General features: G+C 34.1%; 6 protein-coding genes across 7 annotated transcripts; all 6 read left to right on the top strand.

The window, feature by feature from the left end:
• Nucleotides 1–13,362: 13,362 nt before the first annotated feature.
• On the top strand, nucleotides 13,363–13,983 carry LOC145557871 (uncharacterized). The gene has a single exon (XM_081619049.1). The coding sequence runs from the start codon at nucleotides 13,363–13,365 to the stop codon at nucleotides 13,981–13,983; it is 621 nt and encodes a 206-aa protein (XP_081475175.1).
• A 7,070-nt stretch (nucleotides 13,984–21,053) lies between these two features.
• Nucleotides 21,054–21,521, top strand: LOC145557870 (uncharacterized). Its single transcript, XM_081619048.1, has one exon. The coding sequence runs from the start codon at nucleotides 21,054–21,056 to the stop codon at nucleotides 21,519–21,521; it is 468 nt and encodes a 155-aa protein (XP_081475174.1).
• An 11,147-nt stretch (nucleotides 21,522–32,668) lies between these two features.
• Nucleotides 32,669–33,073, top strand: LOC145557869 (uncharacterized). The gene has a single exon (XM_081619047.1). The coding sequence runs from the start codon at nucleotides 32,669–32,671 to the stop codon at nucleotides 33,071–33,073; it is 405 nt and encodes a 134-aa protein (XP_081475173.1).
• A 3,411-nt stretch (nucleotides 33,074–36,484) lies between these two features.
• On the top strand, nucleotides 36,485–37,084 carry LOC145557868 (uncharacterized). The gene has a single exon (XM_081619046.1). It carries the CDS (start codon nucleotides 36,485–36,487, stop codon nucleotides 37,082–37,084), a length of 600 nt encoding a protein of 199 aa, XP_081475172.1.
• An 8,797-nt stretch (nucleotides 37,085–45,881) lies between these two features.
• On the top strand, nucleotides 45,882–46,286 carry LOC145557866 (uncharacterized). Its single transcript, XM_081619045.1, has one exon. The coding sequence runs from the start codon at nucleotides 45,882–45,884 to the stop codon at nucleotides 46,284–46,286; it is 405 nt and encodes a 134-aa protein (XP_081475171.1).
• Nucleotides 46,287–49,310: 3,024 nt separating this feature from the next.
• On the top strand, nucleotides 49,311–53,348 carry LOC145560037 (protein FAR-RED IMPAIRED RESPONSE 1-like). Of its 2 annotated transcripts, none has more exons than XM_081621292.1 (3): nucleotides 49,311–49,533; nucleotides 49,953–51,284; nucleotides 51,705–51,988. In XM_081621292.1, exons 1-2 carry the CDS (start codon nucleotides 49,475–49,477, stop codon nucleotides 50,959–50,961), a joined length of 1,068 nt encoding a protein of 355 aa, XP_081477418.1. In that variant the 5' UTR covers nucleotides 49,311–49,474; the 3' UTR covers nucleotides 50,962–51,284; nucleotides 51,705–51,988. The 2 variants fall into 2 exon arrangements, with proteins under 2 accessions (XP_081477418.1, XP_081477419.1); XM_081621293.1 differs by lacking the exon at nucleotides 49,311–49,533 and adding an exon at nucleotides 52,980–53,348 and having other exon boundaries at nucleotides 50,963–51,284; nucleotides 51,705–52,899.
• The last annotated feature ends 18,741 nt before the right edge of the window (nucleotides 53,349–72,089 follow it).

Raw genomic sequence — 72,089 nt, 5'->3', positions numbered from 1 at the left:
CATCAAAAATAAAAATAGATGATTGTGTCAGATAATATAAACTCCTCGATAAGAGTGATTTCCATTGATCAATATTTATAGGGTTACAATGAGAAACCTAATCATATTAGGTAACATAAGATATGTATAGATATCAAAGATAATCTTATACAAAATATATCCTAAACCTAAGATGAGAATATTCTATGGATATTCTCTATCACACCCCCGCAGTCAGAGCGAGAGAAAATCGGATGCTCAGACTGGATCTGAATCACGCATCGAACGGTAAGGATAGTATAGTAACCCATGATCAAAAGAGAAGTAGTAGACGTGTGCTAGTGATGACGATGAGAAGCAACAACCACGACCTACGTATAGTAGAGATATGCACTTTTAGGCCGAAGGAGAAGAGTCACGCTTATACTTGGGCCAAGTTGCAGATCCAGAGAAGAATAAGTTAAGGGATCAAACCATCATCGGAGAGAAGACACTACACTACTACGTGAAATCACAATTGAAGAAAAACAAATAAAATTGCGCAAGAAAAGATTAAATCCCACCGCTTGAAATTAATCAATTCTCAAAAGAGAAACCAGGTAGCAAGAATTAATACTCCACAAAGATTCCAAGTGCTGCAACAATAAAAGGAGCTAACTTGATAGCAAAAGAGATGTGCAAAAGTTGACCTTATTGTGATATACCACCACCAAAACAAAATCTATGTGATTATGTGTAAAAAAAAAACCAATAAGGCAATGTAAGAATCATTGTTGGTCATGGGGAGGTGGAAATAGAGTGCGGCACATGGAGTAGGTTGGCAGATGTGGTTACTACCAGTAGTGGGAGGCGGTAGTGTATGCGATTGCCAACAACAACGATGGAGGAGGCTTTCGCGATTGCTACGTAGGAGGCGCAAGGTTACATAAAGATTCTTAAAAAAAAACTTTGAGAAAAGAAAAAAAATCTATATGTGTGTTTGCGGAAGCATAAAAAACTTTGTATATCCCGCCGGTGGGTTTAATTTTCTAACCCACCGGCAGGGTGAGAATTTTTTGTATATGATCCCAAGATCTCACCTAAGTTGTGATACCATGTCAGCTAATATAAACTCCTCCATTAATACAAATTAGTTTCGATATCTAGCAAATAAATTTAACTAGAAGATCTTTGAATTGATTAAGCAACCTTAAAAGCTTAGATTCTATCTCTTACTCGACACCACACATATCATTATAATCTAACACACTCCATTCATTTTATTTTATTTTATTTTCTCCAAAGTTGGTAGGGAATCTTATTGATCAAAACTTCAAAAGCAACGACTACACACCACATTTTTTGGCCTCAATAATATCTAAATGTTGGACTATGTATTATGATTGATATGCTAAAAATAATAACTTTATTATCCTTATATCTATCAATCACAAAAAGCAAGGACACATAGGTGTATCTAGTTACTTATTTATAATATCATTTTAGGATTCAAGATTCACTAAAATTCTTGTACTGTATAGTAGTATTCTTTAACACAAGCCACTTGTCAAACATTAAGTACGCACACTATGTACCATGCGTCCATGCTTGAATGTTAGTGTCATGCACGGGCTAGCTATAGCTATACCTATTGGAAATAGGTAATGCAAACGGATGCTCGCGCCCGATTGGGCGGTGTTCGCCCGATCGGGCGGAGGTGGCCAAGGAAAATAGGAGAACTCTCGTCTATACCTAGATCTGTCTAAGGTTGAGTCTCTTGATGGAATTAATTATAAGATATGGTCACAAAGGATGTTGATTGCTTTTGAACAAGTAGAAATTGATTATGTTTTGTTTAGGGATGCTCCAAAACCTATTGAGCAAACCAATACCATGATTGAAATTCCTAGTACTCCTGTTCCTGGGAATAAAGAATCTAGCTCTAGTCAAAGGACCACTACTGTTATTGCTAATGAATCTGAAATCAAGAAATTTGATCGTGATAATAAATTTGTTAGAGGTCATCTTTTGAACAGCATGAAAAACAACATATTTGATTTGTATGTTAATATGAAATCTGCTAAGGAGATGTGGGAGTCTTTAGAGAAGAAATATGGTGCTGATGATGCTGGGAAAAAGAAGTATGTGACTGGAAATTGGTTGAATTTTAAATTAGTTGATACAAAGCCTATTATGGACCAAGTCCATGTGTATGAAAATTATGTTGCTGAAATTCTTGCTCAGGGTATGAAGATGTGTGAAATCCTTCAGGCTAATGTTTTGATTGAAAAATTACCTGATTCCTGGTCTGATTATAGAAATCACCTCAAGCATAAAAAGAGGGATTTAACCCTAGAAGAACTTGTGAGCCACATGAAGATTGAGGAAGCCAATAGGCTTAAGGATGTTTCCTCTAAGCCAAAGAATGTGTTAGCAATCAAGGCTAACCTTGTTGAATCTGGTGCTGACTCTGACAAGAAAGCAGGTGATAATCGTGCCAAGAAGGGGAGCTCTGAGAAGAAGGGAAATCTCAAAGCTAAGGGCAAGATTGGGAAGAAAGTCACTGTCAAGTGTTGGTCATGTGGTGAAGTGGGGCACTTTGCTTCACAATGAAAAAACAAGAAGAAGAAAAATCTGAAATCGAGTGGAGGAATAAAGGGTCATGCTCATCTGGTTGAGAATGAGGATGAAGATGTCATTGCTGCAGTTGTTTCTGAAGTCAACCTGGTTGAGAACAACAGTGAATGGATCGTGGACACTGGTGCATCTAAACACTTCTGTGCTAACAAGGACCTGTTTGTCAGTATGGAAGATGCAAAGGAAGGTGAACAAGTCTACATGGGAAATTCAAGTAGCTCTGAGGTACTTGGAAAGGGCAAAGTGGTTCTGAAGCTGACTTCAGGGAAGACCTTGGCTCTTCACAATGTGCTACTTTAAGAACTTGGAAAGTAGAGGCGGGAAATGCTACTATATCACCTTCGTTGATGATTGTTCGAGATATAGCAAGGTGTATCTTTTAAGGATGAAGGATGAAGCTGAGTCCAAGTTTCTTGTGTATAAGGCAGAGGTAGAAAATCAATTGGAGCGGAAAATAAAGAGAGTTCGCTCAGATAGGGGTGGAGAATATGGCTCCGATTTCCTCAAGGACTTATGTGAAAGTGAGGGAATCATTCACGAAGTATCGGCCCCGTATACTCCGCAGCAAAATGGTGTGGCAGAGAGGAAAAATAGGACCTTGAAGGAAATGATAAATGCAATGCTCCTAAATTCTGGGTTGCCAGACAATTTGTGGGGTGAAGCGGTTCTATCAGCTAATTATGTACAGAACAGAGTAACTCACAAGAAGTTAGACAAGACTCCATATGAAATATGGAAGGGTTATGCCCCAAACTTGAATCATATGAAAGTGTGGGGGTGTCTAGCTAAGGTGGGTTACCCATCGTTCAAGCGCTCAACTGTAGGATCTAGGACCTATGATACAGTATTCATTGGCTATGCTGAGAATAGTGCCGCATACAGGTTTATGATTCTGGAAGATCGCTCTATATCTGAATCTCGTGATGCAGAGTTCTTTGAACAGGTATTTTCTTTGAAGAAAAACTTAGTTACTAACGATGTTTCTTCAGTTCCTTCATCTGCAGAGCCAGAAGATGCTTCCCCTAGGATTGAAAGTGAGATTCAACCTAGGAGAAGTAAAAGGCAAAGAGTGGAGACAAGCCTTGGACCTGATTTCCTAACAGCCTTTATAGCAGAGTGCGGAAATCTAGGTGAGTTCGAAGATGATCTAGATGAGATCATGTTGTGTCTACAGGTTGTGGATGAAGATCCGAAATCATTTGAAGAAGCTATGAGTTCAGTAGATGCAACCTTCTGGAAGGAAGCTGTAAATAGTGAGCTTGACTCAATCATGTCAAATGGAACCTGGGAGCTTGTGGACCTGCCAAAAGGGAGCAGAGCTATTGGGTGCAAGTGGATTTTCAAGAGAAAAATGAGAACCGACGGCACCGTGGAAAGGTTCAAAGCTAGATTGGTGATAAGAGGGTTCACTCAAAAATTTGGCCTTGATTATTTTTATACTTATTCTCCTGTGACTAAAACTGCCACTATTCGTGTTTTGTTTGCCTTAGCTTCATCTTACAACTTGATTGTACATCAGATGGATGTTAAGACAACTTTTCTGAATGGCGATTTGGAGGAGGAGATCTACATGGAGCAACCTCCGGGTTTTGTAGTTCCTGGGATGGAGAATAAGGTGTGCAGACTAAAGAAATCCTTGTATGGCTTAAAACAAGCTCCGAAGCAATGGTATGAAAAATTTCATAAAACTGTTCTTAGTTTTGGTTTTGTTGTCAATGGTAGTGATGCATGTGTGTACTCTAAGATGTTTGGTGCGCAATGTGTGATATTATGCCTGTACGTTGACGACATGCTCCTGTTTGGCACAAACATGTATGTCATAAATGAAACTAAGAAGTATTTAAATTCAAAGTTCGAGATGAAGGATTTGGGAGAGGTAGATGTGATCCTTGGTGTTAAACTTACTAAAACCAAGAAAGGGTATTTTCTGTCTCAGTCTCATTATGTGGAGAAAATTCTGAAGAACTTTAATTGTTTTGATTTGCCTCCATTGAGAACTCCCTTTGATCCTTCTGGAACTTTGGTGAAAAATGTGGGGGACGGTGTGTCTCAAACTGAATATGCTAAGGTGCTTGATAGTCTGATGTTTTTGATGAACTGCACTCACCCTGATATTTCTTTTGCTGTTAGTAGACTTAGTCGCTATACTCATTGTCCTAGTGAGCAACATTGGGTTGCTTTGAAGCGTGTGCTCAGATATCTATGTGGAACCGTGTCTTGGGGATTGAATTTTGTTGGTCATCCTTTGGTTCTTGAAGGGTATTGTGATGCAAATTGGGTAACGGATAGTGATGAAACAAGCTCTACGAGTGGCTATGTGTTTACCCTTAGTGGGGGTGCAGTTTCATGGAAGTCTGGTAAGCAGACGTGTATAGCTAGATCAACAATGGAAGCTGAGTTCATCGCATTGGATATTGCTACACAAGAGGCAGATTGGTTGAGAAATTTGCTTATTGATATTCCCTTGTGGGGGAAGCCGTCATCACCTGTGTCGATGCATTGTGATTCACAAGCTGCTATATGTGTTGCTAAAAACAACGTTTACAATGGTAAGAAAAGGCACATAAGAGTCAAACACGAGTCTGTGAAGCAGTTTATTGTGAATGGGGTTATTTAGTTGGACTATGTTCGAACAGAGAAAAACCTGGCAGATCCTTTTACTAAGGGATTAAGTCGTAGACTAGTGGTGGAGTCATCAACTGGTATGGGTTTAGGACCTATGTTGTAATGTCTTGAAATGGTAGCTATTCTAGCTATGTGACATGATACATTGGTTTTAATAAATCTGGAACTTGTTTTGGTTTATTTGTTTCATTGGCATGAATCATGTGGATTTGTTATATATGTATCATGTGTTTGAATCTATTACTCTATAAGAGTGGTAAGTTTTACCAGTTAGATTCTGCTAGGATGAGTTTGTCTCTTAATGTCATTAGTCCAGTTGTTTTCTGAGCAGGGATAGATTGAGGTTCTTAAGAGAGTTAAGACCTTTGTCCTAGTAGTTCTTAAAACAGGATAGATAATGACACCGAAAGTTGAAGGGTTGAACTTATGTTCTTAATGTTCTAGTTCCATTGCATGTAATTCTCTGGTTTGCAAGGTGCTTAAACATGTTTAAGCCTGCAGGGAAAGACCTTTGAATTTGCTGGGAACGTGTGTGAATAACACATAGGATGAACACCTACGTGAGCACGAGAGGTGGCCTCTCTCAAGGGAAGACTGGAGTATTGTTTTCCTGAAGTACTCATGAGAGCCCAAGTGTTGGCCAAGATTGGCGGAGTTGCTTAAGCTTTATAGTCAAGGTATGTGTATTCAAGGTCCCTTCCTCGCTCCTAGGAGTTCAAATCTTAGGATACTCACTAGGGAAGTGTTGAAAACCTTGTGCACTATTGTGTTAGTTCAAACCTTTGGATACTAGCATTTAAGTACTAAGACTTTCATTTACTGTTCAGATTTCATGTTGAAGATCCGCTCGCATTAGTGGGGGATTGTTGGAAATAGGTAATGCAAACGGATGCTCGCGCCCGATCGGGCGGAGGTGGCCAAGGAAAATAGGAGAACTCTCGCGCCCGATCGGGCGGCCCTCGCCCGACCGGGTGGCGGACTCGAGTTTTTGACGAGCCCGATCGGGCGGCTTCGCCCGATGGCTCGCCCGGGATGGGGTTTCTAGATCGCCCGACCGGGCGGTGTTCGCCCGATTGGGAACCCGACCGGGCGGTGTTCGCCCGATCGGGCGCGACACCAGGTCTGGAGAAACTTAATCTCGTGCCCGATCGGGCGGCAGCTCGCCCGATCGGGCCCGCTTTTTTTCCTAGGTCGGTTTGCTTTGCGTGTTTCCTTTTCCGGGACTCATATAAATACGAGTCTTGCCTTTTCATGAGATTCCTTCACTTTCTAGCCGAAAACACAAACCTACCTTTTGAGATCTGAACAGTTCTTGAGCAATTCCACTCTTCGAGTTCGGGTGCACGGATTACGGAGAGAGTTGCGTTAAACTTGGGGGGCGTGCGTCATTAGGAAACTTGTACCGGTGGTGGCGTATTTCGCTTCTAAGGCAGTGGATTTTGATCCACGGCGCGACTGTGAGTTTGGGATCTTCAATCCAGGAAAGTTCTAATCTTTTTGTTTGTTATTGATTTCAATAGTTATTTTACCAACAATACCTATCGTGGTATAGTGGCAAGAAAGTACATATACAAAGAATTAGAAGTGGAAATATTAAGTTAAATTAAATCAAATATTAATTCAATAATTGCAATGTGTGATTGCCATGCATTTATAATTTAAATCAAACTACTAAGAACTGCGTATATCATTGAACAATTTTGTATAAATGCTTAAAGAAGTCGAATATATCAACAATTTTATAAAGTAGTTCAAGGCATGCAAAATTGCATTGCTAATGGAATTGGTGGTTTTGATGAAGGATAAAAGAACCACTTCATCAATTAGTGGATAACACGCCAATTTAATTAGTAGTTTTATCAGGTAAATCTCTAATTGATTTGACGAATTTTCTTTCATGAAACCTGACCTCCTACTGAATTAGTGATTTTTCCTTTTGAATTTCGCTATAAGTGAATTGAGGGGGTTGACTTGATTGCTAGCTCAGGTTTAAAATAAGAATTGACAATCTTTTAAGATAAAACAATGATTTTAGCAGATTTCTAATTGAACTAGTGGTTTAAAATAAGTTTCCATTTGTCTCGACTAAATAATGCACCAATTTAATTAGTGGTTTAATTTGGTAAATCGCTGATTGATTTGACAATTTTCTCTTGACTAAAACTCCCTATTGAATCAGTAGTTTTTCCTTTTGAATTTTTTGAAAAGTGAAATGAAGAAATTTGCCTTGGGCTTTAAATAAGAATAAACAATTTCTTAATTAAAATATAAAATTTTAATTGAGCTAGTGGTTTATAATCTCACGCATGGAACCATAATTGAATTAGGTTTTCAATTGTCTCATTTAAACAAAAACCTTAACAACTATTTTTTTGTACATTGTTTTGAGATTTAATTTTACAAGGATTCTAGTTTATTGTTAATAGATTTATCATAAATAATTATTGACTAGGATTGGTGCTACAAGGTGCCAGCTAAAAGTCGAAAGCTAGGAAAGTGCAACAACAAGTCCATGGCTTTGGGAGGCATGGGCATGTCTAGACAAAGAAGTACAGGCACTCACTCTGACACGTTTGTGCCTTGACAGAGAATCGTTGTGGCGCGTCCTTGCTCGCATGAAGCATGTTTCTGTTTGTTGCCGTGCAAGTGCCAAAAACTTGGCACCCCTCAACTGTAATGCCCCGTATTTTGATACATATTTCCTTAATTAATTAATTAATTAATTATTATTTTTCAAAAAGGGTATTTAGTAAATTATTTTATTATTCCAATTTTGGAGCCAAAATGATGTTTGAATTTTGACACCAAAAGTATTTTAAAACTTAATTATTATTTTTAGATTTTGGATAAGATTTATTATCTATTTATTTTAAAATCCGAATTATTTATATATACATTTCGGATATTTTAATTAAAGCAAAAATTATATTTTAACTATTTAATTAATAGGTCGAAAATTCTCTGATCTAATGGTTAGCTAAGGATTTAGGATTTTCCTAGTGTGGAAAATCTGATTTTCTTGGTTAAGTTGTTTAGTAAATAGTTTGTGTTCTTTTAATTAATTCTTTATACAATACGTATATTTTATTTACACAACTATTTTCAATTCCAATCTAGAAAAATATTTCCCTAAATACTACATAGGGTCATAGGGTGTCTGAAATTTGAGTTATGGAATGAAGCTCAAAAATTTCGGCCACCGTGATGGATTTTTGGGTGATTTATTTTGGTAAATTGTATTTTTTTTAATTATCTTCCTTAAATCTATTATTTTCCACCTCTTAGATATTTGATCATCTTATTTCCTATCTTATTTCATCCTTGATTATTCCCCAAGTAAACCTTTTTTTGCCATACTATTATTCATGACAACATACTTTCCTTAATTTTATTATTCTTAGTCACCTTAATCTCAAACTTTCCATAATTATAAAGCTCTCGCTCTTCTCCAAGTAATTTCCTTAACTCTTTTTACTATAATTCTTCCTACATTTTCCTACCATAATTCATACATAATCTAGCCTATAATACCTATTGATTCATGGCTAAACACTCACACCAATTCTCTAATTCTCTCTTAATTCTCTTCTCATCTTCTTCTTTTTTTTTCTTGCGCCAACCATCACTAAACACCACCTCCCATCGCCAGCTGCCACTAGCCGCCACCACCCTCCAACGCCAGCCACCGACCATCGACAGCAGCAACCTTGAAAAGAATTGATTTTAATAATCATTTTATTGAGTTATTTGAATTATATTTGAGAATTGGATTCAAATCATGAATTTTTGAATTATTGGATTAGTTATTGGAATTGGTTTTAAAAGCATGTTTGCAAATAAATTGAGTTTACTTATCTTGAACTTATCGTACTTAACATATTTTTCTAATTCGTATTTTCTATTTGTTTTGGTTCAACCTGTTTACCTTAATGTTAAGCAATGTTGACTAATTTCATGTGGAGTCCATATTTGAGCATTTGGGAGTCCCGGGATGTTCTTCACCTAGATTAGGAATGTTGGTCTTTATTTTTATGATGAGTACGCACTCATGACAATTGTTGAAGGTAAAAATACCCCATATACGTGGCCCAGTCCCATAGTGACACGTGTCACCACGAGAAGATGCCACGCATTCAGCTCAAGAGCACCCAAAGTTTCAGGCCAATCTCGTAGCGACACGTGGCCCAATTAGAGGGTGACACGTGTCGTCACGAGAAGATGCCACGTGTTTAGGGCATGTGTTCCCCTTAAATCAGCACGCAAAAGAGGCCTAACAACGTCAGGGCCCAAATCCCGAGAGATATCATTGAAAGCCGCAAAGCGGCGCCCTCAAAGTAATACGTGGCATTCACTGATTGCGCAGCCAATCACGTCACGCAATTCTAGGGTGCAAACCCTAGAATGGGGCACGAGTCCCACCCCTATAAATACCCCAATCATTTATGATGGGAGGGGTGGATTAAGACATTACAACAAAAAGAGCATTAAATAGCTCCAACTTCTCTCTACTTTCTCTCTCTAGCCTTTTCCGTTCCGATCACTAACTTGATGGTCAGAGGCGAATATTCCGACAATCGGAATATTCGTTGTTTTGCAGGTTGGACCGTCTCGTTGCCAGAAGAGCGTGACCAGTATCCAAGGAAATCTAAAAAACACCCGAAACAACAATGGTTTCTATTTATAGCTTTTATTAATGAAAGAAGAGTTTAAATTTTCGCTGCAAAGTATTGTTTTGGTTAGTAGTTTGAGTAGCCTTGCATAATCACACGACAATAATAAGGCTAAATCTATCTATATGGTATAATTATACGTATTATACTAGTATTTTCGTAGAGGAAGATTTGGAGGTGTTACATCAACAATTAACTTTCGTTTCAATTTTATTTCTAATATTGGGGCATAGACGTGCATTAAGAAGTACGTTCGTGCTTGGAGATTTTTGGGCAAATTAAGTCGATTTTGCACTAGGCTTTATCTCTGTAATTAAAGTCTATCTTTGCTAATATATGGGTTATTATAAATACCCAGACCCCAGTTTATGGGTTACTATAAATAATACTCCTTAGGTTATTTATTAGCTTTGTGATATTCATAATCAATTTGTAATATGGAATTCAAGATTAATAAAGCTTTTATTTTCCTCTAGCCCTGCTGTAGGAGTCATTTGAAGTACGCCTACGTTAAAAGCACGTGTGAATATGCTTGGCACTCATAGGAAGTAGGAATTGACATAATACGATTAGGGACAAGGAAAGTAGGAATCCTCCAACAAGTTTTTAAGGAAATTGTAAACCATTCACGGATCATTAAAGACAACCACGATAAAGGAACAACAATAGGCAACAACGATTGACCCGTCAAGGTTACACCCCATTCATAATCCATGAGATTACTAACTCCATATGGTTCGGAACCACGAAAGGAGGATTAGGGTTGATGATACGAAGTGAGTCATGGAGTCACATTCGCCCGTATTGACCTCTACTCGATTCTTATTGTGAAAAGCATTCCTGTGATCTCAAAACCATACAAACAAAATATTCAATTTGCTCCAAACTATTATTATGATAAATTGGTTGAACACTAATGCAACATATAATTCTAAAATATTAGTGATCACTTCGATTAAACAATAAGATTAAAGGAACCTAAACTGGTTGTCTAAATTATCTTATTAGGCGTGATTTTCGATTACATATTCCCTTGAAACATGCAATATATTGATCAATAATAACAACAAAATTAACATTAATATTGGAAGCAATTCAACTATAATCCAACAATTAATATAAACATAATAACAATAGTTAGAATAATAATAGAAATAAAAGGAACATGCATGATTCTTTACTTTGATTTTGTTTGCTTGCAACTAAACAATAAACGCGTTAGTAACTTCAAGGAAATTAATAAAACAATAATTAAAATTAAATCAATTAAAGTTGATTTGGGGCCAAACCCTCGAACATTTCTACCTTTCACGCCTTGGTTTAAGGATGAAACTTCGGGTAAAGTATGGAGTCTTTGGAATGCTTGGGGAAGTATTGTGAGAGAATAAGGTAGGGTAGTGTTTAGGTTAGATCATATAAGAGAGAAGAGAGAATTATTTTATGTCTCGAACTGTAGAAATGAGGCTTGTATTTATAGAGGAAATGAGCAGGGGATTACACGCAACCCTAGAAAAAATAAAAACCCTAATTTTGGGCACTGTGACATGGCATGTCTGCTGCGACACGACAATGGGTGTCGTGACACGGTATATTACATCGTGGCGCGATACAAAATTTGGCCTAAAATGATAAAGCGCGTGCAGTTGTGTACGCGGAGAAAACAAGGAAAATCCCGTGTGCGACGCGGCAAAGAATGCCGTGACGCGGCAATGTCCACCGTGGCGTGGCACATGGTGCCGTGTCACAGTGTACAGTTTTTCCAGATTTGCGTCCAAATTCATTTTTAATCTAATATAATTTCGCTGAGTATTTTTAAGTGCCGTTTCATAATTTCGGGCTATTTAGGTTTATTGTTCATTAATCGGGCTTAATTAATAAATAATACGAAACGAATTAAAAAGGTTTCGGGCCAAAATACAAATTGACTATGCATTGTCTAAACATTAGGACTGATCCGTTGACTATTTTGTGAGCTGAGTTTGATTGAACATGGACTTTAAGCACTCTCGGGATTAAATATTCAACCCGACCAATAATGGCGGAGAAAGGTGTTCATCACCGGGTTTGGTTTTAGGGGAGACATTTTTAGGTGTCTACACCTGCTAGTGGATGTAGCAAACACATTGTTAGTATACCATGCAAATCGGTGTGTTATTTAATTTGTTTGTTTTACATTCTTTATTAGTTATTTCTCACATCCATTATAATAGTTTCACTTTAAGCTCATACTCGAGCTTGATCCTATTTCGAAGCAAACTTGCTAATTGTTAAATCTATTAAAAGTTTAAGCATTTTCTACCAACGAAAGAACCTTGGTTCACATTTGCTACTGGTTTAATTTTTTATTCTATCTTACTACCACCCAAATCCCAAAATTTTAGATATCACTATTTGTTGCCTTATACCGTTACTATTTACGTTAGTGGGGCCCAACTACTGTCTAGCCGCCTCACTGCCACCACTCTATCTTCAACCACCCTCATTGCCACAGTTCAACCTCCATTTCCCCATCAACGCCAGCGACCCCACCCCTCCCTTTTCCCATCACCGTTGCCCCGAAACCACCTTAAACGGTAAAAATGAAACATTAAAACCCCCACCTCGACACCACCCATTCCCCTTTCCCCCAATCGTAAATGACCCCTTTCCCCTTCCCCCAACCTGAATCGACCCCCTCCCCTTCCCCCACCCAAAAACTAACACCAATACCCTAAACCCATTCCCCAAAACCACCCTAAATGGGTTTTAACATAATAACGTGTATAACATGGTAGTATGGTACTATGGTACCAAAGGAGTACTTAAAACTATCGCGCGGAATATGATGGTGTTCAAGCTATAAGTGGTGTTCAAGCTATAAGTAATAATAGTTTCATTCATTACTATTTTTTGAACTTGTATATGTTCAAATTTTTATTTTATAATTGAGTTTCAGTATCTCACTTAATATTTTTGATATTAAAAAAAATCTCTTTCGTCCTAATGCACAAGACGATATGATATACAATTATACAAATGATTCATGCAAATGGACTAGATAAATGAAGTTCCATGCGAAAAAAGATGCAAGAAATTATTGTACGTATTATTTGTACTAACCTAAAAAGGCGTTATGGCCTAACTAGCTAGCTTAGGATATTCAACACGTTTAAAGTTCAAACATGTCTCAAATAAACCACTTTTGCATTATTACAACTCAAGTAATTCCATTAAACGTGTCCCTAATAACTAGTATTATTCAATAAATAAAGGTAGAAAAAGTAGAAGTGTTACAAGTTAAGAAATTGAAACTTCTACTCACCCTCCCACAATCAAAAGTACTCAATAATTTAACATTTCATAATCAACTTTTTTTCTCCTATATATAACTCCTTTCAATTTGCATCCCTTTCTCATCATAACAAGTCTTGTCTTCTCAATTCACTTTTCTCTCCTACAATTATTAACACTAAAAAAAACAAAAGCATTAGAAATGGAGCCTAAATTAGAAGGCATTTCAAGGAAGGTATGGAAAATAGTAAGGGTGGCAATTTTCATGATAAAGAAAGGTCTATGCAAGAAAAAAATAGTCATGGACCTCAACTTCATGATGAAACGTGGCAAAATCGCCGGTAAAAAAGCCCTAGGAAACCTTATGTTCCACAACAACCACCACCTCTTCTCCACTCAGGGCGGCGTTGGTGGGTCATCTAACCTCTCCAACGACGCCCGGGAGTACGAGTTTAGTTGTAGCAACACACCTTTATACCACCGCTACTTCACCAACAAAAGAAAGAACCATCACCACCAAAATAATGATCACTATTACATGCCCTCCCCTTTTCCCTTGGAAGATGGTCAAAATTATAATATAGAGGATGTTAACAATGTACTTGAAATGATATTACGTAATGACAAAGATGTTGGTGGTGTTTTGGCTGCTTCACCGGCTTTGCCGGGCCTAGGGTTCGGACAGAGCCCTACGGTCCGGCCTCTAAGGATAACGGACTCACCGTTTACGGCACAAAACATGGATCAAGACGACGAGCATGTGGATCAGGCTGCTGAAGATTTCATCACGGATTTCTACTCTCAACTTAAACATCAAAATTAGCCATTATATCTTTTTGTAGGAGGAACTTACAATTGTAGAGCATGATACATTTTAATTTTAAAAAATTTATTATTGTTTTTTTTTGGAGGGAATCATATAAATGTGTCAAGAAAAAGAAAAGAATATGTTCTCTTTCAATGGAAAATTTGCAACTTCGTCTTGCATTATTCTTCTATACATTTTTTGTAATAAAAAAAATATTTGTACACAAACAAGCCAAATAAGGATTAAGGATTTATGTGTATATATTGGTACAATTTGTTACTTATTTTAATCATTCCCTCTTTTTTTAGGGAAAATTTCTTTAAGTGCCATATTTTTGGTACCTTTGAATAAAGTGAAAATCAAATCAAACGTAGCTGACCAATCAACTAGCTTTCTTTAGTTAGGAAGATCCTTTGTTCATTCTTCTAACATATACTATATATTATTCACATGCATTTTGTTACTTAAATATGCATACCCCTTTATGAGTTCTTGAGTAAATTTATGGATGCTTTTGTATAGACGTGTTCTTATATGTGATTCGCCGTACAATAAATCAATGGTATAATATATTCAAATGAAATAATTGACAATATGGAGATGAAATTATTATTGACCATGCATGCAACAATGGGATTACAAGTACAAAAGTTAAATTATTTGTTTATATTTATATATATAGAGAGGTTACTAATGATGCATATAAGGAGTATGATAGTATGAAGTTATTGATCAATCATAAAAGATGTTACCGATAAATAATTAGGTTATTACTTCTAACGAGTCCATGTTGGTACTAATAAAGTTCTAGATGAGGATATAAAAAATACCATGCCGTTACAAGTGTATATGTAACGTTTCATTTATAAGATTAATCGATTAATACAAAGTAAGACTATTTTTGATGGAAAACATTTTATTGTTTGATATATAAAGGGTCTGTTCATATTTACTTATTTTCAGTTCAGTTCAGCTCCAATCAGTTCAGTTCATTTCAATTCAGTTCAGTTCAGCTCCAATCAGTTCAGTTCAGTTCAGCTTTTAATTTCCCTCTCTCATAAAATATTCATTTCAGCTTAGTTCAGTTCAGTTCAGTTCAGTAAATATGAACAGGCCCTAACTGCATGTGATAAAGAGTTTTCCCAAGATAATGTACACAATACAAACAAATTTATGAATAGTATCTTACCTTTTCCATTCCCATTGTTATTTAAATTAGGAAATTTTGTGAAAAACTACCTAGTATAATCCAGAATTTGCGAAAAAGTACCTATTAAAAAAAATTGTTGTAATTGACTACCTAATTTTTTAAAAATGTTGTAATTTACTACCTTTACGCCGGATTATGAATAAGTTTGACCAAAATTCTCCGGCGTTGACTTGGTCACGTGACACTTGGTGAAAGAAAAGGGTCATTAAGTGTCACGTGATGGTCACGTGGCCAAGTCAACACCGGAAAACTTTGGTCAAACTCCTTCATAATCCGGCGTAAGGTAGTAAATTACAACATTTTTCGAAAATTAGGTAGTCAATTACAACATTTTTTTTAATAGGTAGTTTCTCGCAAATTCTGGACTATAATAGGTAGTTTTTCACAAAATTTTCCTTTAAATTATTTGGTAAAGTTCTCCGTTTACCAACTCTAATTACCTTCTAAATGTATATGTCCAGTCGAAGATTGTATTGCAAATTAAATAAAAGAAAACGGAGAAAGCAGAATAATAATTAAGGTTATATGTATGTTATTTTTTTCTACTCAGTGACTCATTTATTTATATTAATAAAAAAAAAAAAGGATTCTTTGTGGAACCTTGTTCTGAAAGTGAGAGAGCACAACCTAAAAATAAAGAGAACACTAACTTAGTCACTTTAGTATACTCACTCACTAAGTGGCGCTGCATAAAAGAAGAAAACAGCCAAAAACATTTGCTAAAATACAAAGCCACGACTAATTGCAAGACAAGGCACTCAAATAATTGTGTCCCTTCTTAGCTTTTTAATTTTAAACTATTCACTTTTTGCCACCATACCCTCATCCAACCTTAATGTTCCAAGATCAAGCCTAACAAAGGCTTGGATCCGTGGAAGATCCATCTACGTTATTTATCGATTATGCACGTCAATAATAAAATGCTTGATTACTTTACTAAGACTTGTTCTCGCCACATGTAATAAGAAAACTGGACACGTATCATGTCACAAATTATGTTGCAGCTTTAGGTCATCATTGGAATATTGATCTCTTTACATATAGTAGATTTTCTAGTACTCGTTATATAGATAGAATAGGTTATAGCTTTAACTAAAGGCTGTCTTAACCCTCTCATGTGCTTTTCCTTCTCAATAATAATAATAATATTGGATCTTTTACTAAAACAGTTAGTTAGACAAAAGTATTTACGAAAACGGCTGATTATAAATTTTAATTCCCAAACTAGCTAATTTATTAACTTGGAAGGAATCTATCTATTTCTTATTTCCTTTGAACCGATTTGGTTCTTTTTTTTCTTAACTTTGGTTTTTTTGTTTTATTTTTATTTACTTAAAGATTTTTTTAAGTTGGAAAATTTAAACAATATACAAAACTACGAACAACGTAAACAGTCGCAGACTCGCAGAACCCTAATGTCGATAAAAAAAAAATTAAAAGCACTAATTTTTCCATCTATATCAATCACAAAAATTTGGAATTTCAAGTAGTATTGTTCTATCAAGACTACCGCAAATTTATACGACGATAAGAGATTTTAAGGTATTGCTCATCTTTTTCATGTCTATTAATTGTATATTCTTTGTTAATGTTGGCTAGTATGAATTTTTTTTTTTTTTTTTTTTTTTAATGTGTATGATAAATCAAACTTACATATATTTATTTCCATCTTTATGTGTTAAAAAAAATAGTTGTATTTTTTTTTTCCTTTTGTTGATTGGAAGTTTGGATCATTTTTTTGAGTGCTTGTTTATGTTGTGTAACTTTTTTAAAAATTGAGAATTGATGCATATATATTATGTTGATTGTTATTGTTCAAAGTAATAGGATATTTTAAACTATGGCCTTAGAATTTAAATAAAACCAAAGGTAAAAATAAAAAAAATAAAAAAAAATAAAAAAAAACTAATTCTTTTTAAATAATAATAAAAAAAAAGAATAAAGTGAACTGAACGGGTTCAAAGTAATATAAAAAATAAATAATATCTTTTCAAATCAATAAATTTAGCTAGTTTGGGAATTAAATTTTATAATTAGCCGTTTTGGTAAATACTTTTGTCAAATTAGCCATTTTGGTAAAAGATCCAATAATATTAATAAATATTTTTCGAAATAAATTTGATTTTTTATAAGACAATCATCATATTAAATTAAGATTAATATTATTTATCATTTTAATTCAGCTGGATGCTACTAATTGATGAGATGAGCGTAAACTATTGACTAAAATAATTAAACCTTATTGAACTCCAAAGTTCTCTTCCCTTTAATTATGTGCTGCATAAAATAGATTTAGAGTTGTTGGACAAGATGTAACCAATGATCAACTACTAATCTATACACTAACTAATAATCATCAAAATAATCTATATGGATAAGTGGATATATTTATCCATATATATGGCTACTGTATACATGAATGAATAATTGAGGGATCTTTTAACTAGTTGATTGTTTATCCATATAGCCCAAATCAATTATTCGTTGCTTGTGGGGAAAACTTCCTAAACCACCACATAATCTTCTTTCCACTTGTCTACTTTTTCTTAAATTCTATGGAAAAAATACTTAACAATGAAATACATATATACATACTATACATAACAGAATATACATCAAAATTCGTAGCTCACACTTTTGCCATATAGATACTTCCTTCATTTCTTTAGTTGACACCGTTTGACTTTTACACTATTCACACACTACACTTTGACTCGCTTTTGTGGTTTATAGATACGATAAAATATAATAATGTGGGATCTTGTTTGAATCGTCTATATGTATATTTTATTAATATTCACTTTTTATAATTTTACAATTTTAATAATTGAAGTTATTGAGCGTTAAAAACATGCGTTGGCAAGTGTGATAGTAGAAAAATATCAACTAAAAAAAACAGAGGAACAATCGTTGGGAATAGAAAACATGCACTTTTGTTTGTGGAAAACAGAAACCTTTTGTCACGTTTGATTAGATACCATGTTAAAGAATCAATTTAATCAATTTAAAACCTAATTAAGCTGATAGTTGAGGCTCATAAAAGCGAACTAAGTCATGATTGATTTATAAACCCTATCACAATATACACAAAGTACTACTAGCTTAGAAAAAAAAGTGTAGAAATTTATCATACAAATAATATATGTTATTAAATTAAAATAAAGCAACAACCATAAAATTAAAGACAATAGGAACGTATCCTATATTAATATAGTAATTAATCACAAATCAAACACGAATGTTTCATAAAAGATGAAGAAAAAAAAAAAACCAAACAGATTTACATTCGACCCTGGCAGAAGTTGAGAGCAACGGAATAAGCATTCGTAAAGAATTCACGATTCCGTTTACTCTCTATAGTAGAGTTTTCTTGGTCTTGTTTAATAGCATCTTCCATGTTTTGACGAGCTTCTTTGCTATACTCGTCGCACTTCCTTATTTTCTCTAATACCTTCTCCTTGGTTGTTTCGGCGTTGGTGTGTACAACCAAAGAAAAGATAATTACAAGCGTAATCACGTACATTGTCACGACATTGAAGCTCTTATTCTGCTTCAGAGACATTGTCGTTCAATAATGTAGTCGTACTATTTAATGAATAGAGGAAAGGTACACAATTGCTAATAGTCGAGTAAATACTATATAATGTAGTATTTGTAGTATGATATAATCATGCATGCACGTCTTAATTTTAATTTTATAATTTATTGATAAAATTGCACTATCAGTTAAGCTGTACACAAATAATTTTGTGCTGGTTAATGAATTAATTATGATCGATTATGCCCCTCCATTATGAATGTTTAGTGGGTTATCGGGCAATATATGACTATTAATTAACAACTAAGCTATTCACCAATTAATAATTAACACTGACTAATAATTAACAAAATCATTTTATGGATAATTGGATAATGTGGCTACTGTATAAATGAATGAATTATTGAGGGAACTTTACTGATTGTATATCCATAAATATGTGTTTAAGCCTAAATCATTTTGTGGGGAAGACTTCCTAAAACACCACATAATCTTCTTTCCACTTGTCCACTTTTCTTGGAATTTGATGGAATAAAAATACTTAACAATGAAGTACTATACGTATAACTGTATAAGAGACTACACATTTAAATTCGTAGCTCACACTAAATTTATAAAGTTTTTTATTTTTTTTTTTCTCCTTTTTGTGGGGTTGAAGGATTATTAGATAAATAATGCTAGGAGTTGTTGTCAATCAAGCTAAGGCTTCACTCAAGTCTCTTTCTCTCTAATTAATCAAAGTCTGGCCTTGATTGGGAGCAGCATGAATGCATGATTGTTTGTTTGTTCCATATATAGAGAATGATTAGCATTTCTAACTGATAAACATTGTTATTACGGACGTGAGAAAGAACAAATTAACGAATGTAAAATAAATAAATAACACACATATTTACGTGGTTCACCAACAATGAGTTGGCTACGTCCACGGACAGGCGAAAGGAAAAACTTTATTGATCTTGAGGAATTCTAGATTATAGATTGATAATGAATATCACCATAGTGGGGCTAGGAAATAACCTAAGGGTAGTTATATTAACCCATACGCTAGAAAAGATAATTTTATTTGAATAAAGCCCACGAACAAAGTATCCAAAATTGGTCAAAACTGCTGAGGCACGGACGTGCCTCACGTTTAAAAGGCACCAGAACTAACGTGCCTCGTCGAAACTTCGTATAGGCATAGACGTGCTTCCTGATGGCACAGACGACGTGCCTGGCCGAATACATGTGAAGCTCGCTAAGGCACGAACGTGCCTAGTCAGTCTTCAATACTTCTTCGTCGAGGCATGTTCATTCATGTCTCCCCAAGGCATGGACGTAATTATAACTTGCCCTACTTCTTAGTTCCCGACTCAAGGCTATCGATTCAAGGCATATTCCTTACAAGTATATAAGCCGATCATGGCTTTAGCCATAAGATTATAACTATGCTTAGCTTAGCTTATGGTTGAGTTGGTCTAGCTTATGGTTGAGCAGGTGATCTAACATGGTACGTATCAGAGTCAGCGTGACACAAAGGACACAAGTTCGAATCTCATCCACCATCATTTTAGAATAGAATAATTTGCGCTCGGTATGAGTGCGTGGAGTTCATGCCGCATCCACAGTCAAGCCCAAAGGGCTCTCATGTGAGGGGACAAGATAGAGCATATAAACCGATCTTGAATTTTAACCATTAACTTAAGTTTTGGTTGAATTAGTCCTCTAACACTAATTACTAATATAAAAATGCTTAATTATTATAATCCGCAATACTAAACACCTTCGATCAAAAGGTAATAATAATAACTTAATAAGCTAGAAATCATCTTACTATTGTTATCATCATTTAAGACAAGTTATAGATCACAACAAACTTCTCCAATAATTTCTCCCTATTTGAAACACACCAATCATGTAGTTACACATATTATTTGAAAAAGCTAAAGTTGAAAATTGAAATGGACAGAAACAAACCTCTTTACCTTAAAGCTAAGATGGTGGCAGGCCAGGTTTATATTAAATTTGAAAACCTTTAATTAATTCATATAGTATATTAATTGCTACTAATTAATATTGGGAGCTCCATTAATATAAAGTTCCTACTTTTCAACTCATAAAACCTTTGTCTTAAGCTTCATCTCTAGTTCATTCCCTACCTATAAATACACCCTCTACCATTCCTTTTTCCACCACACCAATAACAACTTCTTCCATAAACACAACATTCTCACAAACATCTTCTATATTTTTAATATTAAATCTAAGTTAGCTTATTAGTTTACTACAATTCCAACCATCTAGGAAAAAAACATGGAGCAAAACCTACCAATAATCACAAAAAAGTTATACAACATGGCTAAACTAGCCATCTTCATGCTACGAAAAGGTATGTCCAAGAAGAAATTACTCTTGGACCTCAACTTGATGATGAAGCGAGGTAAAAAGACCTTCACCGTTGGCAAAGTCTCCACCACTCGAGGCGGTGTTATTGGTTTCGAAGCTCAACAAGAGCACGAGTTCAGTTGTAAAAACACTCCCTTATACCATCATTACTTTACCAACAAGAAAAAACAATGCCAAAACTATTACTACACTCCCTCACCAAATTTTGAAGACACCAATGAATTAGAAGCTATTAACAAGGTGCTCGAGGCCATAGTTTCGTGTAAAGATAGCGGTGTCCGGCCTCTAAGGGTAACAGACTCTCCATTTCCTTCGCAAAATGAAGATGATAATTATGGTGATGAACGTGTGGATGATGCTGCCGAGGAGTTTATTCAGAGGTTTTACTCGCAACTTAAGGAGCAAAGTTGCTGCTAGTTAACAATATTTTGCGATGAAATTAGTTAAAGATAATATGAATTATGAATTATAATACAATTCAGAAAACTGTGATGCTTAATATGTGCGTCCGTTTATGAATTATGGTAGATGTTGTCCATTGTATATGCAGTTTATAAGGATGTACTTTGGACTGGCTAATATATGTATCCTATCTTTTTGTACCTATATATAGTATAAATTGTATGATTAGTTATATTAGGAAACTTTATGAATTTGTTTAAAATTATTGTGTAATTTGGTATATGAGACAAAGGAGAGAAAATCAATTTACCAAACAATACAAACAGTACAATGAAGTTAGTAACGCTTCAAGCTATTTTTTTTAAGACATTTTGTGAAGACCTAACTTATACAAGTCAATTTTTGCGAAAAAAAATTACCTTATTAAAAAAATGTTGTAAGAAACTATCTTTTAAACAATTAATGTTGTAATAAACTATCTTATAAAATAATTATTAATATTGTAAATAGCTACTTTTTGCTGAATTATTGCACTGAATAAGAGACTTTTTTTAAAAAAAAAAACGGGAATATGAAACGTTTAATGACCCATTTTCAATTATTTTTTCTCCTTTTTCCATCCAATTTCTCAATAGCCCCCTTGTAACCCCTAATTCCCCTTCTTTTTCATTGTTAAATTAAGCACACGGTAGCAAATTACAACATTTAGTTTTTATAAGGTGGTTTCTTGCAACAATTATTTCATAAGGTAGTTTTTCACAAAATTTGAGGTATAAAAGTTAGTTTTTCACAAAATGTATTTTGTTTTTTTTAACTAACAATATACTTATTTGTATAAGGTAGTTACGCTCTTAAACTCCAAAATCAATCAATAATTTGAAAATTGAAAAGAGAAAAATTTATTCTTACATTAATGACTTTCACAAGTAACAATAAGTTGTGTATATCAATTATCAACTAACATTTTAATAAAAAAAATTGGTTAACATTTATTCCTTTAAACCACAACATGGACATCTTTATATATCGTTGCTTTGCTAATGAATCACAATCTCAAATTTTAATAGTTAGCAAAGTATACTAATTATTATTTCACTTTATTATTTAGCGAAAGTAAACTAATTAACAATATACCACATTTATTGACCCATCTTTATAGAGTAAATATGGAGTATTTCATATACGTGATCAATTTTCATTACGACTTTATTTTCTTTAATTTATGTAATACTCGAACCAATATATATTGTTACGGTTGATTTCTAGGAAATAAATTGAAATTATAGAGATTGATAAAATGATACCGAGAAAGATAAGACAAAATAAATACTAAAGAATAACGATATTTAACGTGGGAAAAATCCTCAATTGCATGATTTTTTTAAATAAAAAAAAAAAAACTCACGACGACGAGCACGTAAAATGTCCACTAGGGTGAATATTAAAAGAGAACTCTCACTATAGTTACTCACAAAAAAGTATTACAAAAAGGAAATAGTGAATTCATAGAGAAGGTAATAATTTACAAGGAGAATAAATAAGAAGGAAGGCTTGTGTATAGGTATGACTATTTGTCTGTGTATGTATGTATATGTCTTGAATAAATGTCCATGACTTATATTTATAGTTGTAGCCTTGTAGATGAAGCTTAATTGGAAGAAATGGCTGGAAATTTCCAAAACCACCTTCATTATTCTTGTATCTATAATATTCCAGAATGTTCACGAACCATGTATGCTAGTTGTTTCTAATTATGTCAAGAATTCTCTAGAACGATAAAGTAGATAATTCTAGAGAATATATGGGCAAGGACTAACCTTGCTTGATTTTTTCAAAAACATCTCGAATATGCATAAATACTCCACCTAAATAACAAGTTTATAAAATTTGGGCCACACCCAACATATATAATACTTCCTCTGTTCTTTTTTACTTGACTTGTTTCTTTTATCACGCTTGCCAATGCAAAAATTTAACGATCAATAACTTAAATTCTCCGTAAGTAAAATTATAAAAGTTATATATTATGATAGTACTTATTGAGACGAATCCAAAAATATCATATATGAATATATTTTTTTCTTACATATTATTCATAAAAGACGGTTAAAGGAGGGATGGTGAATAGTGTAAAAGTCAAAGCGGGTCAAGTAATAAAGAACGGAGAAAGTATATTTATCGATTTTAACGAAAGCAAGAGCAGATTTATATTGTTAACTCGCCCACACCTACACCCACTTGATCGGTGTATTCAATCACTTGGAGGATTAGTTGTACATGATGTTAAATTACGTTATTCACTACAATGCAAATTATTTTACCCAACATAGCTTAATTACAATCAATTGTGAACTTTTTTATATAAACAAACTAAAGTTGAACATGATGGTGTTCAAATTTAACTCATCACTTATTTTAAATTTGTCAATGTTCTAGAATCTATTACTGTAGGAGTAATTTAGTTTCAATATCTCAACTTTTTTAAAAGAGAAAATATCAATATCTCCCTTAAGTTATTGCTATTCAAAAAATCTCTTTCACCCTAAGATACACAAAGTGACTACATACTAATAATCATGCATTCCATTGAAGTTCCCCGCAAAAAAAGTTACAAGTAATTGTACTATTTGTACAAATTAGCTAACCAAAAAAGGGTGTTATGGTCTAACTAGCTAGCTTAGGAAATTCAACACGTTTAAAGTTCAAACATGTCTTAAATGAACCACTTTTGCATGCATTATTACAACTCAATTCATTCCATTAAACGTGCCGTTAATGAAAAATACTTATATTAATGTTAAGAAAAGTGTTTCCCTCAAAAAGTTAAGAAAAGTAGAACAATTTTGATTATATATTTTTATTATACTCCCTTTTATCTCTTTCATAAAATTAGAGGTGTTAAAAGTTGGCCCGAATTGAACAATTGACCCGAACTCGATATTATGACCCTCATATTTGGATCCGAGAAAATGGTGACCCAAACCCGATATTATCCGACCTGAAACTAATCTGAAACACGAGTTAACCTAGTATTTGAGATCCGGACCCAAACCCGAACCCGAACATGACCCAACCTGGAGATGACCGACCTTAATATAATCTGTAAATTATTAATCTAAATAGAGATTGACCCAAACTTGTTTTAACTTGTTAAAACCCGAATTTAACCCAACCTGTTACTAAACTGACCCGAATTCGATCTGACCCTAACTAACCCAATCTGAATTCCACTCGACTTGTTATTGACTTGACCCAAATTCAACCTGACTTGTTCTTGACCTATCTCAAATTCCACCTGACCTGTCTTTGACCGTACCTAACCTAATTTCGAATCACCTCAAATTCATTATCACCACCTTATTTTTATATAGTTATATAGTTATGTACTCCCTTCTAAATTATTCCTACTAATTAAGATTATGATGTTCGTGGTGCAAATAAGATTATAAGATGATATTACATGAATTTATTAGTGACAATTTGTGTCATATGCATGTGCCAATGAGTTACTATGAGAAGCTCAATAGTCAATACATATTACTCCTTAGGCAAATAATTATAGCTATTTGCTCATTTCTAAGTGTTAGAATATATCTATCTGAACCCGATCATGATCCGACGTGTTTGAACCCTTGAAAATGGTGATCCAATCAGAATATGACCCAATCACCTGAAACCAAATTGTGACCCGAGTTAACCTAGGTTTATGAGAGCCTACCCAACATGACCCAACCTGGAGATGACCTGACCTAAATAAAACCCGCAAATTACTGACCTAAATCAAACCCGATCTGAGAATGCCCTTAACTTATTATAACCTGATGAAACCTAAATTTAACCTCACCTGTCATCAATCAGACACAAATTCAACCTCACCTGTTATTATTGAACTAACCTAAATCGACCCAAACTCAATAGGATGTATGACCCACAATGAACCGACCCACATAGACTTGATCTGAAATGAAACCCAACCCACATAGGTAATGATATACGTAGTATATTAACTCGGACTAATTCGGCTCAAATTTTCCTGACCCACATTGAACTGACTTAAACCCGACCCGAATATCCGAATTGACAGCTCTACTTAAATTATGTGTCAAAATGTTTTGATAGTATGTTGCAACTTGCAAGTAATAACGTACGTAGTAAGAATTAATGATGAAATTATGCATTGATTGACGGTTTTAAATTTAAAATAATTAATACTCATGCTTAATTATTCCACTTTGAACATTTTGTATGCACTGCTTAAGGGCTAAACAGTTACATGCATTATTTTTTTTTCTTATACTCAATAATGACTTGTTTTTATCAATAAAAAAAGATTCTCCGTGCAACCTTGTTTTGAAAGTGAAAGAGCACAACCTAAAAAATAAAGAATTGAAAGAAATAAAGAGAACACTCACTTACTTAGTCACTTTAATAAACACGTACACTCACTAAGTGGTATTACTTAAAAGAAGAAAATAGCCAAAAACAATGGCTAAAATACAAATGCATCTTTATCCCTTCTTACTATTCACTTCTTGCCACCTTACCCTCAATCAACCTCAAGATTCTAGGATCAAACATAGCTAAGGCTTGGATCTGTGAAAGATCCATCTACTAATGGATGATGCACGTCAAGAGATTGCTAGATTACTTCACTAAGACTTTTTCCCGCCACATATATATATATATATATAGTCCTGTCAAATTTCAAACCGAAACCGTTTAACTGCCCGAAACCAACCGACCCAAATGAGAACCGGACCGATTAAAAACCAATTTTTTTGAAACCGAAAACCGACCCGAACCGTATTAGTAAACCCGAAACCGAATCGACCCGAATAATGTTAAACCGTATAAGAACCGAACCCGTTAACAAACCGAACCAAATACAAACCGAACTGAAAGAAAACCGAATCGAAAAAGAACCGAACCGTATCTAACCCGAAACCGTTTAAACTGGCAAAAAAACCGCTTACACCGAACCGTTAGCAAACTGTTACCCGTTTGCACCGAACCATTTAAAAACCGAACTGGTTATAAACCGAACCGTTTATGAACCAAACCGCTTCTAAATCGAACCATTTACAAACTTTTTTATATAATTAAATGGATTTTTTTTTTTTTTTTTGACGGGAATATAATTAAATGGATTAAATATTAGAAATCTTAGAATATTTTTTTTAAAATAGCAAGGCAAATCATTCATTAAGGATAATCAGTGTTCACAAAGAAGAGCAAAACAAGCAGGCTCAGGCCATGCCTCAAACTATTAGCAACACTACTGCCTCTAGTCAATGTATACATTTGAGGTAATGAAACCAAATGAACAAAAAGCTTGTAATATTAAGTACCAAGGCTTGGCTGAAGGCGTAATAAATAAAATTAATTCACAGAGACTATTAAGCATATGATTACATTGATTCTGTGAGTAATAATGAAATAAAGATGGGAGTGTGCTAGTGACATGAATATACTATTAGGCTATGTTTTAATTCAGATTCAACTATAATTTGACTATTGAAAATATTCCACGATAAATACAATTGAGCATAGCCCTGATAATTTGTAAATTGTAGTATAATGGAACCAACAGAACTCGCTTATTATCAACATTAATTTAGAAAGTTCAGTCTCCATGTCTTGCGAAAGATTTCTGATTATGAATGCCACCATTATTTCCAAAGAAAAGCAGAAACATCCAAATTCAAACAATATATCATGGGATTGCTGAATATTGTAAATGTTTAGAGCTTATCACACAAATTCATTCAAAATTATATCAAGCTCAAGTTACCTGAATTTGGAGATTTAGGGCAGCAAACACCGATGAGAGAGAGGCAGAATCAGGACAGCTTCAAGGTCCGCCGTGAATGAATGTATGAGGGAGACGGAGAGGCGCTGAGCCCGTGAGAATGAGAGGCGCCGTGAGCCCGTGAGTGGTAAAGTGAGAGTGAGAGTGAAAGGGTTTCAAAAGGGTTTCATGAAAATCTAACCATTGATTTTATAATCTATGGTTCAGAATGGTGATCTGTGTGTGTTGTGGGAGAAATAATCTAACCGTTGATTTTTTTAATCATGGTTGAGAGTGGTGATCCGTGTGTGTTGTGGGAGAAAGAATCTAACCATTGATATTTTAATCTATGGTTGAGAGTGGTGATCCGTGTGTGTTTGTGTGTTGTACATTCATCTACAAAAATATTATTCCCTCAATTCTTTAGTATTTTTTTGCCCCATTTGATCGGGATCAGTGCCCAAAACACGTATTAAAACATCTACTAGTATATCTTTATTTTCATACACGTAAAAATTATAAAAACGTTATATTAATAAAATGTATAAATAGATAAATTTAAAAAGATCACTAATGAGTCTATAACTTTGTACTAATACATACGAATAACGACGATACGAATATTTAACTATGAGATGGTTAGATGCCATGTGTTAATAATGTGTACATATGATCGATTGAACTAATCAATATTACCTTGTTAATTAGTCATTAGTGTTTTATTTCATTATACAAATCAAAGCACTTTGTAATATCTTCATAATTTCATGAAAATATATAATGATAAACGAGTCATAATTATCAGTCTTGTTGACTAATCAAGTATCGAATTACCAAATTGCAAATTTCCATTTCACAAGAACTCATCAAATCATGATTATGATACTATGCGTAGTATATAAATGATTAAATAAGAAGCATATAATAACCTAATTGTAAAACAATAATACATTAATACACTAACTCTTATAATCTACTTCGTAATAAACTAGTAAGATCAGTATGACTAAACCTGAAATAGAACATAATATGTATTTATAAAATCAATGAGAATTTGTTTATAATATGATGCCTAAATAAGTAAATATGAAATGATTCGCGACTTTATATAAAACTTGTGAACGCAAAAGGTTAGCAAGTACTATCAAATTTCAAACCAAAACCATTTAACTGCCCGAATCCAAACAACTCGATAAACAATTTATTTTTTGAAACCGAAAACCGACCCGAACCGTAATTTAGTAAACTTGAAATGGAACCGATATGAATAACGTTAAAGTGGTTAAACCATTGAAGAACCGAACCAGTTATAAACTGAAACGAAAAAGAACCGAACCAGTTAAAAACTGAACCGAAAAAGTTATAAACTGAACCAAAAAAGAACCGAACTGTTTCTAACCCGAAACTGTTTGAAACGGGATAAAAACCGTTTACACCGCACCGTTAACAAACCGCAATCCGTCTGCACCGAACCGTTTACTACCCGGACTGTTTACAACCCGAACCAAATTAAAACCGCTTAAGAATAAACCGAAACCGAATCGAACCGATAACTATTTAAACCGAACCAAAACTGACCCGTGAGACAATTAAACCGATTTTAAACCGACCCGATTAAATACCGAACCGATTTCAAACCGAACCGAAACCGAACTGTCAAACCGTTTTAATATTGCTGTATATATATATATATATATATATATATATATATATATATATATATATATATATATATATATATATATATATATATATATATATATATATATATAGGGAAACCAATCATACAATAAATTACGTTACAGTCTTAAGTCACCGTTAGGATACTCATTATGATATAAAAACTACTATTTATTATAGACAATATATTTTTTTTTATTCTTTCTTTAATTAGATAAGGGTGGTTACAATCTCAACAAAAGGCTGTTGTATCCCGGCCTCTCATGTACAGAGTACTTTTCTTCTGTAATAATAATAATAATAATAATAATAATAATAATAATAATAATAATAATAATAATAATAATAATAATAATAATAATAATAATAATAATAATAATAATAATAATAATAATAATAATAATAATAATAATAATAATAATAATAATAATAATAATAATAATAATAATAATAATAATAATAATAATAATAATAATAATAATAATAATAATAATAATAATAATAATAATAATAATAATAATAATAATAATAAAATGATTTTTTTTTATGTAAATAATAAAATGAATTTTAAAAAATGTATAAATGATTTATTAATATTAATATTAATACTAATATTATTATTATTATTATTATTAATCCTTTATTTAATTTTTAAAATTAATTTAATAATTTTGAAATAATTTTTGAATTTTATTTAAATTTTCCTAATTAATTTATTAAATTTAGTTTTTATTATTACTGAAATTGAAAAATAATTCATAAATTAATTATGAAAATATAAAAAAAATTTAAAATTATGAAAAAAAAATGTTTACAATTGATTTTGACATAAAAATAAATCAATAATCATCCAATAAAAAATTAGTATAAATGTATAATGATAGTCATTTTAAAGAAGATTACCATAGAATTTTCATGGCGTGCAACTTATTCTTAATCAAGATTATATTTTAACAGAACAGATATCTCTTCCTATTCGACTTTTTATGTTAATTACTGTCTTTGTTTTTTAATTATTGAGTAAAATAATTAAATCTTAATGATCGAGCTAGCTCCAAAGTTTTCTTCTCTTTTAGTACAATGCTGCATAAATAAATTAGATTATGAGTTGTCGGACACTGTATGACCATTAATTAATCACTAATCAATAATTAACAAAATTATTTGTATGGATAAGTGGATAATATGGCTACTGTATATATGTTAATTCTTAAATGGACCTGGTTCACATTAATTCATTGTGGACCACTAACATCAGGAAAACTATGGTTGTTTTATTAGTTAAAAAAAGAGTCACTATAATAGAAAAAAGGTCTCTATGTTGAAATAAAAGTCATTTTGGTTATATATAGGCTATAAGAGGTTAATTTTTTTACTAAAATATTTTATATACCGGTTAATTTGAATAATAAAAGTCACTATGTTAAAATTAGGGTCATAACGTTATACTTTAAGTTCACAATAATATTAAACGTTATACTAGTTTTAATAAAGGTTACTATGTTCAATATAATGTCAGTTGCGTGTGTATAAACCTCAGGTCCACAATAACATTATTGTGGACCAGGTCCACGCAAGTCTTTTTGATCTGTTTGAGTGAATAATTGAGGGACCTTTTCTGGTTGTTTATCCTTATATCTGTTTAAGCCTTAATTATTTTGTGGGGAAGCTAAGACTTCCTAAAACACCACATAATCTTCTTTCCACTTGTCTACCTTTCTTGGAATTCATTGGAAAAAATAATTAACAATGCAATGAAGTACAATACATAAGAGGTTTCAAAAAAAAAAAAAAAATGTACAATACATAAGAGAATATACATTTTAATTCATATATAGGTGGAACTTTTTTTTATTATAAAGTATATTTATTTATTTATATGGCTCTCATTCATTGGTACCACATAAGATATGATTCATCATATTTTTTTTTACTATCGTTTTAAAATTTACTATAATGTTAATCGTGTGTGGCCAGCCACATATAAGAATTTGTGATAACGAATTTGTAATAAACGAGTGATGAAATCTAAGAAAATACTTATATTATTTTATAACTATGACAAATATATTTTTTCTTTGACCTTGATTCTTGAATGTCGTACCTTACCTAGCCAACATCTATTCTCATAATCTTTACACAACACATCATCGGCTACAAAAATTTGTAAGAATAACAGCACAATTTCTTTGTTGTCACAAATTGTGACCTTTCTCATTTTCGGAAGGATAATTAATTAGATAACTAAAGTACATGAATTGTGCTTAAACTATACATGATGTTTGGTTAGTTACTCTATACAAACTTCGCATCCCTAAACTGTCATAGTAGTATAGTATTACCCTTGTTATGACACTTCATACTTCCTCTATTCTTTTTTACTTAACTTGTTTCTTTCATTACGATTGTCAATGCAAAACTTTAACGATCAACAACTTTAATCCTCCATAAGTAAAAATTATAAGAGTTGTATATTATGATAGTACTTATTGAGACGAATTTAATTCGGAAATATCTCACATGAATACATTTTTCTTTACATATCATCAGTGGCGGATCCAGGATTTTTCGGGTGCTAGGTCACCACCGACTAGTCGACTACTAATCAATAATTAATAAAAGAATATTTTTAAAAGCTAATAATTTAAAAAAAAAAATACATTCCAAAAGTAATAAATATCCATATTACAACCAAATAAAGGAAATTACAAATGCTCTCTACGAGTTTTCATTTTTTGAAGAGTCTTAGTGAGCTTTCCACGAAACTTGTTGAGACGGGAAAGTATGAAACCCATGAACGAGTGTACTTGCTTTTGAAGTTGGTTCTAACTCTACCCGTTGCAACGACAAATGTAGAAAGGGTATTTTCAGAAATGACGCAAGTGAAAGATAAATTGCGTAATAGTATGGGAGATAAAATGTTGAATGATTATTGCTTGGTTACTTATATAGAGCGAGATATGTTTTTGAATGTTGACATAAATGATATTATAGATCGATATCAAAACATGAAAACTCGTAGAGAGCATTTGTAATTTCCTTTATTTGGTTGTAATATGGATATTTATTACTTTTGGAATGTAATTTTTTAAAAAATTATTAGCTTTTTTTTAAATATTCTTGCATTAATTATTGATTAGTTGTCGGTGGTGACCTAACACCTGAAAAATCCTGGATCCGCCACTGTATACACAGGATATACTAAGCCATATATATGTTGTTCAGGAAAACCCCATCAGATCAATAATTTCTCCCTAATCTACACACCAAACATAGTATAATAAAAAATATATAGAATTCATTTCTTGCAAAAGCTAAAGTTAAAAATTGAAAAGGACGGAAACAAAACTTTTTTGCCTAAAAGCCATGTATAGATGGTGGCCTTGATTAATTTAATCATACACTGCTACTAATATTATTGGGAGCTCCATTAATATAAAGTTTCCAATTAATTTTCCACTCATAAAAACCTTTTTCTTAAGCTTCATCTCTACCTACCTCAATTCCTTAGCTATAAACACATCCCTCCATTATTTCATTATTCACCACACCAAAAACATCTCTTATATTCTCTCTAAAACATACACAACCTCTCACAAACTTAGCTACTAACTTACTAAGCTACTATAATTTCAAACAATCTAGGAAAAAGATGGAGCAAAACCTACCATTAATCACAAAAAAGCTATATAACATGGTTAAACTAACCATCTTCATGCTAAAAAAAGGTATCTCCAAGAAGAAATTACTCTTGGACCTCAACTTGATGATGAAGAGAGGTAAAAAGACCTTTACCATTGGCAAAGTCTCCACCACACAAGAGTACGAGTTCAATTGCAAAAACACAACCTTATACCATCACTACTACTACTACTCGCCCTCACCATGTTTGGAAGATACCGATGAATCAGAATCTATTAACAAGGTACTAGACGCTATTATCTCTAGTAAAGGTGGTAATACTCGGAATATGAGGGTAACAGACTCTCCATTTCCTTCACAAAATGAACAAAGTATTGGTGATCAACGTGTGGATGACGCGGCTGAGGAGTTTATTCAGAGGTTTTACTCGCAGCTCAAGGAGCAAAGTTGTTGCTAGAGTACAATACTAGTTGTTAACATGCATTATTATGTTGCGGTTAAATTAGTTAAAGATAGTATGAAATACACAAACATATAGGTACGAATGTAGTAATACAATTTGGAAAACTGTGATGTTTATTATGTGCGTCCGTTTTCTTTTCATATGATGCTATCCGTTGTATTGAGTTTACAAGAACTTATGTACTTTGGACTGGCTAATTCCTTTTTGAATGTATAAACTATGCGCGTACCTACTTATATTGGAAAATTCATGTGTAATTTGGTAGGATAGTGACAAACTGACCATAGTGTTATACTTCATATATGAACATAAGTTAAACTCTTTGACCAAGCAAGAGGTGAGAAAATCCACTTCACAAGCTTCACAAAGCAAATAAGAGAGTGTAACCTTTTAATTTTAGAAAATGAATACGTGTGACATTCCATGGACAGAGTTCTTTGACAAATAGTGTGCCATTTTTTTATTTTTACTTTTGTAATATTGCATAAGTTAAACTGTTGGACTAAAAAAACAACATATTTTACCTAGACGAGGTGTACAAACTAAATCTATCTTTTCTGATAGAGAATATCCATAGAATATTCTCATCCTAGGCTTAGGATATATTTTGTATAAGATTATCTTTGATATCTATACATATCTTATAGTTACCTAAATATGATTAGGTTACTCATGGTAACCCTATAAATATTGATCAATGAAAATCACTCTAATCAAGGAGTTTAGATTATCTGACATGGTATCACAGCTTAGGTTAGATCTTAGGATTGTTTATATCTAAAATTTTCTCTTCCCCTGCCGGTGGGTTAGAAAATTAAACCCACCGGCGGGATTCACAAACAATTACATAAAACACACTTTTTTTTGCTTCCGCGTTTTAATTATGGAGTACGATGGGTGACCATCACCGGCAACCCCTCTTGTGCTCCAACTAATTCCCACCACACATAGGAGCTTTGTGCACCACCTCTACCTCTTGGTTCTCCACCTAATACGCCACCTAGCTCACTCATAGTCTTCCTTCTTTAGCCTAATCTGTGAGTGAAATGCAATCTTGCATAGCGTATCCGATGACTGATAATAGTCTTGGATGAGCCAGACCCACGAGACGAACCACCCTTTTGTTTGTCTTTTTTTTTTTCTCAATGTCGTTTTTGGCCTCCACCACCTTAGTTACATTGTAGTCTTGCTCCTGACCCCTTCTACTTGGCAGGAGCCTTGTTCAACTACACTACAATAACTTAAAGGGAGTGTTGGATTTTTGGCACTAACAACACTTATATTTTTTACCTTTTCAATTTATTGTTAATTTTAATTATCACAAGTACATGCGGTGGAATTTGTTATTCTCTAAGTCCAACCGCTACTTAGCTTGTTTTAATTTGGTGGAATTTATCTTGTTGTGTAGGTCAATTTTTGTTTTAGAGGTAAACACTTACTAGTGGTTAAGTGGTGTGGGATTTATGTTATCTTATTTGTTTTTTCTTCAACTGTGATTTCCCATAGTAGTGTAGTGTCTTCTTCCCGATGATGGTTTGATCCCTTAGCTTCTTCTTCTCTGGATCTGCAACTTAGCCCAAGTCTGTGTCCGGCTCTTCTCCTTCTCCTCCGGCCTAGCAGTGCTTATCTCTACTCTACGTAGGTCGTGGCTGTTGCTTCTAATCGTCATCACCGGCATATGTCTACTACTTCTCTTTTGATCATGGGTTACCATACTATCCTTACCGCTCGATGCGTGATTCAGATCTAGTCTGAGCATCCGATTTTCTCCCGCTCCGACTACGGGGGTGTGATAGAGAATATCCATAGAAAATTCTCATCCTAGGCTTAGGATATATTTTGTATAAGATTATCTTTGATATCTATACATATCTTATAGTTACCTAAATATGATTAGGTTACTCATTGTAACCCTATAAATATTGATCAATGAAAATCACTCTAATCAAGGAGTTTAGATTATCTGACATTTTCATTTTTGACAAATAATAATTGAAAATAGTTAAGAGACGATGAAAAGCTAGTCAAAAGTCATTTATCAAACACTTTCTAATTGGTCCTTCAAACTAAAAAATAAAATAAAAATAAACACTATCTAATTGACGTTTTATTTCTTAAACTCTCTTAGAATGACCCTAATTGCTACTATGAAACACCATTTGCAAATAAGTTAATAACCAAAGAAATTGCGGCCACAAATATATAACCTAAATAGAATACTATGATTAAGGAGAAAGAAAAGCTCTATTATCTTTACCTTCTTGATGAGGGTCATGACTTTAGTTAATAAAGATGATGAGTTGTCTATTTGAACTAACAATTTAACAAAAATTACACCTTTGGACCACAACCATGGAGATCTTCACACTTTGTTTCCTCGCCCAAGGATCACAACCTCAAAACCCAATACCAAAGCAAAGTCTTAGCTTAGTTCGTATCTCTACTCGATACCACAAATAATTAAAAACATTGTTAAATGATACCCTTACTTTAGTATTTCTCCAAGTAACAATTACATAACATATTTTTTGCCCTTGCCCCATCTAAACGGGTCTAGACCACACCCATCACAATTGTCCACTTTACACGACCAAAGAGGTTCCATCTCAAAACCATATGGCAATGAGGAAATCGAGTAGTCTCTTAGCCTTATAAAGCGGACACAATTATCTTCTTTCTTCAATGTGGGATACACATGCCAATACAAACTCTCATTTATAAACTCAAACAATGTGATACAACGCACCACTCATAAGTGGGTTTTTTCATTAGCTCAACATACACTCCCCTTGATCTCCTATATCTTAATGTGTCCTATAAATACATAACTTCCATTTTATTAATTAGAAACTTACAACATACATTTAAGATGTGTGTTAGAACACAATTAACATACATAACATACAAAAAATTAATACTCAAAATTAAATCAACTTAATTAACAAGTTTTGACCGTAACAAACCATTCACAAATTAATTTGTATACATCCTTATACAAGATACAAGAGTAATTACGTACAATTATTATACGAAGTACGATTATCGGACCAAAAAAGGCCGTTATAACACAATGAGTTATCACACCATCCTTTTGCAAAACAATTCATTACGTGAAACATGTCAATATTAAAATATCAATTTATTAATTAATTAATATTATTCCATAAAGTTAGAAAAAGTAGAAGTGTTACAAGTTAAGAAATATGAAACTTCATTCTCACCCTCCCACAAACAAAAGTACTCAATATTTTAATATGTCCTGATCAACTTTTTCTTCCTATATATATAACCTCTTCCAATTTCGTTCTCTTCATAACAAAATTAAAGCCTTCTCTTCTTAATTCTTTTTTCTCTCCTAAAATTTTCATAAACACTTAAACCAAAAGACAAATTTCTCTATTAAAAATGGAACCCAAAATAGAAAGCATATCAAGGAAAATATGGAAAATAGTGAGTGTGGCTATTTTCATGATAAAGAAAGGCTTAAGCAAGAAGAAGTTACTCATGGATCTCAACTTTATGATGAAACGTGGCAAAATCACCGGTAAAAAAGCTCTAGGAAACCTTATGTTCCACCACAACTCTCAGGGCGGCGTTGGTGGGCAGTCCAAACTCGCCAATGACGCCCGGGAGTACGAGTTTAGTTGTAGTGACACACCCTTATACCGTCACTACTTCACCAACAAAAGAAAAAATCAACGTCACCAAATAAATGACCAATTTTACATGCCCTACCCTTTAACCTTGGAAGATGGTCAAAATGTTAATCTAGAGGATTTTAACAGCGTGCTAGAAATGATGCTACGTAATGAAGAGGCTGCTGGTGGTCTTTCGGCCCCTTCGCCGGCTTTGCCCGGTCTAGAATTTGGACGGAGCCCTACGGTCCGGCAGCTAAAGATAACGGACTCGCCGTTTCCGGTGCAAAATGTGGAGGAGTACAAGCATGTAGATCAAGCTGCTGAAGATTTCATTAACAACTTTTATTTACAACTTAAGTTACAATAATAGTGTCAAATTATTTCCAAATGAATAATTTGAAGAAAATTTTGTTGAACGGACGTACAATTTTAGAGTAGGACCTTATTTTTTCTCTTTTGAGACAATTTGTCTAAAAAAATGTTTTATTACATTGCAAATTTGTATTGCATGGAAGTATGACATTATAAAAACACTTACTTCAAATAAAATAACAAACTATTAAATACATCCGATCCTTAGCATATACTCCGTAAGATTTGAGAATTATATAAAGTACTCTATACATAATAATTTGAACTAACAAAGTAATCTGTATTAATTTATGTGTATTATTTTATGTGTGGCTATATAATTGTACTATTTAGTACATTTCTATACTATGAAATAGTTTGGGTTCTTTACCTTTTTTCTATTGGGGAAGTTTTCTAAATAATTAAGTTTGTCAGAATTTGTACCATTGAGAGTGTTTGTACTGGCTAGTCAATTACAGATAAAGTGATGAAAAATCAAACATAGTTGGCCATTTAACTTGCTCCTTTCACTTAGGAAAGACCCTTATTGGGTCTTATGATTTGGGTACCTTTTGTGAAATTTGTTATAGAGTTCTTTTAAAAGGTAATTTTCATACCGAATTACTAATATGATTGCACTTGTTATTTGCCAGAATTTATTATAATTTATTCAGTTTAGGTTTTTCGTGTGAGAACAAGATCTAATATAATTTGTACGTAGTATTATTGAAAATGATATCGGATCGAGCAGGCCCCGGTTAATCTCCTAGATAAACTGGGGATGTTTATCTAGGGGTATCCTGGTCATTCCAAGTTAAAAAGAAGGGATATTATGGTAATTAGCTGGTGACAGAGTGAAAGGCCTTGACCATAGTTAATGGTTTTACCTCACTGTATTCGAAATTAGTGAAGATCTTCAATTGTTCTTCGTTGTTGAATCAATTAACTGAACTTCAATCTCAGGCCATCTTTGTTGTTGGGGTCCGTCTATGTTTTGATTTGTTCGTTGGTGGCTCTGTAATTCGGAGTATATTGAAAGCTCAAAGGTAAGCGTTTGAAAAGCTATTAATGGTTTGATTTTGCTATTAATGACCCAATTACCCAACTCATAACCAATTTTCCAGATTTTGCTACTAAGTAGCAAGGAAACAAAATTACCTAAGAAATTACCCAATTTCGACATGCCTTTGACAGCTAGAGTAAACCACCGCCACAATCAGAAAGCCGCCGGAGTTAGATTACAAAGGTAAACCAACGCCACAATTGGAGATTCGACGTACTTTAATTAAATAGAACACCGGTTCGAAATATCAAAGCCACCGCTTTGGTATGCACCGGAAACGCTACACCGTTTCACAACCGGATCTAGCAACAACGATGAACATTAGAGGATGTTGTAGGAGAGAGGACAGGGCGACAGGCCAATAAAGAGGAGAGTAACTCACTAACACCCGTCTGAGTATTTCGAAATATTTTTAACTCAATCGAATACAGACAAAATATACCATGGGTGGGTTAAAGTTAGACATTGCTCCCTAACATCCTTAGAATGCACCGTCAAGTAGCTTTAGTAATGCCAGCTAGACAAAAGTGAGCAAAAATATTTGTTTAATTGGATTTCGCCGCTCCCAATGCGTTTTTATTACCATTATTTTCTCATATCGGATTATTGTATATTTTAAAAATTACTACTTTTATGTATTGCTAATCAAATCCTCAAAGGTTTCCATTGTAAACACATAAATGGGTAAAAATATTCAAGGAAGAGAGCATTATATATTGTACCGTAGTATGTAAGAACTTTAGTTGCCCTTTCATGTATTTCATGAATAAACTTGAGAAGATCAATTATACAGTTTTCCACCATTCTAAATTATTAATTAGCAAAAAAAAATGAATTAACAAATAATGTCTATTATTATGACTATTAAATATGTTAGGAAATTAGGGTGTAATTGTGTTTGATTAATGCGGAACAAGTCAATGAAATTAAGAACGAGAAAACAATAAAGAAGATAAACAAAGAACACAAGGATTTACGTGGTTCGGTCAAAATAGACCTACATCCACGGGTGGGAGATTCGAGAGCTTCTTCACTATAATGGAGAAAGAAACAAGAGAATAATACAAGGAGTCCTAAATCTAATGGCTAAAAAAAAGGTATGATATAATTGATCGACTAAATGGTCCTTTTATAACACAAGGAAACCCTAATAAAACCCTAAAATTGTTCCCCAAATATATTCAAATAGCCGTCATAGAAAAGATATACTTTTAGGAAATATTCCATAAATTATCCTAGAATAACCTAACAACCGAGCTATAGCTCGACAGCTAGCTCATGCCTGCCGCAAGTCCTCATAGGGCCGAGCTATAGCTCACTCGCATAGAGCTATAGCTCGCAGCCTCGTTGCAAATTTCCAGCTTCGTTAGGTTTTCGTAAAACGGGCATAACTTTCTCGTTTCTTATTGGAATTAAGCATATGACCTATCGTTGGAAAGCTATTGAACCAAGCTATCACCTCCAACTTGAATCACCTCAAAATCAGTTGTAGTTTGAGAGATATAAGCGTTCAAAGTCAGCCCTACTAGATTTCGAGTCACAATTATTTAACAATCTCCACCTTGACTTGAAATCGACCAAAAAAACAAGGTAACTCCACCTTGAACCAAAAACCAAGAAGTAATGCTCATAATAAAACATAAAACCTCCACCTTAAACAAAATTCCATAAGCCTACTCACATTAGGCTATCACCAAACGGACATCTTCCATAACTTGTGAACCGGTGCGTCTCCGAACACAAAATTCCGTACACAAAACCATCACATGGCCTAGATTAAGAGTATAATGTCCCGACGCCAAGCATGCTTATCAAAATTGACCAAACTCTCTTCAAACACTTCTTCATCTCAAAAAATCAAACTAAAAAAAAAACTTAAGCAATTCTAGAAAAATAAATATTACATCAAGAATTTCTAAATTGCAATTGTATTTAGTAAATCACAAAAGTACCAAAATTGAGATAAGAAATAGCATAACTAGAACAAAATCTAATGCATAACCAAGATTGCTACTTTATTGCAAATGAAAATCAAAAAACAATCTATCATAGACTCCATATAAAAAAAACCCACCGTTTCTCGTTTTACCAAGAGATCTCAAAGGGGAACTTATCATGAAGAGATCCTAGAAACCGCAACCCCAAAGCTCGTAACCCTAAAGTGCATAATCATCATCATCGTCGGTATTGGCAATATTTGCGGATTTGTCCTTATTGGACTTCTCCACATTCTTCTTCTTAAATTTCCAACACTCGGCTTTGATATGACCCTTCACATGACAATAGTTACAAACTTTTCCTTTACCAAAATTCTTATTACCACCATGAGCAACTAAAGCATTATTTTGAGCCGGATTATTAGATTTATTAACCAATTTATTGTCAATTAAATCTCTTTGAGTTAAGGCATCCTTAACATCCTCCAAACTCAAATCATCTCTACCATACAATAAAGTATCTCGAAAATGCTTATACGTAGGCTGTAAAGAACACAACAACCTAATAGCCATATCCTCATCATCGATCTCAACATCGATGTTTTGCAAATCCATAATAATAGAGAATAATTCATCTAAATAAGACTTAAGCGGTTTACCTTCTTCTAGACGAAGATCATGAAGTCTAGATTTGAGTAGTAGACGGTTGGTCACGCTCTTTGTCATATAAAGTGACTCCAACTTCAACCACAAACCCGCAGAAGTCGTCTCTTTGGCAACCTCTCTCAAAACATCATCAGAAAGACATAATTGAATTGCCGAAAAAGCCTTCAAATCGATCTCCTCCCACGTATCCACCGTCATGCCCGAATGCTTGTTGGATACACCTTCAAGAGCCTTGTGATAGCCACTTTGAACCAAGATGGCTTTCATCTTCAATTGCCATAGGCCAAAGTTCACTTGCCTATCGAATTAATTGATTGGCATTAGAATTTGTCTTGTATTGATTATGCTAGTGGTGATAATTAATTCTAGATCTTTAGTTATTTGATTCGTATTTGATATTTAATAGTCATATATAGTTATTAAATTACTCCGTAACACCCACGACTAAACTTATAGTGATGTCATGTAAGTGTAATAATGGAATAAGATAAATAATATGTCATTGGAAGCTCTTGAAGTCTACTTTCTAACCCAATTAAAATCATATTAAAATATTTTGTAGAATAATAGATATGGCTGAAATAGTGAGACGGTGTCAGTTAATAGAGTTTGATATTTCATTCATATCTTTTTTGTTATAGCTCGTAATTAATATTATAATATATAATTGGAAAGATAATTTCAAGAGCTATCCAACCATCTAAGATTTGGATAAAAACTATGAGGCACGAAAATCATATCTGACTATCTTTGAACGTCTTTTAATTTGAAGAAAATTAGGATTTTCAAGAAGAGGAGTTTTATTCAATTTCAAATTCTTCAATTTTATCTTTTCAAAAAGGATAATTAAGATCTTTTAAAAACTTATAGAAGCTTCTAATTAATCTTAATTGGTTTAGGAATGAGATTAAAGCCTTTGGACCCTCCACATGATCATAGGGTCGTAGGTAAGGTAGGATTAGGTTCGGTTTGGACTCAGTTTAGTATTTTGGCCGTAACTCGTTATAACTCGAATTTGGGCTTATAATATATTGTTACGTTGGAAAGATTTTTTCAAGCCCCATTCAACTATTCAATAATTGGACCCAGATAATGGACCAAAATAAACTGGTCTTAATGCTTTATAAAAGGACACTGAATGAATGATTTTAAGAGACACAAAATGAATTATTTTGGGTTTAAAGGCACGAAAAGATGAAAATAAGTTATGGTTTGGGGAAATGGGCTAGGAATTGGGTTGGTCTAAGAAATATATTGGGATTGAATATAGATTTAAGCACTCCGAGATTAAATACTCAACCCGAACAATAATGGCGATGAAAGGTTGTTCATCATCGGGTTTGGTTTTGGGGAGACATTTATAGGTGTCTACAGAAGCCCCCACTTTGACTAAGTTTGTAGAGACGTCAGTTTCGAAAACGATAGTCAAAGCAATCGATTGGAACGGAGAATGATTTAAGACGTTCTACGATCCTAAATCACTCTAACTTTATACGCCAATACCTGCAAAAAGATGTTAGTTCAACAGATAAAAGAGTAAAAGGATAAAATGCGTCGATTTGTGAAAATGTTAGTTCCAATTCAATTTGGCCCAGAATACTTAATGTCATTAAAGGTCCCAAACCATGGGCCTGGCAATATACTCAAGCCATAAGAGGTCCCAAACCGTGAACCTGGCTCTGATACTATGTTAAATACGAGTTTGGGCTGCACTAAGAGAGAGAGAGAGAGAGAGAGAGAGAGAGAGAGAGAGAGAGAGAGAATCCTCTTCATAAGACCAAAGGAAGGTCCATCCCAAAACGATATGGCAATAGGAGTAGTAGCTCCTTAACCTTATAAAGTGCTTAACTCCCTCTTCTTCAACCAATGTGGGAGACTTACATGTGACGATACTTGGGAGGTTTATTCTTCAACACTCCCCCTCACATGTAAGGTCCATTTTAACTTTGTTTCATGTGATTTTTTGGGCTAGAGTGCTTCTTCACTCCCCCTCACATGGACCAATTCTTGGCCCAGTGAACTTTAACCATTTAAGGTCCCATATCGTGAATCTGGCTCTGATACCATGTTAAATACAGGTCTGTGCCGCACCCGTAAACCAAGAGAGAGAATACACTTCACAAGTCCAATTCAAGGAGGTTTCATCCCAAAATCATATGGCTATAGGAGGATTAGCCCCTTAGCCTTAAAAAGTTTTTAACTCTATCTTCTTTTATCAATGTGGGAACTCTTACATGTGATATTTGGTGGGATATACTTCAATATATATGCTCTGCTAAGAGTTACATGATTGTTTTTCTTCTACTCAATAATGACTTGTTTTTATTAATAAAAAAAAAAAAAAAAAAAAAAATTCTCCGTGGAACCTTGTTTTGAAAGTGAAAGAACACAACCTATAAAATAAAGAAAGAAATAAAGAGTACACTCACTTACATAGTCACTTTAACTAATACACTAACTCACTAAGTGGTAGTACTTAAAAGAAGAAAACAGCCAAAAACAATAATGGCTAAAATACAAATGCATCTTTGTCCCTTCTTACTATTCACTTCTTGCCACCTTACCCTCAATCAACCTCAAGATTCCAGGATCAAACATAGCTAAGGCTTGGATCTGTGGAAGATCCATCTACTAATGGATGATGCACGTCAAGAGATTGCTAGATTACTTTATTGAGACTTTTTCTCGCCACATGTATAGGGAAGCCAATCGTGCAATAAATTATGTTACAATTTTAGGTTATCATTGAGGTATTTATCAGGATATAACTATTTATAATAGACAATAGATTTTCTTACATTCTTTCTTTAGATAATTAAGGTCGGTTGCAATTTTAATAAAAGACTGTTTATAAAAAAAAAAAAAAAAAAAAAAAAAAAAAAAAAAAAAAAAAGACTACTCTATCCTAGCCTTCTTTATGTAATTTTTTTTCTATAATAATAATAATAATGTTATTACTTCTATGATAGAACTCCATGTATCTTTAGATATTGTTCTTATTTTGACTTTTAAATTGTTTACTACAAGACAATCACTGTCAAATTAAGAGCAACGTACCAATTGGTTGTTGGTGTAGTGGTGATTGGGACTACATTTGGTAGGGAGGACCCGTGTTCGATCCCCCGCAACAACAATCGGGAGGGGACTGAAACCTAACCACCCAGAACTGATCCCCGAATCCGGATTAGCCCAAAGGGTGAACTGGATGGAACACCAAAAAAAAAAATTAAGAGCAACGTCTTTCTTTAAACTTCTTGATACTACTTAAACTAATTGAAGAAAACAACATTAAAATTATTTACAAGTCATGTATATGAGAGCTTATTACAACATGACATTGATGACATGCAACTTATTCTTAATCAAGATGCGGAGTAATATTTTAACAGAACATATTTCTTCCAATTCGATATTTAATGATCCCCGATCCAAAGTTTTCTTCTCTTTATGTGCTGCATAAATAAATTAGATTATGAGTTGTCAAGCAATGTATGACCATTAATTAATCACTAATATATACACAAACTAATAATTAACACTCACTAATAATTAACAAAATTAAATCATTTGAATGGATAAGTGGATAATATGGCTACTGTATATCTGTATGAGTGAATAATTGAGGGAACTTTACTGGTTGTTTATCCATATATCTGTTTAAGCATTAATCATTTTGTGGGGAAGACTTCCTAAAACACCACATAATCTTCTTTACACTTGTCTACCTTTCTTAGAATTCAATGGAAAAAATAATTAACATTGCAATGAAGTACAATACATAAGAGAATATATATACATTAAAATTCATATATAGGTAGAACTTTATTATAAAGTATATTATTTTATTCATATGGCTCTTATTCATTGGTGCCACATAAGATGTGACTCGTCATATTTTTTTTACTATGGTGTTAAAAATTTCGTACGATGTTAATTATATGGATGAGGATAAATTAGGGATGAAATTTAAGAAAGTTTGTATATTATAACTATGGCGAAGATGTTTCCTTTGATCTTGATTCTTGAATATCAATCACTAAGAATAACTAGGATATATCATCTAATAATTATTATTAAATATCTTTATTTCAATTAAATGTAATAATATATTTTGTTGAATTAAAATTACATTCAATTCCGAAGAAATTGAATGTCCAAATAGGCCAAGTACCTTACCAAACATTTGTTCGCGTCGCATAATCCTTGATTCTTTACACAACACATCATCTGCTACATAAAATTGTAACTATAACAACTACTTTGTTGTCACAAATTGTGACCTTTAGCTTTATTTTTGAAAGGATCATTAACTAGATAACTAATGTACATCAACTGTGCTAAACTATACATGATGTTTTGTTTAGTTGCTCTATATAAAGTTTGCATCCCTAACTGACATAGTACTACGATACCCTTGTTTTGAATAAGAAAGATATAGTAGGGATCTTAATTAAATCTCTATTTGTTAGTTGAATTAATGACAATTGAAGCAATAATCCACCTATTCAATCTAGCTGATCTATTTTGCCGCTACACTAAGTACTCATAGAGCATTCCTAGATTTACAAATGGCTCCAATCCTAGCTAATGAAGAAAGGAATGAATATAGAAGCATTTATGTATACATAAATTGAAGTCACATTGGATGACAATTAGCTAATTAGGCTAAAAAAGTTACCCTAAAAAAGTGTACGTACCCATATGTTGTCTAGAAGAACCCCATCAATAATTTCATCCTAAAATCTACACACCAAACATAGTATAACAAAATAAAGAATAAATTTATTGCAAAAGCTAAAGTTAAAAATTGAAAAGGACATAAACAAAACTTTTTTGCCTAAAAGTCATGTAGATGGTGGCCTGCCCTTGATTAAATTATTCATGCACTGTTACTAATTAATATTATTGGGAGCTCCATTAATATAAAGTTTCCACTCATAAAACCTTAGTCTTAAGCTTCAACTCTTGCTAGCTCAATTCCTTAGCTATAAATACACCTTCCACCATTTCTTTTTTCACCACACCAAAAACATCTCTTAATTAGTCTCTCAAAAATACAACATTCTCATCACAAACTTATCTAATCCAATAATAATCTAGGAAAGATGGAGCAAAACCTACCAATAATCACAAAAAAGCTATATAACATGGTTAAACTATCCATCTTAATGCTAAGAAAAGGTATTTCCAAGAAGAAATTACTGTTGGACCTCAACTTGATGATGAAGAGAGGTAAAAAGACCTTTACCATTGGCAAAGTCTCCACCACACAAGAGTACGAGTTCAATTGCAAAAACACAATCTTATACCATCACTACTACTACTACTCGCCCTCACCATGTTTGGAAGATACCGATGAATCAGAATCTATTAACAAGGTACTAGACGCCATTATCTCTAGTAAAGGTAGTAACCCTCGGAATCTAAGGGTAATAGACTCTCCATTTCCTTCACAAAATGAAGAAAGTATTGGTGATGAACGTGTGGATGACGCGGCTGAGGAGTTTATTCAGAGGTTTTACTCGCAGCTCAAGGAGCAAAGTTGTTGCTAAAGTACTAGTTGTTAACATGTATTATCATGTTGCGGAAAAATTAGTTAAAGATAGTATGAAATACACAAACATAAAAGTACGAATTAATGTAATACAATTTAGAAAACTGTGATGCTTAATATGTGCGTCCGTTTTCTAAAATATGATGCTATCCGTTGTATATGAAGTTTTCTTGAACTTATATATGTACTTTGGACAGGCTAATTCCTTTTTGAATGTATAAACTATGCGTACTTATATTAGAAATTTCATGTTTTTTGTTATAATTCATGTGTAATATGTTGGGATTGATAATGAGATTAGTGACCAACTGACGACCATAGTGTTATACTTCATATACTACGTATGAGCATGAGCCACACCAATGCAAGCAAGAGGTGAGAAAAAACACTTTACAAAGCAAATGGATTGTAAAATCGTACTCCCTATATGATAATAAGGGGAGTAACCTTTTAACCTTTGAAAATGATCGAATACCCCTGATGTTCCATGGGCATAGTATGTCAACAAATAGTGTGCCAACCCATTTTTTTCAATATCGCATAAGTTAGACTCTTGAACTGAAGTAACATATTTTACCATGATGAAAACCACAAACTAAATCTATCTTTTCATTTTTGACAAATATTGACTTTGTAGCCAACCAAATATGTAGAACTAATTAACAAAATGTTTCTTGCACGTTTTACCAATTTAAAAAGTCAATAGTCAAAAGACGATGATAATAAAGACCAGTCAAAAGTCATTTATCAAACATTTCTAGTTGGTCCTTCAAAAGAATAAATAAATAAATAAACACCATCTAAATGATGTTTTATTTCTTAAACTCTCTCTTAGAATATAAGAACCCTAATTACGTGAAACACCATTTGCAAACAAGCTTATAATCAATGAAATCGCGACCACAAATATATAACCTAAATTGAATCCTATGATTTAGGAGAAAGAAAAGCTCTATTAACTTTACCTCCATGATAAGGACCATGACTTTCGTTAATAAAGATTGGCAACACCTTTACACCTTTGGACCACAACCATGGAGACCTTGACACTTTGTTTCCTCGCCCAAGGGTCACAATATCAAAACCCAATACCAAAGCAAAGTCAATTAGCTTAGTTCGTATCTCTACTTCATACCACACATAAAAACATTGTTAAATAATACCCTTCACTTTATTATTTTTTCACGTATCAATTAAATATCTCATATTTTGGCCACATATATCTATGTGAGTTAGAGTAGATGGACAGCCCAGTACTTTATAGTTTGTGATTGATTTTTATTTTAATAATTTTGATTTCCATAGCTTATATGATATGTATCAAATTATCGATCAATCACAAAATCAAGAACGAATATATGTAGCTCAATCTTTATCTAGTTACTTACTATACGCGACATATTCATAATGGTCACACCAATTAATATGATTAATAGAGAATATCCATAGAATATTCTCATCTTAGGTTTAGGATATATTTTGCATAAGATTATCTTTGATATCTGTACATATCTTACGTTACCTAATATGATTAGGTTTCTCATTGTAACCCTATAAATATTGATCAATGGAAATCACTCTAATCAAGGAGTTTCTATTATCTGACATAGTATCACAGCTTAGGTTAGATCTTGGGATTATATACAAAAATTCTCACCCTATCGGTGGGTTAGAAAATTAAACCCACCGGCGGGATATACACAAATTTTTTATGCTTCCACAAACACACACATATAGATTTTTTTTTTCTTTTAATTTCTCAAAGTTTTTTTTTTAAAATCTTTATGTAGCCTTGCGCCTCCCATCGATAGTAGCAACCGCGAAAGTCGCCTCCATCATTAGTGGCAATCGCATACACTACCGCCCCCCACTACTGGCAGTAACCATATCTGCCAACCTACTCCATGTGCCGCACTGTATTTCCACCTCCTCATGACCAACAATGATTCTTACATTGCCCCATTGGTTTTTCTACACTTAATCATATAGATTTTGTTTTGGTGGTGGTATACCAGAATAAGGTCAACTTTTGCACATCTCTTTTGCTATCAAGTTGGCTCCTCTTATTGTTGCAGCACCTGGAATCTTTGTGGAGTATTGATTTTTGCTACCTAGGTTTCTCTTTTGAGAATTGACTAATTTCAAGCAGTGGAATTTAATCTTTTTCTTGCGCAATTTTTTTTGTTTTTCTTCTGTGATTTCACGTAGTAGTGTAGTGTCTTCTTCCCAATAATGGTTTGATCCCTTAGCTTCTTCTTCTCTGGATCTGCAACTTAGCCCAAGTCTGTGTGCGGCTCTTCTCCTTCTCCTCCGGCCTAGCAGTGCTGATCTCTACTCTATGTAGGTCGTGGCTGTTGCTTCTCATCGTCATCACCGGCACATGTCTACTACTTCCCTTTTTGATCATAGGTTACCATACTATCCTTACCTCTCAATGCGTGATTCAGATCCAGTCTGAGCATCCGATTTTCTCCCGCTCCGACTGTGGGGGTATAATAGAGAATATCCATAGAATATTCTCATCTTAGGTTTAGGATATATTTTGTATAAGATTATCTTTGATATCTGTACATATCTTATGTTACCTAATATGATTAGGTTTCTCATTGTAACCCTATAAATATTGATCAATGGAAATCACTCTAATCAAGGGTTTCTATTATCTGACAATGATCAATGTATCTACTTTGGTGACTAGTTAGTTGTATGGGATATGAGAATGTCACATTGACATTCAACATGATTAACCTAGCATATCTTTGGGTTACGAACTAGAAAGATACCTTGAAACAATCGCGTTGTCTCAACCACTAGATAAGAGGAGCTTGTCCCGGTTGATGTCGCATATTAACAAATTTTGTTGATATAATGGCAATTCCGCAATTATGTTGTACGCATTTTGCAATATATTCATTGTTTAATTGAAACGCTGAGCTGGACCCTATTATAGCTGGCAAGTTTAACCGTTGTGGTTAAAAGGGTGTAGTGGACGGATTAGTTGACGGCATTAAGTGTTACTTTTTGCTTTTCTTCTGATTGAAAGAAACGAAGAGAGAGAAAACAATATAGGGAGATATGAGAAACCAATGTGATAGGATATTTGATCTGAGAAACCAATTGAATAGCACATTCAGTCCTTTGATCATTGTTCGGTGTTGTTGGTAGTAGCTGGAACCATGTTTTGTTATGAAGAAATCGACTTATCGGTGGAGCTTAATTGAAATTGGGGTTGGTTGTTTATTTAGGTAAGTTGTCCAATCCATGGGTTAATTTTGTATCCTGTTGTAATTTGGTTGAAATTTTGCTTGAAATTTGGATTAATTTGTATTTATTATTACCTACAGAACTATCAATGTTCATCATTCTGATTTGGTGTGAAATTATTGTTAATGGTTATAATTGGTGTTCTAAACCTCAAATTTTAAATTGTATTGGAACAAGATAGATAATTATATTCATTTAATAATGAAAGTTGGTGTTTATACTGGTGAAACAATTGTTATTGTTTTTATAATTTGATAGTTTACATTGTTTGTATGCGGAATGAATGGTTATTGGTAAATTGAGTCCAGACCTACAGTGTTACTCTACTGTCTTATCCTCGTACTGTATGCATTTGAGTTCTTATTCTGCTTCATAATTATGGTAATTGTTATAATTTCAGATACTGTCAGTGTATTGTATTGAATGCTATGGAAGAAGAACGGGTGAATCCCTTGATAGGTTCTGAACATGAGTTAAGTATGTTTGAACATCAGATTGTAGATGATAGTGTAGAAGGGCCTTCTTTAGATAGCCTGACACCTTATGTCCAACCATCACCTTCGAGGCATCATACCTTTAATTTAACATCTCCAGTGAAGACTTTGGAGACAGTGGAGACTATTGTTTCGACAAACAAGATTAGCGTTTATTGTACAGTTGAGTCACCTAGAGAAGGGATCGTGTTTAAGAGCTGGGAGGATGTTGAAATGTATTACAAAGAGTACGCTGAGCAGCATGGATTTGGTGTTTGTAGACAATCAGGGTCCTTCTCTAAGGGAAAGGACAAGAAGGAGAGGAGGGGAACTACATGGCGTTGTGAGTGTTGGGGTGCCCCCGATATGAGGGCGAGGAGGGAAGCGAAGAAAAGGGCTAAATCTATGGATATTTGTGGTACGTTGGCAACAGGGAATGGTGACATTGTTGGAAATGAATTGAGTCGTGGGAAAAGAACTTCGAAGAAGTGTTATTATTTGGCTAGAATATATGCTAGTGTGAATTCTGATGGAGAGTGGATATTGAGGACTGTTGTACTTGATCATACCCATGATTTATCCCCTACTGGTTCGAAATTGGTGAAGGAATATCGGATGAAGAAGTATACTTCTAATGTGAAGAGGAACTTGTTTGAGTTTTATGAAAATTGGGTACCTGTCAGTCAAATCCATGGGTGCATGGCCACTCAGAAGGGGGGTGCAGATAACTTGCCAACTGTGAAAGACCTCCAACATGAGGTTTATAAGGAAAGGCGACTGAAAAGGGAAGGAGGTGATGCTGCTGCCATGATGGGTTATTTTGATCGCATGCAAGCTGATAACCAAAATTTTTTCCATGCACATCGGCTTGACGAAGAAGGTCGGCTGAAGGATGTTCTTTGGGTTGATGTTAGAAGTCGGGTCGCTTACAAGTAATTTGGAGATGTTGTATGCTTTGATGCAACGTACCTGACTAATGCATACGAGCTTCCTTTTGCAAATTTTGTTGGGGTTAATCACCATGGCCAGTCATTACTTTTGGGTTGTGCTCTTGTCTCACACGAAACCTGTGAGACCTACCGGTGGGTATTTCAACAGTGGCTTGCATGTATGGGCAACATACCCCCTGGTGCTATCCTTACGGATCAAGCTACTGCTATGAGAAAACCCGTGGCTGAAGTTATGCCCTCCTCTCGTCACCGATCGTGCATTTGGCATATTGTAAGGAAATTCTCGGACAAGTTAGGCAAATGCAAACAGTAAGTAAATGAACTTATGAGTGTTATGTTTTTTAATATATTATGGATTGATGTTAGGACTGACGGCAGTTTGTGTTATTGCTTTTGGTGGTATTATTTTTCTTACTGTTTTGTTGAAATTATGTGGAAATGTTGTGGAAATTTTGATGTTAGGATTGACACCAGAAGTTTTGTGAAATTTTTTTAATGAACATTTTGCAATGGGAAAACTACTAGGTATGGCTATGTGGAATGTTAGGATTAACACCAGATATTTTAATGGGAATACTTCTAGGTATGGCTATGTGGAATGTCTGATTAACTAAATTAATGTTGGTTGGTTTTGTAATATTGTCCCTATATGACAGATTGGAGGACAAGTTTACTGTTATCTTGAGGAAATGTACAAGTTTACTGAATTGTTTGTTTCAATTGTGGCAGCTATGCTGAATTTAAGAGCCCCTTAAAGACTCTTATTTATGAGAGTTTCACAGTAGAAGAGTTTGAGTTCCGGTGGAACTCGTTGATGAAGAAGTACAATTTAGAGGAGAATGATTGGTTATGTGATCTCTTTGAAGAAAGGCATATGTGGGTTCCGGCCTTTATGAAAGAGCATTTTTGGGCGGGAATGAAGACAACACAGCGTGTTGAAAGTATAAACAGTTTTTTTTTATGGCTTTGTGAATAGGCAAACGAAGCTCCATGAATTTTCGGAGAAATATACTAGGGTAATGGAGAAGCGTGTCAAATCGGAATTGGATGCCGATGCAAGATGTGGCAAATATGTTCGCAGGTTGGTAAGCGGATTCACAGTGGAGAAACTTTTTCAAAAAATATACACGGATGCAAAATTCCAAGAACTCCAAATAGAGTGTGCTAGGATGGGGTATTGTTATCCCAAGGTCAGGCGTGATATCGGTAATCAAAAGACTGAGTATATCCTTGAGGACAGGGTTTGGATAATACCAGAAGGCATGAGTGAGGATGTTATTACAGATAGACGGCGATGGGTCTCTGTGGTTTTTTATCATGAAACCAAAGATGTGTGCTGTGATTGCCAGAAATTTGAGACATTTGGGATTCTGTGCAAGCATGCCATACGTGTGTTTGAGGACAACCATGTTTTGGATATTCCAAAGAAATATATACTTGATCGGTGGAGGAAAGACATACCAAGGAAACATACTCGTGTTAAAGTAGCCTACCACGATCCTGGGGAAACTCCCCAAGTGAGGCATTATCGTAAAATGATGATTGAGTTTGAGGACATTTGTGATGAGGCCTCGGCTGTTGATGACATTGAGACGGTTGATATGGTTATTTCAACCCTGCAGCAACTGCGTGTCAGTGTGAAACAAAGCAGAAAATCTTTCCTTGAAAAGCAAGCTGCACTTCCTTCATTACCTGCTTCTCAGATAGCACCTTCTGAAATTGCATCAAACACCATGCCAACCCAGTTTCATACACCTTGCTCAGTTGATAAGCAAGACTCACAGGTTATACATGTCAAAGATCCTGTGACACGCAAGAAACCTCGAGGCCGGCCAAAAGGTTCAAGGTACAAGAGCCCAGCTGAGACTGGATATAAGATTAAGAAAAAAACCTCAGTATCTCAAACTAACCAGAAGATTAACCGGTGAGGTCACAGTTTCATTTTTGGTTATTGTATCTGCATTCTCTTCCATTTGTGTTACAACAACTTTGATTATTTTGCAGGGAAAAAGAAAGAGAACAACACGGGCACTTAGCGCGTTGTATGAGGATTGCATTGACCCTGACTTGATCGAAGACATGAATGATTCTGGTGAGGTATCAGATCGATCTTTTGAGTTTTGATTCGTGTTACTCGGTTGTTTAGTGTCATCCCACACACAGCACCTATTTTCTGGGTATATTCAGTATTTGGGATTTTGTTGTTGTATAAATGTCAACCTTTTGCAGTCCACCTGGCATTATTTTGTTGAACTATATTAACTTAAATCAGACCTCCATAGATGAAGGTATCCTGTACTGATTCTTTTGTTGAACTATATTAAATTTTAGCGTACGACGTGGCATGGTCACCGTAGTATTAATGTAATTTTGTAGTAGGAACTCAATGGTTAACTGTAATTTTGTATTTATTATTTTGCTATTCCTATCTCAATTGTTGACATTCCGTTGCTATGTTTTTGCAATTTTCAAGTTTTAAAACACATGTCCATAGTCAAGTACTTGTTTTCTGGACTTGTCCAACAATTCCTGGTCCAATCCAACTTAACTAGGTTATGAACTGGTCCAACAATTCCAAAAACAAGTCCACTCTCAATTAAATCTCTTCACACATATTCTCTATTTAGTGGTTTTCTGTACTGGGCCAAAACACTTTGATTTGTAATTGTTATTAGGCCCATCATAGATATTGATATATTGATAGACATTGACAAGTCTCATAAGTGCTTAATTTTTTTTAAAAAAAAAAATAAACATGTTGATGGTGTTGCCACATCAATGATCTATACGTCCAGATACCTTTGATGGTTGCTCTTGAGAATTCTAAGTTTGTAACAACATAAAGACACCACATACAGTAGTTCCACCAGTACATTAGTTTATGATGAAATACAATTCATTTATTTGCTGTATTTGAGAGCATAGTATTGTAACTTTGAAATAAGATTTGTCATTTAAAAATTGACTACACACGTATTGTAGTACTCGGGTATGTTGATTAAAAAAACAGTTTTATACCAACCTTTGATTCTTAGTTAAACTCTATTATATTTTTATATTTGTGATATTTTCGTTAAACTCTATTAGAATAGAATACATATTATGCTTGATGTTGTAGTTCAACTATATTTCATAAAAGTTATTTAAATACGCCTATGTAATGGCCTATTGAGCCCATTAAGCCCTATAAGCTTGTAATATACCAAATACCAACTGGTGAAAAGCACAAAACATGAAATAGACCCAAACACAGTAATCCATTAACTTGACAACATACTAACAATACATAAACAAAGGCTATTACATTAGGAGAGGCCATTACATAAATAGAGCCCATTACTACATCAACAGATCCATAGCAATGTTAAATCACACTGCAAAAGCTAATTCCACTTCAGATCACTGGTTTACTACCTAATTAGGAATAGGTGGACATGACAAAAGTTACTACACCACTACGACTTATATTACAATAGCTTTGACAAAAGACACAACATATTGTTCCACCATTAATACAATTTTTGGAGACAAAATAAAACCAGGCACTGTGAAATGTGGATCATACAACATGGACTCAAAAGTAATTAGGGAGGACTACAACCTTGTCACCGTTCTTAATCCCAACATCCCGAACGGTGTCGACTGTGGTTACGACTTTGTCTTCATGCATCATGAGCAAGTTTGTAGGATCTCCCTTTATCTCCTTAGCCCAGATATGGAATAACCTGCACAAAGGCGTGTCTAACTTGCTCTGCACTTGAAGCTTAACCTTGTGACGGTGGCCGGTGTTTTTGATGAAGAAACACTTGATCCGGGTGTTACAGTTGATCACCCCAGGCTGATATCAATACAAAAACAGTTATAAATCTATTGACTTTGTTTACCAAAAAACCCAATGTAACAATCACTTTAAATTATTTACCATACACATGTAACAAATGTGGAAAAAGTATAGCAGTTTTCATATGATTTATGATTGCATTACCACAATATAAAAAATAACTGAACTCGTATATGTTAAAATGCTTACCAGACCAACGACGAACAACACATCTCCACTGTCGAGCCCAACCTCAGTAGGACGTTGATCAGAGTGAATTTGGTTAGCACCCTTGTACACTCTTATTTTGTGTGAATCCACGTCAATCTTTGCAGCGTAGTCTTCAAAAATTGCCTCAAACGTTTCATCACTTCTTATGTCGTACATGACACCAACGTCACCGGGGGTGTGGCTCCTTAGGATGATAGAGAACACGACAACGTCGTTCTGAACTGGTACAGTCTCCTCGTTCAGATCAACAACCTTGACCGGTTGTTTACCTTCCCTGTAATCCGGTCTAAGGACATCATTACGGGTCAGTGGAGAAGAGTAACTTGGTTCCTCTTTAGGTTGTTTTAGAATGAATGGTATGTGGTGCTTACAGAGTGGAAGAGAGCTACGAGGCGTAAAAATAATTTTTGGAGTGAATTTCATGGCCTTACGAGCATTTTTTGCAAGGACTCTGGCAAGAAATCCTACGACGGTGGTTGAATTTAGCGGCCAACTTTCGGGAGGATGATTTACCAGTCTTAGTAGAGCTGGAACCAACCAGAACAAAGATTGGTGAGTTGCTTGCCATTCTGTAGGTATTCACTATGTTAGAGTATGGAGGATACTAGTTCTAGGGTTTATAAGTTTCTGGGTAAGAGGAACTTGCCTAACAACAGCGAAATATATAAGATAGGTCCTCTGGTGAAATTTGAGCGCCAAAACAAGTAATTTTTTTTGTAATTATTTTTTCCCCTAGTCAATTAAGTTTTTAGTTTCACTGTTATTTCAACAAATCATGTTAACTAATGAACTCTTAGATTAATTTTTTATCGGTTTATATAGTCTGAACTTATTCTTTATATTAGCATTATTTAAGTGTAACTGAAAAACCAATAAAGTATATCAGTTCATTCTAGTAAAATAGTAACTAGATTGTGTTTGTATAACAATTTCAGATTAATACGCACAAATGATTTAGTAACAAAGGATTAACTAACCCAAACGTCAACTAATCATTTATGGACAATGAACGCGTAACCCAATATTAAATTTGGATCGGAGGTTTGGGTTTACCACATTATTTAAGGGTTTAGGGGCCATCAACTATCTACCTAATATCCGTAGAGTTATTAGAGGAAAACGGTTAATTCTAGTACCACAGTAGGTCCATTTTCTTTGTATAATAATATCCTAATACTATGTACAAATTTAGATACAATGAATGCGTAACGCAGTAGTTAATGTCCGATCGGAGGTTTGGGTTTAGGACATTAATTTAGGGTTTTAGGGGTCATCAACTTTCTAACTAATATCTACAGCAATACCTAAGGCTACCGGTAAATTGTAGATGCACAAACAAATTGTACATGCATTTCCTTACTTTGTGCAAATACTATGAACTGAATTCAACTCAATGAAATGAATTGAGATTCAGTTGAACTGAACTAAGTACAATTGAATCCAACTGAGTTGAACTGAATTGAACTTAATCTCAACTTCAGAGAACAGGCCATAACTTACCCAACGTTAACTACTCCTTTTCGGACAATGAATGCGTAACACAATATTTAATTTTTAGTCGATATAGTTCAAAATTTTATTCAATGATAGATTAATTGAAATTATAGTATAAAATTTAAAGCTATATATTTATATTTCATATTCATTGTTACAATCATTTTAGAAGTTTAAAAATAATTTATTACGTGATTAATTAATTGATGACGTGTTCAATTTTTCGGATCACAATGCGTATAAACTGAGTACTATTTGGAACGACATTTCGGATTAATTAATCGTATATCCATAGCTCTTATTGTGTAACAAAAACATAAACTTAGACCTAAAGTAAGAGCTATAATTAACCTTTGTTATTGACAACGGACATGTAGACTTGATTCTATGGAAATTTACTTGATATTTATGTGTGAAACTCTATATTGATGGTCGCATGCTTCAGTATTCAAGCTGACAAAATTTATTCTTCAAGGTTTCAGCTGACAAAAGCTAAGCTTGAAGATTTTGGTACAGTGACCCTTAGATTTTCGTAAAGTCACCCTTAATATATATTATTCATATTTCATGCTGAATATCTGCTCCGATTGTACTTCTAAGTTCATTACTTCATGTAACACAGCAATTGATTAAAAGGATTGGTAATATACTAAAATGCTAGTATAGATAATTAGTTTTTTTTAATAGTTATTTAAAATTAATTTCACATTAACTCAAGATTAATAAACTTAATATTAATATGTTAATATATTAAACTTAATATTAATATATTAACGATAACATATTATTTTTAAAATATATGACAAATTAGTAGAGCTGCTATATTTATTCTTCAAGTGCTTTACAATATACCATTTTATTATCAGTATTTCTTAATATAGTTTATGTCACAATTCCACCATAAGATAATGGAATACTTAATCCCCTAAACAATTTGAAATTGGTGAATATGTTATTGAAAACCAAAGAATTACCCCTACTACTCCCTACAATTGGATGCATGTGCTTTGGAAATTATAGAGTGGCTAAAAAATCATTGAACCTCTCCCCAAACACTCTATCTTTAGTCTTGTCAATCTGTAATAAATGCAGGACATAGGTAGTACATATGTAGCACACTCAACAATGTTACGGTCCACTATGAGTAGAACAAAGTTTCTGAATTAATATATTGCCTTACGAAAATTCATGATAAACTTTAAAACCTTACCCTGTGGTCTAACCCTTTCAAATCTATTAGTACGACTGCACCCTTTAGACGGAATATTTTAAGAATTGGCTAAGAATCAAAGATCATATGTATTTGTTTTGAACAAAGAGGAGAAATGTATTTGAACAGAATAAATTAACGTTAATGCTGGATATTTAGTTAAAGTTTCACATTCTAATAAATAATTTAAGTTTCACCTAGTAACCTTCAGTTCCGGTATCAAATTCAAGACATATTCTAATAATTTAAGATCAATTTGGATCGAACTGATTTAGGAAGGGATGATTTTTAAGTTGGATGTTTAATTTAAGTTTCATATGTAATGAATAATTTAACTAATGATAAACAATACTTTGATTAGGATGAAGATAGTTTGTTCACTTAAATTAAATAATGTCGGAATAGGAAGTTTTTATATACTCAATTCATCAAATTATGTATTAGATACTAAATTACGATTTCACATATGTACTACATTTCATGCGTATTAGTAATTACAAATACAAGTGAGACCATCAAGTACATAGTTGAATAGATCAAGTCCAATATGAACCATACATGGCAGTATGTATCGTCAAATCAAGTAGGTTGAGTGTCTGCACACATTTTTCTTTGTGTTTACCAATGTATGTAAGGATAAAGTATAATGTGCTTTGGGCATATAAAAAGTTGTCCTTTTACTTTTTTTTACAGGCAAATAAATTTTCTAATAAATAGTAAAATAAATAGTGGTATCCAAATCGAAATTCAAGTCGCAGTATATTGAAATTAAACTTTAATTCGGATACAAAAATTTGAACGACGGACTGGTTTAAAACTTTAGTTTGGATACAAGAATTTGAAGAGAAATTCGTATCGGATTGGATTTGGAATTTCAAAAATGAATTTTAATCTTGATCGGTTTGGATTTTAAACGTGAAAAACCACCCGCTAAGTAAGTTAGCCTTTGTTATTTTCTTACATGGAATTGATTATGAATTTATCATTAATCCTACCTAAACCGTTGAATTTTACTTAAGGGCCTATTCTGTAATGTTGAAGTTCAGTTAAGGGCCTATTCTGTTACGTTGAAGTTTAGTGTAGTTGAGTTTAGTTCAGTTCAGTTCAGCTCAGCTACTAATTTTCTTCTCTTACCCGAAAATATTCATTTAACTACAGTTCAATTAAATTCAGTTCAATTCAGTTCAGGTCAATTTCAGATCAGTTCCGCTATACAATAGAGTTACGACTTTTTTTACAACATTAAATCACTACTTTCTACACATGTATGGTTTGGATTAAAAGATGTATAAAATTGCACTTTACGTATGGTTTGGATTAAAAGATATAATGTTAAGGACCTAATCCTTGATAATTTTTACTGTATTGTCCAATGTGTCACTTTAGTAACACTTACTATGTGGGTCCCATTCAACTTAAATATAGGAAAGCCATCTTTTAATTGAAAAACATCCACCCTCTCATTCATTCCCACCACCGCATCTTGCTTAATAATTATGAGAACATGGTTGTTTACCGGCGCACGACTAATGGTAGTCCCCACATTTTATTCTTCAAACCACCACAAGCCACTCCCAATTTATGACCAGAAATGGAACCTAATTCTTATCAGTATTATTGGCAGACTAACACGCGAACATACCCAGCCTGTAGGGAGTCTATATACCGGATTTTTCTTAACCCCGATGCTGGTTTCGAAGAGGGCACTACTCTGAGAATGGTTCGCACTGATGGTCGTGGGCGTAGTCGACCTGGGCATGTTCCTAGTATTTACGATTGCGCATCTCTGTCCACCGAGTTTGACTGTCTTATCAATTACCACCTTGCTGTTGCGACTGCCGATCACAGGGAAACATTATTCCCTAGTTATCTAATGCATCTCATAGATCCGTACCCAAATATTGATCTTACTCCACCGCCATTCATACTTAATGGGGGCGATCTTCGTGTTTCAATGGCAAGCTTTTCTGATGCTGTCCAAGTTGTTCTCCTCCACACTTCCTTTCGATGCGTGCTGCATGTTATGGTGATGACCCAATTTCACAATGAGTCGCCTAAGTACCATACTGCTGTGATCCAAACTTACAGCACTTCTCCCATGGTCACATTGCCTCACATTCCTCCAAATAGCACCTTAGTGTGTTTAAATGCGAGAAACATAGGACTCCCTTCATTCATGCACAACCTCAATGAGGTTTACGACAGGTACCGGCCGGAAGTGGTAATACTGTTTGAGATAAGGAACACAGTATCCAATCTTAGTGAAGTGCTGAGCATGCTCCTAGGAAACTACCTATTCGCTCACTCTGTTCTTCTTTCATAGTCGAGTGGAGCGGCTATTGTATGGAAAGCGGAGTCAATTAGGGGCGTATCAACCTTCCAATCAGCTGGGGCTCAGTGTTTGTTAAATGTTAATCTATTGGTGAGCTATTCGTTATTTCAATCACGCTTAACTTAATAATGCACAATTACCTTAACTTGTTATACTTATTGCAGGACCAACAAACCTAATACGAAGTATGGAAGCTTGACATTTTGGGATCAAATCACTTATGCTATCAAAGGAGCTACAGTACTAGTAATTATGAATTAAAGTCCTACTGTGCAAGTGTTACTTTTGTTAAGCACTCTTAAAATTTAAACAAAACGTGTCGGCTATTTTATGTATTAACATTATGGTGTGTGTATTTTCTGGGTTAAAATTATGGTCTGTGTATTTTACGTGTTAATGGTAGTTAATGCTAATCATGTGTTTTATGGGTGTTTAATTAATTGCTTGTTAATGTTAATCATGTGTTTTATGGGTGGCTATTTTATTGCTTTTTAATGTTAAACATGTGTTTTACGGGTATTAATTTCATAGTAATTGGATAATACAAAATAAGCAAACAATAACTAATACTTATTGCCTCACATTAGCAATAAAGTAGACACAATGAACACATATAGTAACATTGTAATTTCATATTACACTTGGAAAAGGTTTTACGGTTTTAAATTTCAAATGCAAATCAATTTAATAATTGACTTTATCATACGGAGATACGCAAGTGTGTGATAGCTTCTTGTGGAAGGAAATGCTGACAAAAGTCTTATTCGGCACATGAACCTAGGCTCATATCAAGTTATAAAAAAGTAACGAACCAAGTAACAAAAAACCAACTTACATTAGCAACGACTAACCATGAATCAAATACGTACCAAATTCGTTAATCAGTTAAATTACCACCCAATATCCAACCCAGAAACCATTGAACCATCTCCCCTGCCATGCGAAGGGTTATGTGTCACATTTGGTCGTAGCACAAAGGCCATTACTGTATTAAGTCTTCAGCGCTCAACTGATATGGTGAAGTTAAATGTTTACTCGTGGTTATCTGAAGGCGAAGGTCAAACAGGTACTGGGTATTACAAGGTTCGGTTGAACGGAAGGGCTCAGATGGGTGACGAGGAATGGGCAACTTTTGCTGAGGGGGAATCAGTGATTTGCTGGAATGCTGAAGGTATACATAATCCAGCATTTATTGAAACTTTTAACAGGCTATATGAGAGATTCAAGCCTCTATTTGTAATCGTGACCGAAGATCGTGCAAATTCCAACAAACTATCATAAGTAAGACTCGCATTACGCGGGGATTACTCTATTCTAACCCCAGCTAGTAACAAAAACGGAGGTATTGCATTGTTTTGGAATTGTGCCAGCCGTCCGCTTTTCTACACAAGGTCATCTACTAGACGGGGTTTATCACTTGGAGCTGAAATTGTGGTAATTGCATATGGTTTAACAAGTATTTATTTGTATTTCATTATACAGTGTCAATTATAACTGAGCTAATTAATTGTTCTTCTTACACAGCCCTCTTCAGACGATCGACCCGTTTACCTGACCTGTGATGTCGGAGGCAATTTAGCTGGGATCTTCACGCACAGTGGTCTCATGATTCTGGTATGAGTGGAGACCCTACTGTCCATGATTAGATTTAGTAGTAGTTGGTTACTACCTATCCAACTATAATGTAGTTTTGTACGGATGTAATTGTATCAACTTCTTTTCACCAGGCTCGATATCTAGAGTCTTCATCATTTTGTTGATGTCGCCCATTATTGTGCAGAGAACGATAGTGTGTAAGTACAAATAATGATCTCAGCCGTTGATCTCCTATAACCGCTGATGTTTATTGTTTTTATAAAATTATTTTACTTTGTTTTTAATGATGTTTTTTAATTTACATAGGTGAAATTTGAAATTGTTATCAAAGATGTAATGACTTAAGTTCTTAACTTCGTAACATTTCATGTGTTAGATTTTAATGAGAACTTGTTAGTATACCGGAGGCTTTTTTTTTTTTGTAAAAAAAAAAAAAAAAACACACATAAAAAACATTGTACTGGGTTATTTTAATATTGATATTACTGTTCGGTTTTATGTAATTACGGTGTTAGATACAAACACATTATTTTTGAACAAATTTGCTTTTGTACATGGTTTAATTTGGATTAGAATGGTCCAGTATCAACATATTCGACCTTAATAGATCATCAATAATTAAAGTAATACTCGACAATATAACATACGATTCTTCATTCCCCCCAATGCCATTCCGGTGGGAAACGCGATCGTTATGTTGGGGTTAATACAAAACCCTACCAATATATCATAATTTGTACATGTTAAACTTTTTTAAAGACAAGTGATTAAAATTTTAAGATTTGATAATAGTGATTTCATAATTATACAGCACATCAACTTAAAGTCTAAAACTTAACAAGTCCATAACATGTGACACTATGTCACTTAGGCTTACATAAAATGTGACACCATGTCACTTAGGCTTACATAAACTAATACAACTTAAACTTCTGAACCATAGACTAAGAACATCATCTTCCCTGATACATATAGGACTGCACTTCAACACACAACCGGAGCCACACAGCCAATTAAATGGAGGTCAATATTGGGGTTTTCAGCCACAGTCACAGTTGCAGCCACCCTTGTGGGTCCCATAGCTCAACACACCCTCCGAGCAGTCCCCCACCAACATCAACCTTCCAGCACATTGTAGTGCCCAGATTTCCAAGGACCCTTTTCGAACTTACTGATGCTGCCCCAATCTTGGTAAGGATGATTAAGATTGGATTATGTGTGCTTACTATTTCACGAAAGTGGGGTGTGAATGAGGGCCTTGTTAGTCTACGGACATTCCAGAGAACAATTGAAGATCCTTCCTCCAGTGCTTTGCTTCCAGGTTCTTGCTCTGGCTGCAGCCTTACCCCCTTGAGAGCGGCTGGATGGATCATCCTCTATTAATTTGTGACAGAAAACAGAGAAATTGAGTGTGGACATAACACATCCAACCTGAACAAGCCATAAAAATACACTAAAATTTAATAAATGCAGGGTAAAAAACTTAAGAAATCATTTCAGTCGCAACAATTAAAATAGGGTAAATCAAATGCATACTCTATTTATTTTAAAGTTATTTTCATCGTTAATAAAATATTACCCTCAAGAACTGAACACAGTATGAGTATGACCCAAAATGAGTGCTTGTAGAATGCATCTTCATAGTGTAGATAGGTCCAGCCCTTGGAATTACAGGCTTCGGATCTACCAAGTTGATCAACAGTTTGGGAATTATTTTGCTAGTCCCTTCATACTGTATTGCAGGTTGCTGCTCGAGTTGCACAATTACAGCCTGGACGTCGGTGCGGCCCACAACATCAGCAATGTTAGGTAAGTGGGCTGGGTAGACAACCCCTTCCTCATTCACCATCAGAAGGTTGTTCAGCATGCGTTGATTCACCTCTGGTTTAGTTACAATGTCTCGTAGCTCTTGGTCTCCAACAACTTCTCTGCGGAAGCGACCAGTAGAACTGTAGAAATACACAAAGTCGTTGAAGTTCATTTCAGGCACGGGGTTGCGGTTCAATTCAAAGTAATAAAAGGTGGAATTTTCCTCCATGGAAGCTGGGTAGAAGCCAGTGGGGTAGGTGGATGCCATGGTGAAGTTAAACTTTGAGGGTGGTAATTGAGATTGGCGATAAGAAAGAAAAAGAGTAATCAGGAAACAGGGAAGGAGTTAGTAGTTTGTGAAGGAAACAGAGAGTGAAGGTAAATACTTAAAGAAGGAGATGTAGGGGCATGTCAACAAATTTACTTTTCAAATTAGATTCTCCAATTTAATTTTTTTTTTTTTAATGTTGATTTATTTTTTCCCGAGGAGAAATAAAAATTGTTTTTACTCTATTTTATTTTTCTTTTTATAAAGGGTGACTTTTGATACATTTAAAATCGGGAAATGGTTAAAAATTGGTTACGGTTCTACGAACTACGGTTTGATCTAGATAGAGAGTTCATCAGTTGTAAATGGTCATTTAAGCAATAGTAAATGGTCATTTAAGCCAAGGTATAGAGAGTTGATCCGTTGTAAATGGTCATTCATATTGTAAATCAAAATGCATATTTGCATAGTTGTAGACAGTACAAGATCAATTACCACTTAATGTAGTTTCAATTATTACAAATTAAGTTCAAAAAAACATTAGTAGGGAAAGTCACATTATTCGTAACAAATCACCAATCAAAAATTAATTTCAACTACATTCTACAATCATAAAAATAAAATAAAATAAAATTAGTTAAACAGTTAAAAAAAAATACAAAACAAAACAGGTCAAAACTTAGTGCCTATGTATGTTATTAACTTCCTATACACCATTTAATTATGTTATTTCACGTACATAGTATTATAAATTATTGCAATACTTGTGTAATTAATTTATTTTTTATTGCAAGATTGGCTTCTTGATGTGATAAATTTTTTAATGATATTTGAAAGTTAAAATCCATTAGAAGTCAAGGAATTTATTTAAAATAAAAAATTAAAAATTATTATAATAAGATTTTTATAGGTTTGAATAAAGGTCGGTATTTTAGATACTCTTTATTATTATAATTAGAGTGTATAGAAAATTATATCCTACTAGTTTTGAGTCCGTGCGATGTCCGGATTTTTAAAATTATATTTAAAGATAAAAATGTTAAAATATATAATTGATAAACAAAATTAAATAATGTAGTAGGTACGTAATGTCTAATAACAATATTAGTAAAAATGTTCGAGTACAAAAATTATTAAAAAAATAACTAAGTAAACTTGAAATATTAGAAATTTTTAAAAGTGAGCAAAATATTAACCAACTAAAAAAATGTTGTATGTTGTAAGCCCTTTGGGTTGATCCGTACTCGAATTTTTAGGCTAGGGTTGAACATTCCTTCATCGGTGATCTGAAGTAACCTGGCTCGTAATGACTCGTGATCCGACCCGATTGATAGGTGTACGTATAAAAATAAAATTAATATTAGATTGTGAAGTGTTTTATTTCAATCGTTGAGAATAGACTACAAATTCCTCAAAAAAAAAATGTATCATAAATGGATGTGGTACGTTTTGATTTACTTCTGTTGGTCTAAAAAAATTATATTACAAATAATAAAGTGAAATTCTACATGGACATTAGGGATGTCAATGGGGCGGGGCGGATGTTGGCCTTCCCATCCCCATCCCCACCTAATATTTTCATCCCCACCTAATATTTTCATCCCCATGGCCATCCCCGTGGCGGGTCCGATTTCCATCCCCATCCCCGACCCACCGGGTAAAACTCCAAAACAAACCTCGCCCCACCCCCCACTTGGATATCCATCCCCACCAAAGACCCGCTTAATCCCCACCCAAGATCCACCTTATATCCGTATCTCAAATACACAATCTTACATAATTAATACGAATTATAAAACAAAACATTCTATACACATTTTTGTGTTACCCGCCTAATCCCCACCCAAGATCCACCTAATATCCGTATCTCAAATACACAATCTTACATAATTAATACGAATTATAAAACAAAACATTCGACACACATTTTTGTGTTAGCCGCCTAATCCCCACCCAAGATCCACCTAATATCCGTATCTCAAATACACAATCTTACATAATTAATACGAATTATAAAACAAAACCTTCTATACACATTTTTGTGTTATAATATAAGTGTGGAACAGAGGATTATAATTAATAATGTAATTTGTAGTTTATTAAATGAATTGCTACAAAATTAAATCCTACCTAATGTGTGGCTCGGACGATGCTAAGAATTGGTAGTTTGTAATTCAATGAACTTGCAAGCTTATGTGTCGCATGCACCTTGAATAATGTTGTGGCATTGTGGCATTTATTCACCGTTGCCTTAACAGGAACGCCCATTAACACGGTTCCCTTAAAAGAAGCGAGATGTTCAATAATAACTAGTACTGTATAAACGGTTAAAGAATTCGGATTCGGTTTGGTTCGATTCGGTAAGAACCTTTTCATTGGTTAGCAAGTTTTCTATTAAGGCCTGTTCTCGTACGTTGAAATTCAATTAGCAAGATAAGTTCAGTTCGGTTCAGTTCAGTTCTACTCAATTAGGTTCAATTAAAGTTCAGTTCAGTTAAATTCAGTTCAGTTCACTTCAGTTTATATGAGCTCCTAACTTCCTTCTCTTATAAAATATTCATTTCAATTCAGTTCAGTTCAGTTCGGTACTAATACGATGTGACGTTATTCAAATCGGTTCATTTGTTTAATAATCTTGAAACTTATTACTCGAGTCATTTATCTCTTAAAATAAATATAATAATGACCTTCGGTACAGCTCGAACCGCTAATCAGGTTAAAGGTTGAATTGTGAGGGTTTGGTTCGGTTCGGTATAATACCATACATACACACATGTTATACGTGGCCCAAAGTTATGAACATTAATTTTTAAAATACGTCCTTCAATTACTTTTTGATGCAACACACACCTTTTCACGGTAGTTAAGAAATATGAGGTTTACATGATATAATAGATAAAAAAAATGGGATGATTGAAGTGTAATTTAGTTGATCAGTTATAAATGGTCATTTAAGCAACAGTATCGGAAAAAATTATAGTTTTTCCCTAAATTAACTTTCCTTTTGTAGTATGCTGCAAGTTATCTGACATTTCCTTTGTACGGTAGTGTTGCAAGTAAAAGAAAACGGAGTAAGTACAAATTATCCCGCAGTACGGGGTGTATGTCATTAGACAGATTGTAGTCGTACATTACAAAACAAATACAACTGGAATTTTATATGTAAAAAAAAAATACCACGCACTTTTTAATCACATTTATCAGGAAAAATTTGTATTCAAAATATATATATATATATATATATATATATATATATATATATGTATGTATGTATGTATGTATGTATGTATACAAAAATAACATAACATAAGCATATTAAAACAATCTTACTAATTATTCTTATAACACAAACATTAGAAATGTTGAAAAAATGAATTGTAATACAAAGTGGTAATAGCGGCAAATGGGGGCGGTAAGATTTAATTGTGAAAATTCAAAAGAAAAACAAGAAGTCAAATGTGTTGCGGGAAACACTATAGATTTTACCCGCGTAAATTACTTACTTCCCTTCTACATAAATAGCACTACATACTACATGAAATCCTTATACAAAATCACACCTAGAAAAAATGGTCAACAAAAACCTAGTCGTCCCCGTTACCTTGATTAAGCCACTGAAGCCCAGAAATTTAAACAAATTCAAAAAACATTTGAATGGTATTATCCGAACCCCAACTATGAAACTAATGAAAAACAGCTTCCCAACTTCTTTTACAGAAATTCCCATTAGAAAGGGGGTCTTATGTGAAATCAAAGATCCAAAAATTAAGTGGAGGGAAGGTGAATTTAACATTGGTTGATTCAGTAGAAGCTGCAGTGTGGGTGGTAAACGGAATCCAGACGAATTCAGACTTCGTTCGAATCACAAAAGGAAACAACGCTACACCGGCTCATTTACCGGGCCTATCAGATTTGGCGCTACAACCCAAAGTGTTTAAAGTTTTCATTGTTTGGTTCATTGCAAAATATGGTGGGTTACATGGGCCTGGATCTGAGAAAATTATACCAAAATCCATTAGAAGTGTTATAGATCCAACTTCAGAATTGCCACCGGTAATGGAGTTGTGCTGGCTGTCAAAAGGGGAACACTCAATAGTCCTACAGAGTTACAGAAATGATTTCAAGTTGTTCAATGTTGAGGCGCCAATGTACGCAACAGAGTTATCCGTTCAGTGCTCTACAAACTCCAGCAACATATTAGATGGAAGAAGTGCAATGCTAACGGTAGACGTTATAGAGCCAGAAATCATGGATTTGAGGTTCTCCACCACAAAGTTTGTCGTCTGGAATTGCCGGGATATGGCCAGGGAAACGTTTTTCCCTTCTCTGTCCACGGCAATAGAGTTACATATGCCGGATGTGGTTGTGTTGACAGAAACTCGCGTATCGGTAACTTGGCAAGACTATACCTTCATCCACTTATGCCATACCGGGTTTGTGGCATATCAAGGTCGCCGACCGTTGGTGGCACAATAATCATCACCTTCAGAAAGGAGCTTCTGTTAACAAAATTGATACCTTCAAACAATAGAACCTTCAAATGGGCCTTGATCCATTTGGCTTAATTTTGTTTCGGCTTCAATTAACTATTATGCATGTAAACATTGGTTTACTTAATTATGTTGCTTAAATTCCTGTTTAATTAACTATTTTGCATGTAAACATTGGTTTACTTGACTATGTTTAGAGATTAAAATACTACCTTTTAGACTTCAATTTCATGTTTAGCATGTTCACCTTAGATTATGTTTACTTGACTATGTTTTGTAATTTGACATCTTTATTTATGAACTTATTTATGGCTCACAGTCCAGATCGCCCAAACATTACAACTACATTACAGTTATGGATTTCAACTAAAGTTGTAGCATGACCCAATCAAATACACATTAGCCCAAATTAAGATAAGTACACAATATCAGCCCAAATCAAGATAAGTACACAATATCAGGCCAAAATACGATAAGTACACAATATCAGCCCAAATTAAGATAAGTACACAATATCAGCACAAATTAAGATAAAGTACACAATATCAGCCCAAGTTAAGATAAAGTACACAATATATATCAGCCCAAGTTAAGATAAAGTACACAATATCAGCCCAAGTTAAGATACAGTACACAATATCAGCCCAATGTAAGATACAGTACACAATATCAGCCCAATTTAAGATAAGTAAACAATATCAGCCCAAATTTAGATAAGTACACAATATCAGCCCAAATTAAGATAAGTACACAATATCATCACAAATTAAGATAAAGTACACAACATCAACCCAAGTTAAGATATAGTACACATCAGCAACCCAAATTTGCAAAGTGAATCATACAAAATACGAAAAGTTAATTGTCTTTAAAAAAAATACAAACATTATGATACAACTCAGACAAATTAATTATTCAATCACTCTACCATAAACAAGCCGTTTTACATGCACCTCAATTCAGATTTGCCGTTGACCAGGCGTTATTGTTGAAACCACCAAACCAACAACCATCAATGGTACGAGGTTACAGCTGAAACCATCAACATGTTGCCTGATTTATTGGAAAATGAGTTATTGTCCAAATCTCTAAGCAGCTTATCATAGTTACGTATCTGCACAAGTGAATGAATGTATGCTTGTAGGGAATATTTCAAGCGTTATCCCTTAGCTTGAACCCCACTGTGATCATACACTAAAGTACGGTGGCGTCTAAAGGGAAAGAAGATAGAGCAAAAGAGTCGCCAACAAGTTTTTTAAGGAACTTGTAAACCGTTCACGAGGTGAAGGTTACACCCCTTAACGATCTAAGAGATCGTCAACTCCATAAGGTCTTGAACCAAATAGGGTTCGGGGATGAAGGTACAAATCCAACCTAAAAGAGATTGAACCTGCCTAATAATAGGCCTCTACTTTATTCAGATCATATTCATGTGCGCTTTCTAACTAACATGTAATCAATAGGATTAACCCTAAACCTGTTTAATCTATGTTGGTTGAATATAAATGCACAAACAAATCTATTATTGGCGATCACTTGAATTATAATCATATTAACCCTAAACAAGATTATTAATTATCTTATTAAGCGTGATTACAAGTACAAATTCCCTTTAAACATGCATAAAAAGGTGATCAAGCAATAACAATAAATATCAAGCAACATAATAATCATAATAATATAACAATAATCATAATTATAATAATTAAAAATAATCATAATCATGTTAAAGCATAATAATAGCAAGATCCTAGGCATGATACTAACAAGATTAATAACAAACCCTAGCATGTCACTAAGCAATAAAAATCAAAGCTTTAATACTAACATGAATATTAGGAAAGAAAATAGGAAGCATCGTAGGAATCATAATTGATATTAAATTTACCCTAGACATGATACTAGGAATCATAATAAAAACCTAAGCATGAACTCTACATCATAACATCAATAAAAACCATTAAAGTACTTACTTTGATGCCTCGTACCTCTTTCTAATAACAAAATACACGCGTTAGTAACTTCAAGGAAAATAAAAATCAAACAATTAAATCAAATAATGGAAATAGAGATTTGGGACCAAACCCTCAGAAATTAAACCTTTCACGTCTAGGGCGAAGGCAACTTCGAATATGGCTAGGTGTATCTAGATCTAATGAATGCAGAATTTTGTATTTGAAAGAAGGCTAGTTTAGAAAAGAGAGAGAGAGAAAGAATTGGTAGATTGGTGAAAATTGATTATTGTTGATGATTGTAGGTGAATCAAAACGGAGTTTTTACGACGTTATTTATAAAGAAAATCAGCCAAAAAGATAAAATATCAAAAACAGATTTGACATAAAAAACCGAGTTGGCGCCAGACGCTGACCTTAGCGCCAGACGCTAAGATTGGCTCTAGGCGCCAAGTCTAGCGCCAGGCGCCAATCGTAGCGTCAGGCGCTATAGCTGGCGTTTCGCGCTGACTTAGAAATCCACGTGTTTTCTTAAAATCAGATAAAAATTGCCATACAGGAGGATAAAATCGTATTTTCCTCAAAAAATGTTCTTTGATTCTAATTAAAACTCTAAAAAGTCAACAAAAGTCAATTTATCAATGCTAATTGAATTAGGAATGAAAAGAACCTTCTAGAAGAATCTAGAAGACTAAAACCATTCCTAATTGCATTAGGAATGATAAATCTATATTAGGCCCTCCTCTAGATCATTGGACCGCATATAAGGCTCAAACCGGGCCCAGTTCAGTAATTTGGCCATAACTTCCTCAATATTCATCGGAATTGGGCTTATAATATATCGTTGGAAAGCTCTTTTCAAGCCCTATCACTACTAGAAATAGGCTAAATTGCGACGGAATACTTACGACGAACATGTTTTTCCGTCGTTAAGGTGGATAATTACGACGGAACAAAATTCGTCGCAATTTAGCGACGGAAAATTACAATTACGAGGCATTTTCCCTCGTAAAATTTACGACGGAAATAAGTTCCGTCGTAATTATAAACTTGCGACGGAATTTTCCGTCGCAAAGTAATTTGCGACGGAATTTTCCGTCGCAAAGTAATTTGCGACGGAATTTTCCGTCGTAAGTTTATAATTACGACGGAACTTATTTCCGTCGTAAAACTCATTGTCATATTTGAAATTTAATTTTGTATCCTTGACCTAAAAAAAGGGGGGAAAGAAACGCAGAGAGAGAAAGAGAAGTTGCGGCAGGAGAGAGAGAAAGAGAAGGAGAGAGAAGAAAGAACGCGGCGTTCCTGGTGGTTTCCGGCGACGCCCCGGTGAACGAAAGAGAAGGAGAGAGAAAGAGAGAGGCAATTTTTGGAGTCGTTGCACAGAAGAAAGAGAAGGAGAGAGAAAGAGAGAGGGAAGGAGAAGGCGCCGCACGTTTCTTCCGCCGTCGGTGACCCAAACCACAGCCCTCCGTCACGCAACTGCCGCCGTCAGGTCAGTGTACACCTTTTATTTTTTTTGTTTTTGTTTTTTTTTTCATTCGAATCTGAGTTTTTTTTGCTTTGACCACCACACACCGCAGCCTCCGACCTCCGGCCTCCTCCCTTCCCTCGCCGTGGATGGTTGTCGTTGCCGGCGCCGCGCCAAGGTCTGAGTCATGCCAATTTTTTTTTTAATTTTTTTTTTGTTAAATAATAAACCCTTATTTATTTAATTTATTTTTTTAAATATTTTGTAGGATTTGTACAATTAGATTGTTGGATTGTCAAAAAGAAGTGCAGATCTAAAGGTTAGTCACATTACAAACTCTAATATTTTGTATGTATGTTACTTTGGTTTGGTTTTGTTTAACATAACTTAGTTAAGTTAAGTTTTTTCTAATATAATGTGTTTTAGTTTAGTTTTGTTAAC

This window comes from Chenopodium album, chromosome 9 (assembly GCF_948465745.1).
Source record: "Chenopodium album chromosome 9, dcCheAlbu1.1, whole genome shotgun sequence".
NCBI classification, from domain to species: Eukaryota; Viridiplantae; Streptophyta; class Magnoliopsida; order Caryophyllales; family Amaranthaceae; genus Chenopodium; species Chenopodium album.
Note: the sequence above shows the minus strand (reverse complement) of the source record. Positions and strands in the feature narration are given on the sequence as shown.

Excerpts from the sequence above, each read along its gene's own strand:
- LOC145557866 (XM_081619045.1), top strand. The coding sequence starts at position 45,882 with ATGGTTAAACTATCCATCTTAATGCTAAGAAAAGGTATTTCCAAGAAG.
- LOC145560037 (XM_081621292.1), top strand. The coding sequence starts at position 49,475 with ATGAAGAAATCGACTTATCGGTGGAGCTTAATTGAAATTGGGGTTGGT. Across the intron at positions 49,534-49,952 it reads GGGGTTGGTTGTTTATTTAG|ATACTGTCAGTGTATTGTAT; the intron begins GTAAGTTGTCCA and ends TTATAATTTCAG.
- LOC145557871 (XM_081619049.1), top strand. The coding sequence starts at position 13,363 with ATGGAGCCTAAATTAGAAGGCATTTCAAGGAAGGTATGGAAAATAGTA.
- LOC145557870 (XM_081619048.1), top strand. The coding sequence starts at position 21,054 with ATGGCTAAACTAGCCATCTTCATGCTACGAAAAGGTATGTCCAAGAAG.
- LOC145557868 (XM_081619046.1), top strand. The coding sequence starts at position 36,485 with ATGGAACCCAAAATAGAAAGCATATCAAGGAAAATATGGAAAATAGTG.
- LOC145557869 (XM_081619047.1), top strand. The coding sequence starts at position 32,669 with ATGGTTAAACTAACCATCTTCATGCTAAAAAAAGGTATCTCCAAGAAG.